The following is a 51,791-nucleotide window of genomic DNA, read 5'->3' on the forward strand; positions in this document are numbered from 1 at the left end:
AATTCCACTGCCGTGAAAATGTTTAACGTATTTTCACTGGGGTCTTGCCGGACTACTTTCTTCTAAATTCAGCCAAAACACAACATCTTAGGGAAATCTTTTAAATTGTAATGGCAAAAATAAGAGAAAAATGTATATAATAAACAGAAAATTTAATTCTATAAATACAGGAGTTGTTTTCATCTTGTTGTATAAAATCATATTTCACTCGTGGCTACTGTCACTCATAAAATATTTTTATTTTCATACTCGATGAAAATATATCTTGTATTTATAGGAAAAAAACTTGAATATCCTGTATGTATATGTAAATGATCGAAAAAAATAAAAAGATTTTTACTTCAAGATAAACCATACGATGTACATTTTTTGTTTTTGTTGTTTGTTTGTTTTTTAGGTTTTTTTTCTTTTGTATTTTGTGGTTTTTTCAAAGATGACAAGAAATGTATATCGTTAATTAAAACTTCAAAGAGGCATTCATACAATCATATGAATTGCTTACCTTATTAAACAGTTATCATAATTTTTATGCGTTATTTTTGATGTTGTTTTTTTTTAGGATAGGGGAGGGGGTTTCATTATTTACCTTTTTTTAATATTCATTTCATTTTATTTCATATTTTATTTTGTATCATGGCAAAAATATGCATTAATTGATATATATTTCTAAAAATGATTTATAAGTATCTTTTTATGCCCATGATTGTTTGGCTCTGAGAAGAAAAATTATAGAAAAATTGAACTTTGTTACTGGAAGCAATGACATTCCCGTGAATCCCGTTCTTGTCCATTACATGCGATAATAAGTATTTTACAAACAAAAACCTTCGAACGCAACTTTAATTTGAGATATGTATTGCAGTGAAGATATTCTATTGTCTATATTTCATTTCAATCAATACCCTTTGATAGTGTGATACTCGATTAATTTCACAAAACTAGCACAACAAGTCTTAAATTTTAATAAACAGAAAGATTAAATCTCTTGGTGTTTGTGGGGGTAAAACATTCAAAATGGCACGAACAAAAGCCATTTCATTGATAAAATAAGATTATTATTCAAACATTTTAAAATGTTGCAGAGAAATATGGTATTGCAAAAGTTGAAATTATACAAACTTATGCGAATACTCAATACTATAGAAATTGCTATCACTGTGGAAAGATCAGTTCACATCATAATAAATTGGGATAATTATGAAAATGCATTCGCCGATGTTTTACAAATAAAATGTGCGGACAAGTTATCTCTTAAAGCAATCGACGAAAATAGATTAAAATAAAGTTGTTGTTTTGGGTTCTTTTTTTTTTACATAAAAAGTACGGAAACCAAGTCGAGACATACATTTCGAGAACCCATATGTATATTACGGGTGTTACATTATATAATTCAATGTGTAATTAAAGCTGCATTTTGTAAATGCATATGTTTTTGTAAAAGTATTTTTCCGTCGGCTTAAAAACCAACCATTCTTATAGTGTTCATTAACGTTAAGGTGTAATTAAAGCTGCATTTTGTAAAAACATATGTTTTTGTAAAAGTATTTTTCCGTCGGCTTAAAAACCAAGCATTCTATAGTTTCATTAACTTGTTTTAACAGTATTGTTGTAAATTTCATCAAATATTGTTAACAAATTATGATTCTGAAAGAAAACTCCTAGGTAACACTAAAGTTCGTAAACGAGTTTTAATATGCATATGACTATAATTTGCTCGTGTAAGCGATACGTTTGGACACCAATATAAATTCGGGATTTGACATGAAAAACATTTAATTAACGAAATGAAACTATTCCTCTTGATAACCCTAAAACCATTGGCACTAAGAAGCGAGCGTATATTAGATAATGACACAACCAAGAAACCGTAGTCAAAATTGATATATATATTGGCACTCCTAAATGATCGTATTCGGTTTTACAGACAACTTTTCATACAGACTGTCAAATTTGGGATATTTGCATTCTAGAGTAAAGCATTTCGAAATATCTCAAAAACATCGACAGAACTCGAAAATATGCGAAAATACTGGCACCGAATAGTGATCAGTTACGATAACCAATTAATTTCAGCATTTTATGCATTACAACAACAACAACAGCAAAAAAAAAACGGAAAATCGATGACCTTTCGATCTTTTTAACACTAAAATTTTGATCATCCAAACTAATCGTAGTTAGATTAAACCGTGACTATTGGAAAACTTTGGTCCTGTTAAATCCGACCTGCGTTGTCGGTCAAAATATCGGCTGTCTCGGAAAGGCACAATTCATTATAATACGGTCATACAGTAGGCCCACCGTGTCGGCATCATTCGACTACAAATGTATGTAAAAAACGTTAAAAAAAATCGCCAAAAAAATCGCAAAAAAAAAATTAGTCATAGCTGTTGATAATCCATGCCATACTGTTTGTTTTATGAAACACATAATAAAAAAAACATCAACATTCCTAGGACACTGGGTTCTGAATTACGTCTGCATGTTGATATGCGGGGTGAACATTCCGTTACGACAGGCTTTCATCTAAGACGACGGCTTCACAAGGATTGCATATTTGTCAGACGATCAATAGATTTGTAAAAGTTAGCTTATGGTTTATGTGGGAAAAAAAGATATAGTTAAACTTATCTGTTAAAGTATATTGTTTAGAGTTTAAAAAAAGAAGATATATTCGTTGACAGAAAGTATACTTAAACAGCATGGGCCTACAGCAGCATGCCTTTGCATTTTTGTGTCTGTTTCATCGTGCACGTGTACCTTATTCTCTCATTCATTAATTTGTGCGCGCGCGTGCGTGTATGCGTTCGTTCGTTCGTTCGTTCGTTCTTTCTTTCATTCGTTTGTTCGTTCCTTTATATTTTTTTATTCGTTCATTTATTTATTTTAATCTCATCTTTTCATAAAAAGAATATACTTGTACAACATAATCCATATTACAATCGAAAAAGCAAGTATACAGACTTTAAAATGTATAAATTATCATTTAAAAGGAGAGATAACTTTCTAATATTCACGATTGTGTTCTTACTCGAAGCCTCGTTCTATACTTATGCATACAAATCAGGCTTGCTCCGGCCGGATCCAATTTTAAACATGAATAATTATTTTGATTTTAACTAAAGCATTTTTTTAAAGAAAGGAAGGAGAAGGAAAGATTATTCGAATAAACTTTTCAGTAGTTGGCTTTAAAAACTTGTTCCGGAGTCGTTTTTTTTTCTCGGAAATATAAAACATTTCTTTTCATTACATTATTAATATCAAAACAGTAACCAAAAGTAAATATAAAAAAAAACATGTTTGATTTTATCTCCATGTGGGTCGCATTGTTCACAATGTTTAAGATTTAATATGACTGGAAATGATTTCCTTTTTTATTGCACATTGTCATTCATTCGGGGATTCTTAGGGAAGGTTAGGGGTAAAAAAAACTATTTTGCAAAAAAAATATGAGATTCATGACCTAAACCTTGAAATGCCAATTCCCTCTTGAATATGTATGACCTCCCAAATCGAATTTTTGCGATCAATTCCGAAAAAAAGCCTGGATCCTAGCCTACTTTTATTCATTATATGCGGGTATACAAGTAAAAGGTCAAACTATTTGTGTTGAAAAAGACTCACAGCGCCGGTGTGACTTAAAGTACAACCAACACAAAAACGAGTGTGATTTAAGTATTTTTCGGACGAAGTCCGTCTGAGATCGGATTGACTTCCTGTAAAATTTACAGGGAAGAACTGAATATTAGATGAATTTTCATTGGTCGTTTTATAGTGTCTGTCTGGCCATATATATAATGCATTGTATATCCTCATGGGCTATATTGCCTTATGGAATATTGAAAATAAACTTATCAACTTATAATTACAAACTGAAATCAGGGAATCTCACTGGCTATTCTACAATTAGTATAATAATCTAAAGGTTTTTTTCTGAAACGTGAACACGCCCAAATTAAAAAAATAATATAAAGGAGTATCGGAAACAAACTTTCTAGTTAAATTTCTCGTATTTGAGATCTGTGAATTTCTTCCGAATAAATATTTTACACTGCTTTAAAAATGTTCTAGTGAATATCTTATTCAACATAAGACTTTGTAGTGTAACAAATAACGTCCGCAATCCCGGTGAAAAAAACATGTGCATACCGAAAGACAAGTTAAAAGCAGTTTAACTTCGTCCGAGATTATTTTTTAAAGATACTTCTTGTTCTAAGTATAACTTCAGTCAAATAACTTCAGTCAAATAAAAAAGAAAAACTCCATGAATATAAAAACTTCCAAATAATATAATATCAATACTGTACTAAAAAGATGACCCATGTATCTTAAGCCCTCTGTTTACCTTTGTTGACTTAAACAGTAGCAAATAAGACAGACGACATCTTTGTATTAAATTTTCAAATCCCCTACCTGTCGGTGGACATGATAATCTTAACTGTCATAATTTCCTATCAAGAGGTCGATTATTATTGACAGAAATACATTCAACAGTTTATCAACTAATCAATGACTGATTGAAGAGGCGATATTGTAAATACAAATACTTTAAACACGTCTTCAATATACACTTGAGAGCAGCGTTATCTTTTAACAACTCCAAATATACTTCATTCATAGATGATCTATTACTTTTCTTAATCTTGCTTCGACAACTGCTTGACTTTGTAACCATGTAAATGTTTGTGATGCAAGTGCATCGGCTTGACTGAATTTATTGTGATGTTTGATATATACACGGAAACACTCCTTTAGTCTTTGATCCTGTTCATAAAGATCATGCTAATGATGGAAATGATGATGATGATGATGATGACGACGTTGTTGAAGATGACGACGACAACGACGACTATTATTATTATCGTCGTCGTCTTCGTCATCATCATCATCGTCGTCGTCGTCGTTGTTCTTGATGATGATGATGATGATGATGACGACGACGACGATGATGACGACGACGACGACGATGTTTATTATTATTATTATTATTATTATTATTATGATGATGATGATGATAATGACGACGACGATGATTATTATTATTTTACTATCATTATTATTATCATCTTCATCATTATCATCATCATTTTCATTATTAATTGTATTAGTATTATTATTATTTAGATGATGAAGATCATTATTATTAGACAATATTTTAATTTAAGCATGTATAATTTGACGTCAACGTCAGACATATTCATAATATGACCGAATACACTTTATTTTCCTATGGATGTCTAATAAACATTATACACTTGTTACTCATTATCCGTTACAGATTACACTTACATGAAGTCACGTGGAAAATAAATTACTTTCAATCCATATTTATATGCTTCCGAGATGATTATTGGTATTTGGCGACGTTTTCCGAATGATTCATTATTAGATAACGAATGCCATATAATACATATAATTTCCATTAACGCGAGGCCCATTATGCCTCAGAATTTTTTTTATTACTCAAAAACTTTTTTTGGTGTACTTTTATAGTATCCAAAAAGTTACTCATTGGCTAATTACCTGAAGCATCTTTTTCATCTGTTGTTTTTTGGCAATAAGTACAGTTATAGTGAATAAGTATTATATATGGAAGTCGAAATACTATTTCGTTACATTTTGTAACTTTTATGACAATTTGTTTTATATTTATCGTTACTTTCTTCAATTTGTTTTATATTTATCGTTACTTTCTTCAGATAACAAACAAAAAAAATTATTTAAACATTATAAAATTCATTTTTTAAATTTCGATGGAAGTAAAACTTTATGTGTTTCTGAGGCAAAATGTGCCTTTTACAAAAACATATTGCTACATTGTAAAATTAATTTTAAAGCAGCATGCCTCAAGATTCGTGCTCATTTTTATGAAAATTTAAAAGTAAAATATTGTGAAGTGAACAAAGAAAATAATTTATACATTGCATACAGCACTTGAAATCTGCATAAATTAATGCACAGATGTAAAAATAAGCAAAAAATTGTCCTAAGTGCGTAAATAACGCAGCCAAATGTGGTAATAAATGCACAAAGTCAGTCGTTTATCGCACATAACAAGTAAAGTATCACTTACAAGCTTAGTGCAATTTCCTCAAGTTTAATTTTCCCGAAATATTTTGAGTCATTTGGAGACATGCAGCTTTAATGCAACTACTTAAGTTCAGTTGATGTTCATGTATATAACTGTATTCGGCTGTAGGACTCCCGACCTTTGCCTCAAAGCTACTTATAAAAGCGACGTTTTTACGTCTCTTTCTGTGTTTTGTACTCTTTAAATAGTATTGAATCTCTTTTGCTTACAATGAAACGTATACTTTGGAAGCGAAAAGTCTTATCAGTATTTTTCCATATCTAACATACATGTATCAGTTTAAAGGAGGTAAAAACAGCTGTTCAAATTTATTTTAAAAAAAACAAAACTCATTTCTATTTTCAGATATGAAAGAGACAACAACGCATCGTAAACGCAACAAATCTGAAAGCGATTCAGGTAAATACCACGATCATAAGGATCATAAAGATATGCATCATAAGCCAGGTACCAAAGGTCAACATGGTGCCCACGGGGGCCAACATGGCGGGCATCAAGGAGAACATCATGGGGGTCAACATGGCGGCCATCATGCAGGACAACATGGCGCTCATCACGGCGCACACCACGGGTCCCATCACGGAGCCCATCACGGCAGTCACGGTACACACGGGGGTCATCATGGCGGCCATCATCATCACAAAGGTGATCATCACGATGGGGATCATCATCATTCTGCTAGTTCACATCCGTTCAGACCGCGGAGGGATACAATGCTGTCAAGAGGTCACTCGACACACCATGACGACAAAAGAAGTACCGGAACAGTAGACATTCCAACACCAGTAGTATTTTATGAGAATACGTACAAGATGGTTCCCGACTGCAGAATCCATGAGGGTAAAGTAAGAGAAATAATTCTAGCTGTTCTCAAAGAAAATATTAAAGAGACGAATTACGATCCAAACATGGGTGGACAAAAATGCCAACTTATAAGTGAAATAATCAAAGAACGCATTAAGCATTTGAACATGGACCGGTTTAAAATTATTTGTATGGTGATGATTGGACAAATAAACGACCAGTCTATGTTAGTTACGTCAAGATGTCTTTGGGACCATAGATTCGATAATTCTGTCAGTGTGGAATTCAAAATTGGTAATATAATAGCTGTTGGTTTAGTGTTTGCCGTGTACGCCGAATAAAGTGATTACGGGCACGAACAAGCACATTTGTAGATAGATGTTTTGCGCTTACGACTAACCACAGCATCGCTGTCATCTCAAGTCGTTGCTAGAAAATAGCTTCACGATATTTTCTTGGCATTTATGTCATCAGTTCTAATTTTTGAATTGTTATTTATCTTATATCTTTAGTGTTATGTTTTCGCTGACGGAAAATCGGACAAAGAAATTATAAAGAATGAACTAGCAACGCTCAATTTCGACTATGCAGTATGTTTTGTCTTAATGACAAGTATATTATCGAGAATATTATATCTCAAATGAGATGTCCAGGTAAAATAGACCACTGTAAAATTTTAACTAAAAAGATACAACAAGAGTACGTCCTAATATGCCAAAATTTTAATACACAAGTGATGTTACATGTAGCATGCTATGGAGGCGGAGCTTATCAGTAACTAAAGTCTGTTTCAAGATTTATCAATATAGAACAGACTACGAGTATTTTTACTGTTTTGTACACACATTAATGATAAACCCTGTATTTATGTGTTTTTTAATATCTTTAATGTGTTGCTGACAAATCACTGTTCGTATTAAAGTTATACCATAAAAATGTATTCGTGGAAGAACCAACCTATTTTTGAAGAAGAATTACAATTTGGATTTTGATTGTGTTAACTAGTGTGATTAAAAAAGGATTATGTACACGGTCAATTTCAGGGGAAGAAATCGTTTTGTCGGGATCAAAAATTGTGATTTTGTTATGAAAACAAAGTTTTAATTTGGATATGAAATGAGTTTGGATTCAAATTAGGATAAATAGACAATTCAACATTAAATTTGAGAAAAATTGTCAGAATCAAAATAAGGATAATATTGATATGTCATTATGAAATTAACATTTACTTTTAAATTTTTAATGTCCGATGTTAACCTTCTTCATAAGATTAGCTAGTTGCTATATACTGTATACGTTTAATACCACGCTAGTGTCCAGCTTTATTTGTGGTCCAATGAAAACGCTGTGTTTCTTAAAAATTATGTGTGTTAACTTTCATAGAAGAAAGAAGCCAATACAGTATCCCATTCCGTTTACAGTCGCCTTCTATTTGTTATAATGCATCTTAGATATGCGTTCGTGAAAATAGCCGTACGTAATAAAACGAATATTAGTGAAGCCAAATAAAGCTTGTCACTAAGTAGTTCTGGCTTCCAAAACTTTATAAGCCGCTATTTAACATTTTTGTTTTTCATCTGATGCGGCATTAAAGTTTTGGATTAGACCCGTTACGAAACCTAACCAGAATAACATAAGTTGATTTATTCTTGTTTTTCACTTGCAAATACACTTGACCTAATCTATTCTTGTGCATTTTACGATAAAACAATTATTTTAATATCGTTCTTTACCAATTAAAGTATAAAAATATTAATACTGTCATTAAAATTGCCTATTTAACAGTAAAACATCAATTTACGCCGACTATAGTCGGCCATGACATTCAGGTACCACGCGAGACCTCGTATGACGTCATTCGCGGGAACAGATTTGAATAGAGTCGTGTACTATTTTTAGAACATTTTGTTGACATGATTTCGATATTTTTATTCAAGATAATGTTTTTATTTATTTTCATTAATTTTTTAGTACTTAAATATGATTTTATTGAATATAAAAGTCAGTAAATCACCCTTTTCAATATCTTTAAAAAAAGTAATTTATAAAAATATTGGAGGCACATGGGTTCATAAAGGTCAATCTCGTAATCACGTGATCAAACATTTTGGCAATATGGCGGCCAAGTGCCGAAATTTTTACCTGTCGGAAACTATTAGGTAGTTTATGTTCGTAATAAGATTTTTATTTGTCCACCCTTGGCTTATCAACAGATTATATATAGTTTTATCAAGGTATGCTTCACTTAACTTCATGGCATGTTCGATGAATAAATACGAGCGTGTCAGATTCCTGGCACGATTATTGGTGGACTTTCCCTACGGGGTTATCTTCAGCGTTCACGTCATGTCATAGTATATAAACGTGTACGCTGAAGACCTTAAGCTAGTCACTAAGTATGTTAGTATTCATTCGTCGCTATATCGCTCCCGTATCTGTAGAACAGCACGGATGAACACTAACATATAATTATATCTAAAAGAGGACAACTTGGATATAGAATAACATTAAGAGGAAGATCTAATAAAATATGTTACCAGGCTTCGAGAAAGTAAGTCGAGTATATCATTTTATCACGACTTTGTAAACGTTCATATACACGTTTGTATTAAAGTGCATTTACTGTGGTATTAGAAAATACTTTCTTTAGTTCTTTAGTCGTAGATACTCTCTATATGTAACTCAAAAACTTTTGCTTGGCCATCAAACTTACCTATAATCTTTGGCAGATCGAGTTATTTATACTGCATCTATATTTAAAAATATTTCATCTTTTTCTCTTCTTTTCCCTGAAAACAATGCAGTGTAGTGTGCGTTTACATAACAATTTTCATGCTATGTATCATAATTTTATTTGTCCGGGGTCTGTACCTTCAACAGCGGTGGTTTGTCAAGCTGGCTATTGCGCTTGCCTGTTCTTCGTTTAATGTTCTTCGTTTAATGGTGGTAGGAGACGACATCTTCATCCAAGACGTGTTTCTTTTACAAAGTAGCTCATTGTGAGACCACCCACCCGAGTTATTCATAACATGTCAGCGGATAAGCAATCATTGACCTACCTCGTGCCTTCTCGTGACGTGCACGCTTCGAGAGATGAGGAACTTTTGAAGTAAACATCGTATTTTATCCAATTTATTTATAAACCATTGGTTCCTATGATTTCTAAACCATTGGTTCCTATGATTTCCACTACACTAAATGCTGACCGAGACCAGTATATCAGTAACCCAACTGCTCATAACGATTAAATCCACTGATCAGTGTATTGGCAAGTAAATAAAGGGAGATTACTGGGTATAGAATGTTCGAAAACCAGTAGTCATGGCGTGAACCTATGAAAATAAACAGTTTTGTGCCGACTGCACAATGGATAGTTCTTGAAAGGCCTTCCTATGCCATATTTTCTAATTGCATTAACCAAAAAAACTGCTATATCCATGACTTCGCGTAACAATATAGTTTCATGCCATTTTTGTAAATCAAATAAAACAAACAAGAGTATTTCAAAAATATGTTTAAAGTAATCAATTTGTTGAATCATACTAATAAAAAATGTTTGCCCGTTTTACGTGTATGTGGAAAAATACTGCAAAACACGTCAAAAGCCACCTGTCTTATCTATCGAGAATACAAACTGTTTTCTTGATCACTGTGATGTAGCCAGATTGTAGAATCAACAAGCTTTACTGGATGACTTCATCGGACCTACTTCTACTCGCAATTTAGTCCTGTCAAGAAATATAAAGAGTAATTTGTCTAGTAGTGAAGCACATGTTTAATCTTTGCACAATTTCGTCAATGATACTTAGAAAATCGATATCCAGATTACTTCATGTATATATATGTATATATTCCTATGAACCATGTGTTTGCAACGATTACAAGTTCCCGCCAATGAGCATGTCTCACATAATTCTTTGAATTTGCAAGGCAATAGACATGAAGTTGATTGCCTTAATTTAAAGGTCTTAGATTCTATGTCACAATAATGCTTGAGAAAATTAAACGACTAGGATTCAATAAATAATAACCGTCAATGAAGAAAAAAATCATTTTATAACAGGAATCGCTTGTTACAAATAAAAATAAATAGATTGTTGATAAATTGCTTTATTTCAAATTGTACCTTTTTTTCTTTAATACAATTAACGAATTACCTTGCTGCTAACCTTAAATATTATGAAACGCTTTGTGAAAGTAAGTCTTCTTTGAACCAGCAAAATCGCGGGACTTCATATGTGCATAACATATTCCTCAACCCAAAAGTCTCCAGCACGCGTGCATGCTGTTTTCTATAGTTGTTTGGACAAATTCTAGCTAGGCAATTTCAGGATCAACAAATACCAACATTACTTGCAGTGGTTTAGGTTTATAAATATCAGTTCATGCTTGTATTTGAAGGAAGGGCTGTGATAGACTGTCTTCATCCAGGGATATATACTCAACCTGTTATGGTATTCTTTCTTTTGTTTGATCTTACGGCGCACAACACTATTAAGGTCATATGGCACCGAAACAGTAAAGGGGATTTTTGCTAACCTTGAGTGTTACAAACTTAAAGCAACACCAGGGGTCAAACCGACCGCACCTGCTGGAGCTAAGAGATGCATGGACTCCAATAATTCAAACTCATTATGTCGTCTCTCGCGAAATCGAAAATATTTGTAATCAAAAGATAAATAACATATGTCCTTATACAAACTGAATTACACCTACTCGATAAACCTAACAAACAAACAAACATACCTGTAAAACACACGACGTTGAAGTTTAAGAAAATCCTAGAAGACAATAAGATAAGATTACCGATACAAAGTTGTTTAGAGAGATAACACACACGACAAAAAAAAACATTTGGTACTTCTTTAACGTATCCAAATCATGGTCTTTAAATTTACTATAAAAAAGTTGGTTTTAATAAAAAAAATATAATCTAGAAATTCAGCATCAATCATTTTCTTGTATTTTATATGTTCTATCTATATTTGTTGAATCAAGTCATTGGCCTGTGGTCAGTACAATTCTACCAATACTGTTTTAAGACAGTTCTGGTAAGCAAAATATTGTGAAAACTGACACACATTTAAAAGTTTTCCTTTCTAAAAGATCATCGCAGTTTGTGCCATTCCATGAACAACAAGTAAAAGTAAGGCTGCTCCTGCATAACACAGACAAGGCGTCAAAAAACGACAACTTTTACAAGCAGGCAGCATATCCTAAAAAGTGATTAATATACAGTATTCAAGTTGGAACCACTCAAAAATAAAAAAAAACACAAACGCTACAGTAAAGTCATGCTGAACGATCTTCAATGAGCGGAAATATCATGTCTCTGTTTTAATTCATGGGCGGCTTTTTACGACCTCAACACTGCTCAAACAATGCTAAAGAGACATAAGAAAAGAGACCTTAAAGAAAATAAATCTCTAAAAAGTAAAAGAACTCGCTGTTATCTTGTATGTGGTGGTTCATTTCAGTTGGTAACAAGTGAATGTAGGCACTCAGAAGCCATGTACAGATACGTTGACGCTTAAATATTTCAAAGGTTAGAGCAGAAAAGAGCATTATTTTTAACTACAGTATATAAAAAACAGCACAAAAGAGGGTATACTTATGTTAAAGCTCTCGCTATTCCAACTGCAAATCATGGTACAATTTATAGGCAGTGTGCTACCAACACTTATCTTGTGCTACCAACACTAATCTAAATGTATCAAGATGGGCCCTAAAACGGTGCTTTACACAGAATCATTATGGGCTATGAAACCCATGACTTTCAATAAAAACAAAGAGTCTCCAAAGAGGTATTTCTCAACTCGTTGGCACGAATAATTATCTATTGCTGAAATTTCACTTAGGATCCGGTCAATCATCGTGATATATGATAACCTGTGGCTTCAAATGTATGGTTTCAATGATCAGCTCAGCATTTAACTAACTACATTTTGTACAGTACTTTATTACTGATGCTAAGATTGTGCAGCCTTTCTTGAAACGATTTAGACTGAAACAGCGATGCTGTCATTTCTGGCTAAAGAATTGAATCCATTCTTCGTGACAATTTTTGGGAAAAAAACTCAAAGCAGATATCATGAAAAAAGACTACACAGACCAAAGCTGGAACATATTGATGCACGCCAAACATATTGGAACTGGCTGTGCTGCAAAACAACTTTTGCAAGAAGCACAGGGGGGAAAGTAAGAGAAAGCTATAGCTGCAAAGAAAGTACTGTGTCTTGTTTCTGCAGACACTTGTCAATAACTTATTGAGATAAAATAGAGCAAAAGAGAATCTATAAAGAACGCCCAAAGGGCAAAACTGACAATAGTGCAAGCTAGGTTTGATTTAGCCTATTAAGAAACTTAATTAAGTACCCTGCATAGGGATATTTGTGTCTGAATCGTTACTTATCAAATTACTATTTCCAAGCTCAATTAAGTCGTTATCTCATGACAGTGCTTTCACAACCAACTTTAAATTTCCGGGGTTTATTTCCAGGTGTATACAAATGTACTCGTATTAACATTTAAATTTTAATTACTTTAAACAATTTTATATTCAGGCGTATATAACCTTGTCCTTGCGGTGCTCTTGTCAACTTTTTGGCGGCAATCTTGGACGAATTCTTACTTTGAAAATCCACCAACGCACATTTTAATAAATTTAAGACTTAAGCAAACGGTTTAGTAAGAAAAAAAAGAGAAATGAAATCTTTAAAGAAAGCCCAAAACGACAAAATTGAAAATGTTTCAGGCCCGGTTTGATTGAGCCTGTTCATTGACGGTACGGGAAAGTGCAAGTTACCGTCACACACACGCTAGCACCGGTTTAAACAGAATTCAACATTTAAGAATTTACTTTTACTTGGGAACCATAAGCCGCATTCATGGAATGACACGTAAGTACCACATTGAAGGTTCCATGATAACCGCCATATGAACACATAGATCTGCGGGTGTTTCTAAATTCAAAATTTCACCATTTTCATATTCAAATATTGAATTCTGCTTAAGCCGGTGCTAGGGGCGTGGACGGTAGTTTGTACTAGACAGTACCGTCGACGAACAGGCTCAATAAAACCAAGCCTGCAACATTTTTAATTGTGCCCTTTTGGACTTTCTTCAGGGATTCCTATTTTCTCTATTTTACTGCCTCCACTTGGCACAAACAACGCTAATTTGGCGATATATACCTTAACATTAACATGAAGATTGTACTTTTAGAAACATCCGCAGATTTGTTCATACAGTGGATTTCGGGAAACTTTCACTATTACACATTCGTGTCATTCCATGAAAAGCGGCGTATGGTCCCCGAGTAAAAGAATAAGTGTACCCTAAACGATAAGATAATTGGCGGAATTGAAAAAAGGGGATCAGGTTATGGGTCGTAGGCGGACCGTGAGACAGGGCGAACCAAGCTAGGCAGTTCGTAGATCGAGACAGAGTGGACCGTGATTTTAATGTCAAAATATATACTTCTATATCGTAATTTTGATTCTTTTAAGATCAATATTAACATAAGATAATTGTAATATAAACTACGAGGTATGATCAACAAGTTCTCGATCCGATATACTTCTAGCCACTACACTGACATTTACACACGATATCGATATCTTATTGAAGATTACTGACCGAGTTACACACGGTTTTACACAGATTAAAAGTAGAGGGTAGAGGGGTGTGTCATTTATACCAAATGGAGAAAGTTGAAATCATAGCTTTCATTAAGTACCTCTGTAAGAAAGGGGTGTTAAACTATCAATCAATTCAATAATTCATACAATCTAATTTGTAACTTCGAGTAATTTCTAAGAATCTTTAATTAACACGAATAACAAAATTAAATAAAATGTTTCAAAGTTGATTGGGTCATATTAATACCATAAAAATGTACCTTTTATTCAATCATTGTACATAATTATTGAATTACCTCATATAAATAAAATGAAACATGTTTTTGTGTTTTTAGAATTGTATGTTTATGTATAATAATAATAATAATAATAATAATAATAATAATAATAATAATAATAATAATTATAATCAGAGACATAGATAACAGAGATAAGCAGCTCCTATATACTCCATTGAAATATCACTCAAGCCTATAAAAAAGTGAAAAATTAGGCATTTTGTAGCAAATAAAACTTTATGGATGTACATTTTATCCTATAATATTATATACCATTTGAAAGGTAAATCTTTTATCTATAGCTGCATGTATAATATAATAATAATAATAATAATAATAATAATAATAATAATAATAATAATAATAATAATAATAATAATAATAATAATAATAATAGATAAATTTGAGAGTTGATCTGTGTTAATTAATTAATGTAACCAAAGTAAGTGACAAACATTTAATTTTGGGAAAAAATCATTTATTTGTTACAATATCAAATAAAATATCTACTCCAAAACCGGATAAGACCGGACAATAAACGTGTGATACTATTCGCCATCCCGGTCAAAATATACCGGGAGAGACCGGGAATTACCGATAAAGGAGACCGGCGAATAGTACTCCCTAAAATTGCCACATCAATAACGATCTTCAAGGATCGTAATAAAATATAACACTTTAATAGTTTTTAAAATTGACCAATTTCTAACAAGTTATCCTACTGTTATACTTTTACGTGAAAATAGACATTGGTCCTCTCTCCGATTTCTATCGCTTGTGTAATGAATGATTAATTCCCAGTGCCCGTAAAGATAGCTTCAATTAGGGTTACGATACCCGTGCGTATAGTTTCGGCCGCTTATATCCAGCTTTTATCGGTCTTTTTGACAGCAGTCGTGTATGGTGTAAACACCCGAGAAGAAAACTCGACCGAATCTCATGTTTAATCAGTAATATTTATATTTTTTGGTGTTCCTCAACACCTAGCAAAATTCCGTCGTCAACGGAATCAAAAATTCAGGGGTCGGTGACGTCCAAACAGGTAAATTACGCTGTTGAATGACTTAGATAATTAAGAAAACTGTCCGACATGATCACGAATGTACCCACGTGATCATTCTTTATTTGCGTTAGAAGCTGTATTTAACCATAAATATGAAATTGATTTAAGACAGAGTCAAAATTGGCAATAAATAGAGAAAAATTATTCTTATAAATGCTGTTAAATAAATTGAAAATTCAGAAATTGAGCATGGTAAAGGTACTGTTCAGTCTGTTGTTGTTGTTGTATTCACTTTGAACTTTGACATTATTTTGTCATACGAGTGGGATTATCCGTGAAATGATTATCCAGGGTCTTTCAAATTCTATTTGTTTCTAATAGAAATTCTATTTTAAAGATTCTGGATTATCATTTTATGAACTATTTTGGGTTATTTTAATTTTTTTTTATAAGAAAAACGAAAATATTTAAATGTTTTATCATATGGTAAGAATTTAGTCCAACTAATATGTACTCTAACTCTGTATTATCAGCACAACTCTATTGCCTATGTACTGTCAGTATTTTGTCATGTGCGATCAAATATATGCTGAAGTAAAAAATATTTGACCTCATTCAATAAAAAATGTAATGATTAGTTTAATTTGTTCTGCTTTGTTAATACAAACATCAATTAAATTTAGTACAGACATACAGAAAATGATAAGTACGCTGATAATTACGGAGTCCCATGGTAAGACTTGTCAAGAGACATGGAGATAATGTAACTGTTTGACATTATGAAAAAAGTCTGAAATGGGTCAAACCGTTCAGGTCGAATTTAATAAGGCAAGGTGAAACCTGTAATGAATCCTACTAGTGGAAGGTGAAATACCCAGCAATTTATTTTTATTTAAACAACCAGAAATTTGAGCATTTTGGATTAGATTTGAAGCCTTACAAAGTTATCAAAATTATCTTTGGGAGATGTCTATTACACTCGCGAGAGGGGTTGGCAGTACTCAGAGATAGATAGATGTGGCAAAGATTTGGCTGGGCATTCAAGTATCTTGATTAAAATAAAAGTCTACATAAGTATGAAGTTTTATTGTTCCTGTGGTTTTACATTGACTCTCCAAAAAAAAAACTCTGAAAATATTGACAATTTACAGTACAATAAGTCAAGTAATCTAGGTACAAATATCATAAATATTTTTAAACATATTCTGATTAAACTCTTGCCTCCTAAAATGATTCTTACACACCCTTACCCGGCATACAATCTAGAAAATCTTGATACATTTTTAACATGGGACACTTTAAATTTTTGTACCTGATACAGTTTACCAAAATTACTCTCTCTCTTTTTGTATAGTTGCCTGGATGTTGAAAATGTATTTTGATATTATCATCACAATATTTTGGTTGTATCGGGATAAAGTATCATGATACTTATATTTAAACAATATGAATTCCATTTGTAATGTTCAAGTCTTTCTTAGTTAGTATCCACCTGTACCATAGTTCGTTTTAAGATGTTTTTATTCTGTTGTAACATCTAAGTGACTAAATCTTGACTCAAACTTTAAATCTCAAAATGAATATTTTATTTATTCATCATTTTTCTGACTTCAGTTATGTCATTAAGTAATGAACATTTATCATTTACAAGGCACTGAAATTATGTAGTACTAACCAAAAATTTAAAAAAATGTATTCCCAGATGTTCATGGATAAAGCAATATTGTATCACAATACTGTATAATTTGGGAGAAAATTATGATTCAGCAATATGTTGTAACATTATCAGTTCTCTGTTTTACCTTTAATTCTTGAAAAGACCATTAATAGATAGGTGACTTCCAGCAGTGTGTACCTATGTCTGTAAACACACAGTTACTCAGCACTGCTAGTGTCTTCTAAGCATTATCATGCAGTGGATGTGCAATGTATACATGCTATGTTACACAATAAAGAAAATTGATTTTTATATATGGTTGGGAATAAAAGAAATAACCGTTTTAGCTTAAATAGATTTTCATCATATTGTTTGCTTAAATCTGTATACAGGTAGTATTATTGATGAACCCTTACATGGGCCTCATATGGCTGTTTTTTAACACGTAAGGACTGGAACCTCAATGTTTTCACGGTCACATTTTGACAACACACAAATCCTACCATTTAACCTTAATCATGAAGGGAGTTTTGACTTCTGTACAGTTTTTTAAACTCCGCCTACTTTCAGGCAGTACCAACCATATTTGGACATGCATAACTTCTACAAAAGATTTCATATTGCATACATGTTGATTTGTTGTGAAATTCATTTTAGCTGGAAGTTTATTGTCACCAAGCCAGTGAAAATTATACATGTAGATATAATCCACAATCCCACAAATGGTAGTGTTAGGATATTTGAAGTGAAGTGTAGTCAAATCCAAAGATAAAATTGCAATACAGGGGCATACATTTACATGAGTCTTTAGCATGATTTATACATGTCTTGTTTACAGAAATACCTTTTAGTAATCAAGTCCATATATTTTATGCATGCATGATTTTGATATTGATTGGTCTCTGTGATCAGCTGTTACATAAGAAATAACATTATTATGTAGGAAATGTATAATATAATTATATCCATTTTGAGTAGAATAATGCATGTTCCAAGTTAAAATGTGCAGGAATATAATCATGAGGCCAATAGGCCTAAGTGATTTATGACGAAGCGTTTGAACAATATTAAAAGCATGCATCATTATACTATAATGCAAGAAAAAGTTGATCTCTTTAGTACTAACTTCCATTCTTACATGTTGATAAAAAAGAGGATTGATAAAAATATGTTGAACTACATTGAGCATAGAAGTATTTTCCTCACGTCATATCTGATGTCATATGGCGTGTAAGCATTCATTTTTTATGCTGTGAGTATATTGCATAATAATGCACTTGATTGCTCTTTCTGTGTTTGTGAAGCGTGTTAGAATGTGTTTTATCATGTTTCCTATTAAAATTCAGAATTACATGGAACTACATTTAGCCTATGAACTATGCAGGATTGAGCAAGTTCACTGTTACATTTAACTTTATTTGTAATGAAAGACATTGTGTATTCTATTTTGCATGATAAGAAATACAATATAATATTTCTGTAAGTGTAAAACTACAAAATACCTTTTTATGGTATTGTACAGTATTCTGACATTTATATTTAATTACCAGTCTAGCTTGTTAACCTCAATGTCTGGTAACCTACACACAATCATGTTTGATATGCATGCATTTTACTGTCAAGGTATGGATATATAACATGATATGACTTCACCAGTATGCGACATTCACTTAATGTTGGGGGGGGGGGGTAATTAATTTGATGTTCCTTGTTCTGTTACATAACATTTGTATATTTCATGGGCTGTTCGACGCAGCATTCCCAATTTTACTACCACAATTTTGAAAAAGAAATTGTTCTAAAAATAGAAATGACTTAATTATGTCAATAATGAAAATATAACTAACATCAGTGTAAACATTTTTATTTCACAATAATGTATTTACATGCTATCATTCCTGCCGCCACATTCGGTGATTTAAGCTTAAAATTGCCATTTTTATAGAGGCACAGGCTCACTTGCAAATCCATACAGTTACAGTGTCACTAGCACAATTTTGTATTTTGATATCATAATCCCCTAATCTTAGAATGGACTGCTCCAAATTCAAAGCAGTGCATATTCATCATATAGTTACAGTTGTAAATATTGGTTAAAACATTGTAATAAATCCTGCTGATTTGTATTCATATTGTAGTAGTTAGCTTTATTTAGAAAAGGTTACAAGGTCCAGTACTATTGTATAATAGTAAACATTACATGTATATATGATCATAAATCAATTGTTGAACTTTGTTCTGAACTTAAGATAATATACAAATCTGTATGTTTTCAAACAGAATACAATTTACAATTGTAAAATTTGAGGATTATTCATAATTTTAGGACAGTGTAATGTGTAATTGAATAGAAACCTGATTTATTTATTATATACAAATTCACAATTACTGATGTGTTTGCAGTAAAAACCACTTAACTAAGCTTCCTAAATAGGGCCAGGCCAGAGCCTGCACGGCCATCCAGTCTGACAAAGGCTTTAAACTATTGGCTATTCCATTTAATGTATAGTCTATAGAACCTGAAATCCCTTTTTTTTTCACAATAGACAATCCCTATTTTGAAGCTGGACAAGTCCAAAATTCAGCTGGGAAAGGTTAAATACTCCTAAATGTTTCATAATCCTCTTAATTTTGATAAAAGTTTCAATTCAAGATTTTGATCTCTTGGCTTTATTTATTTGCTTTACCATACCAGGGTATGTAAGCAGATTTTAACCCTACCATCATGAGATTGTCACATGTAGAGGTCAAGAAGAAGGCCAATTTTTCATTAGATTTATATCAATGAGAGGTCATGACCTATTTAAATTTGTCATGAATGAAATTTATGGTGTTACCCTTGACTTGAGTGGCAATCCTGATAAACTGTACTTTATGTGCATTACTACAGCCTAGCCAGTTTCGATTGTCATTCATTTGTAAATTTTCATGTCACAGCAGATGGTTTAGTGTAGTATGCAATATAAGTTAGTGTGTTGTGCGCCAAATTAATGTCCTGTCCCATTGGTTTTTTTTTTCAATAAATAGAAGTCTTGAAGGCCCAATTTACAAAACTATTAGAATTTCTCAGTTTATCTATGAAAGTTCCCTGAAATTGTGAAGATATCGGCTTACCAGTTAAAAAATTTTAGTCATACAGTACAATGTATATATTATATGGGGTTTTTTTTTGGATTTTTTTTTTTTTATCAATTAAAAGAAATAGATTTATATTTTGTGAATAAAAATAGAATTATATGACGTGTTTGGTAAATTTTCCCAATTTTTTTTTAAGACACTTTTATTATATTGAACTGCGTCATTGTTGAGAACAATTAACATACACAAAAGACTGATTTTTGTCAGGCTTGACTTAAATAACTAAATACGTTGTTTTATAAACATTTTCTTTTACCTCAGGATTTTTCTGTAAAATAAGGCCTGTCAATTGAGAGGTCACTTACAGTTAAATCTGTTTTTATAAACATTTTCTTTTGAAATTTGTTCCCTATTTCAACTTGCTTTATTTGCATGAAATTCGCTGCGATGCAAATGCTTTTATGGGTCATTTGGGCAAGAAGAACATAAAAAAAAAGGGTTTGAGTGGCCAATGATGAATTCTTAGGCATTTGTCCAAGAGTAAAAGTTTTTTGATAACAGACAGACAGACAAATTGACAGATGGAAATCAATATATATTATGCACTCCTGATCCATAGATTTAATGGAGCATTGAATTTCATTGACGTATGAAAACAAGTGCACCAGGTTTTAAAAATAAAAATTACCTATTTGGATGAAGTCATGTGAATTATATTTACTGATGATGCAATGATAAGATAGCTTGTATGTTGGAGTGTGTTGCATTTTCAAGAATTTTGCTCAACTATCCATTTGGAGTATCATATGTGTGGCTTCGATGATTTATTGGTGGGATATATTTAATTAGTGTTTTAATTTATAGATATGTGTTTTTTATATACATGTACATGTATATAATATAGTCAAACTTTGTTTGATTGAACTCGGAGGTCCTGTTTAAATTTGTTTGAGAATTCAGTAGTTCAAGGCAACCGAGGTTGAACTATAATTATGTATTATACGATCAAAGTTTACTTAGAACATAGGTCTGAAGGTTTTCCAGCTTACACTAGGCAAATGATAAATAATTGTGTACATAATTGTTTGTATATCAGTTCGTCAAATATGTCATTTTTTCTAAATATTTAGAGTTTTTTTAGAAAAAATACATACACCTGTGTCCGGTACACTGTGTAAAGCTATATTCATGCATATTGTAATTGGTTGTGTTCAAACTTGTTGAAAAATGTTCAATATATATTTTTATGTTTACATGTATTATGGGATGAAGATATTAAATCAAACTATGAATTTCTAAAAGATCAAAACAAATCATTTTACCATAGTATAAAATAAACACGAATGAGTGTCCTTCTATAAACAGACAACAACACGGTTACAATACGTGTTCATTACATGAACATTTACCGGGTAATCGTAATTTTTTTGACTTGTGCACATTCCTCTTATTTTGTAAAGTATTTTCTTTCTATCATTACAAAAGACAGCAAAAAACAATATTATCATTACATACAAATCGGTTACAGCACCTCTAATTTTGTATCAATTAACCTTAAATGTCATTATCAGGATCACGAGGTTCTAAGAACATGTGACGCCCCCTGCCACTAATTAAGAAATTCACAATATTGTAATAGGTAATACCAAAATGCTGATTAAAGTATGTTTTACTTTCAGGGCGGAAGGTTGGTATTCTTCACACAAATCCCAGAGGGGTTCCTTCCATTAGGAAAGCTTAACTTCAACGCAGATCCGCCCTGGGATCCCAGCTAACGTCGGTCAACAGCAAGTGTTCTCAAAGGCCAGGTATGTAAACATTTTATCTATCTCAGTAAAGAACTGTTCATTAGTCAGGAAGAAACTGTTAGTAACAGGTAGTACAGTTTGTAGAGCTGCATTATAACCTTGCATTAAGGGTCTCTGGTTTGAGTTCAGGATGGGCTGTACATTTTTCTCACCTGTGTAAGATTAATTTGATAAAGAAAATGACATTTTTCAAAAAATGTATTTAAAACTCGTGTTTTAATAACATGAAGAAATTATGCAGTCAGCTATTTTTTAATTACATACCTGTTAATTATCATAAGTGACAAATATTATTTCTTATATACTATAGTATGCAGCTTTAACACTGACGTACTTGGCCGATTGCTTAAGATTAATTATTTTTAATTTGTTCTATTAAATGATACAATTTAGAATTATGTAAATATATAAATGGAGCCTTTATAAAGTTTACAATTTTTCAGTCGTTAAAAGGATTTTTTTTTTATCTTACCACATTTTTTCACCTTTGGCTCTTTTTGTTTTAGCAAAAAAAATCTATTTTTGGTCTCTGACTCAATACATTTTTTAAAACTTTGTAGGAATTTCTTTTATATTGTATATAGGAAAGATTTTGAAGAAAAAATGTTTTGGGTTGGCAGTTAAATAGAATGTAGGTAGGGAGACCTAAAACAGATTTTTGTTTTGTTTTACCTGCATTGTAATGTAACAAATAATGTACTAAAGATTAAACCTTTACAGTTTTCTTGCTCAGGATTTATTTTTTTATCTTTATTTCAGAGTGCTTATATATCCAATCATTTCTGACTCAACTTTCTACTCTAATTTTTGACAAAAATGAAGACATATATTGGAAATCAGTGTTCAGTAGAGTTACTCCCCTTTAGTAAACCAACTCCAACCATTGTGGTGGAGCAAGTGGCTCTGTTTGAAAGAGAGGTAAGAGAATCTTCTGAAATAACTGAAGGTATAGCAAAATATATAATGAACATAAAACATAGTAGACTAGATTTAGCTGAGAGAAATGTTAGTCTGTTAAACATTATGAATATAGCTGTGCTGCTTCATGAAATATGAAATATGCAAATTTCTCGTACATCTGTTTCTAAAAATAGAAACTGTCTAAAAATAGAAATTGTTGCTTGCTATGATGATTTATCCAAATAGGTTGCCAGATTTAAGAATTGAGAGGTTCACTTCAATGCTTTGATACTCAAGTCTTCCAAAGTGCTGTCATTTGAGTCCCTGTATTAAAAAAGGGCTTAAAACTGGGGGAAAACATCGGTCCTTACATTAGGTTATTCTTTAAAACTTAGGTATTTCAATTTTTCTGACAACATGCCTGAAAATCAGAACGATGAAAGGGTAATGGTTAAGTTCATAGTTTACATATTTTCAATAAACAGACTATTTAGTACTAAAATCACTAAAAAATATTTCCTCAAGTAGAAACATTGTAAAATATGTTAATTATCTCATAATATCTGTTTTTAAAAGTGATACAGCAGTCAAAATAAAAGTCCTTAAAATTTTATCATTATGATGTTTTAAGAAACATAAGCATTGGTAACAACAATAAATGTCTGTGACAAAAATGTGCTTGAAAAATGGGAAAATACACTTAAAAGGTGCTTAAAAATTGGAAAACCTGCTTGAAAAGTGCTTGAAAATTAGAAGGCAAGGGCTATATTGCAAACAACTGTTTATATACAGTAATATGACCTGTCAGGAATATTTATAACAAATTTATAATAAAGCATCAGTGATTTTTCTCACTTTAGTGGGAAAAGGCCTTATCCTCTTAATTTTGGAAAAAAATCATTGCTAAAATTGCTAATTTGGGAAGTAAAAAAGCTGGTTTAAGTTCATATTTTTGGGAAAACTGCATGATTTTAAAGACGATTTCAATCAGGAAGAGTCCTTTTATCGGAATCTGTAGGAAAATTACTGAGCATATTTCTTATTTTAAGAGAAAAAAGCGAAATATGTCTTAATAAATTGACAGCATAAGTGTTTATAAACGTCAAGATTATCCAGTCAAAAGCGACGTTTCAAATATGCAATTTTATAAAAATTCTTTCTTCATTATGCCATTTCGTGTATCTTAGTTCTTGCATTAGGAGATCTGATTTCATAAGTCCCTTACACGGGTGTTATATGTTTAAAAAAAAAAAATTTGAAACTTTTGTTCATTATAACAATGAGGTCTTAAATTGCTTTCTTTATTCATTTAGGACCGAGATGATACCTTCATTATCTGTGACCTTGGTGATATCATTAACAAGTACCAGCAATGGGGACTGATGTTGCCACGTGTTAAACCATTCTATGGTATGGTAGCACTGCTTTGTAAATTGGTTTTAAATAGTTATTGGTTTAAAGATTGTATTTGAATCTATTCGTAATAGTTTTTAAGATAATGGGTAAAAGTTTTTAGGATTATTCCTGAATTTCAGGGATAAATTTAAACTCGAAAGAGCAATCGTTTCCAATTTAGATCTTTATTTATTTAGCACTTCATGTTTAAATATTCTATTTTCACCTTACATGTAGATCACATTTCAGAAATATAGTGTATAGCTAGATGAGGGGAAATTTTTTTATTTTATTGAACACAAATTTTTAGCTCGACTATACGAAGTATATGGAGAGCTGTCCTACTCGCCCCGGCGTCCGCGTCCAGATTTTAGATTAAAGTTTTGGTGCAGTAAAATATTTTTCACTATAACTTTGTCATTTCTTAAGGTATCAACTTCAAACTTCAAATATATGTTCCTTATCATCAACCACATCTTATGTGACAAGGTTCATAACTCTAGCACCAATATTTTCAGATTTATCTCCCTTTGAACTTAGAATTTTCCTTAAAAAATACTATTTTTTACTGATACTTCTTTATTCCTTAAGGGATCAACCTCATACTTCAAATATATGTACCTTATCATCATCCCCATCTTATGTGACAAGGTTCATAACTCTAGCACCAATATTTTCAGATTTATCTCCCCTTGAACTTAGAATTTTCCTCAAAAAATACTATTTCTTACTGTTTCTTCTTTATTTCTTAAGGGATCAACTTCATACTTCAAATATATTTACGTTATCATCATCCACATCTTATGTGACAAGGTTCATAACTCTAGCACCAATATTGCAAGAATTATCTCCCCATAAACTTAGATTTTTTTACTAGAAAAATGTTATTTTTTATTATAACTTTTTTATTTTTAAAGGTATCTACCTCAAACTTCAAATACTTATTCCTTATCATCAATTACATTTTATGTGACAATGTTCATAACTCTAGCACCAATATTTTCAGATTTATCTTCCCTTGAACTTAGAATTTTCCTAAAAAAATACTATTTCTTACTGTTTCTTCTTTATTTCTTAAGGGATCAACCTCATACTTCAAATATATTTACGTTATCATCATCCCCATCTTATGTGACAAGGTTCATAACTCTAGCACCAATATTTTCAGATTTATCTCCCTTTGAACTTAGATTTATTTACTAGAAAAATGTTATTTTTTATTTTAACTTTTTTATTTTTAAAGGTATCTACCTCAAACTTCAAATACTTATTCCTTATCATCAATTACATTTTATGTGACAATGTTCATAACTCTTGAAGCAATATTTACAGATTTATCTCTCTTTGAACTTAGGATTTTCTTTAAGAAATATAATAACTTCTTTATTTTTTAAGGTATCTACTTCAAACTTCAAATATATATTTCTTATCATTACACAAATGTTGTGTGGCAAGGCCCATAACTCTAGCATGACTATTTCTAGAATTATTCCTGATCAATTATTATTGATCTTGGAATTTATGTTAACAAATGTTATTTTTTTACTGTAACTTAATACATAATTATACATAATTGATTTTTCTTTCATAGTTTTGTCCTCCTTACTGCGTCCAGTATTTCATTAGTCGAGCTTCGCTGTCTCCTGTGACAGCTCTTGTTATTGAACAATTTTAATGTATTTCAGGGTCTTGGTGCAGAGGGTCGTAATTCATATGAAATAAAGAAGGAGTTAAGACCCTTTCACACCAATCTGTTAACATAGTGATTAGCCTTTGGAAGTTTGCTATCAGTATACAGCCAGGCTGGTTTACACATTTGTGCAATTATGATAGAAACAATATTGATGCATCATCAATAATTTTCTGTCGATCGCTAATCAATATACTTTAAAAAAAGAGATAATTTTAAGTAATTGATTAAATGTCTAGAAATTATGAAAACTCACCTATAACATATACAGAAGCAGGTGTTCATGTCCAATGCTAATGGGAATATTTCACAGCATTGCAATGGGCATTTATAATAGAACATAGCATATTATGATAAAAGAAGATACGATGCCCCGTTATCTTAAATGCAGTATGATGTAATTTGGCCAAAAAAATGGCTAAAAAAATAAAAATAAATAACCTATTGTTATATAATTACACGGCCAATACTTAGCAAAGACTTTATCTATCAAGCCAATTTTCACTTCCTTAGGTCAAAATGTTTCAAAATGGATTTTACTTGACAAGAAATATGAAATCTTCCATTTAAGAAAGCTTTCCAGCTGGCTAAGGAAAGGTTGCTGGTTTTATTTGACTACCTGCTAGTTACTGAAATGTTGCACAGAGTAGCACAAGAGGTCTTCATCCACCAGTAATGCTGGAAAGTACCCATATGACCTTAATAAGTGTCTAGTGTGACTTTAAACTCAACAAAATGAATTACATGACATATTCACAACATACTTTCTTAATCATAAGTATCTATCATTTGGTTTTTTTGGGGGTTTTTTTCAGCCGTAAAATGCAATGACGATTACGCTGTATTGAAAGTTTTGGCTGACTGTGGCGCCAACTTTGACTGCGCTAGCAAGGTAAATTTTAGCTTGCTTAAGTTCCCTCTGTGGTGCATTATCTGTGTTTTGGTCAGTTACTACTCATTTTTTGCCATTTTTGTGAGACTTTGGTAGATATGGTTGTGTCATTTCCCCATTTTTTCAAAATTCTTTTTTAAGACATTTTTAGCTCACCTGTCACAGAGTGACAGGGTGAGCTTTTGTGATCGCTTTTCGTCCGGCGTCCGTCCGGCGTCCGTCCGTAAACTTTTACTTTAAATGACATCTCCTCATAAACCACTAAGCCAATTTCATCCAAACTTCACAGGAATGTTCCTTTGGTGGTCACCTTTAAAAATTGTTCAAAGAATTTAATTCCATGCAGAACTCTGGTTGCCATGGCAACCGAAAGAAAAAACTTTAAATATCTTCTTTTAAAAAACCATTAGAGCTAGAGCTTAGATATTTGGCATGAAACATCTTCTAGTGAGTGTCTACCATGTTTGTTCAATTAAAAGCCCTGGGGTCAAAATTGGCCCCGCCCCGGGGGGGTCATTGATTTTCCCTATATGCATATAGTAAAAACTTAAAAAATCTTCTTTTAAAGAACTCAAAGAGCTATGGCTAAGATATTTAGCATCAAACATGTTCTAATAGGTGTCTACCAAGTTTGTTCAAATAAAAGCCCTGGGGTCAAAATTGGCACCGCCCCGGGGGTCATTGATTTTCCTTATATGTGTATAGCAAAAACTTAAAAAATCTTCTTTGAAAAAACCCAAATAGCTAGAGTTAAGATATTAAGCATGAAACATCTTTTAGTGAGTGTCTACAAAGTTTGTTCAAATAAAAGACCTGGGGTCAAAATTGGCCCCGCCCCGGGGGTCATTGATTTTCTTTATATGTGTATAGCAAAAACTTAAAATCTTCTTTGAAAAAACCCAAATAGCTAGAGTTTAGATATTAAGCATGAAACATCTTCTAGTAAGTGTCTACAAAGTTTGTTCAAATAAAAGCCCTGGGGTAAAAACTGGCCCGGCCCCAGGGGTGTCATTGTTTTTAACTATATGTGTATAGTAAAAACTATCTTCTTTTAAAAAGCCCAATGAGCTAGAGCTTAGATGTTTAGCATGAAACATCTTCTTATGGGTGTCTACCAAGTTTGTGCAAATAAAAGCCCTTGGGTTAAATTGGCCCTGCAAGGTTGGGGGGATGGTTGGGGGGGCTATATACAGGTGATCGACCTCAGGGCCATCATGGCCCTCTTGTTTGAATGATTAAATTACATTTTTATCTCAAAGAAAAACAGTTTCAGCATTAGTGGAGACAGACAATTGGGAATTTTATGCTTCTCAGAGGCATTCCCAATGCCAAAATTTATGATTATTTTCCAGATTGAGACCCATAAATTTCCCAACTGGGAAAATAATCAAAAATTTTTGCATTTGAAATGCCTCCGTCTGATAGTAAGTATCAATTGGAACATCTCAGCTATTATCAATAATGACCTCGTACTTAATTAATACAGATTGAAAGTAGTTCTATCATTTGGTTTTTAGATGGGGTGTAATCATATATTGACATCCAAAGGAAAATAAATTCTAAATTTATGATTAAATTAATGTCTGACAATAATAACCAATTTTAAAATGCTCACTGATGTACAATTATAACCAAATCTAAATTAACATCAACAGGTAGACATTTTGTACTTTCGGTTTCTATAACCATAATGATAAGTAAATTTGTAAATTTACTGAATTTAGGTGGACTTTTACTGGTATAAATTTAGTCTTCATCTCCTAGCATTGAATTACTCTTTGTTTATGTACATGCTTAGTTTCTTAGCATAGGTTAGACAGAAATACAGTATCTGGTCTATGTATTCTTACTATTGTATCCGAAGTTTGACAAAAAGAACTGAGAAGATGCGATTGAGTAACTATAAAAGAAAGATGTGTTCTTAATTTTACTGTAGGGCAAGTCTCTGTAAATTTGGGGATTCAAGGGATATGTAGTTGAATAATAAAATGAAACACATGATGTCACTGAAGATGTTACAAAGCTCAATTCAATATGAAACATTAAAGTATAACTTCAATGTTCTAGGCTGAAATCCAGAAGGTTCTGAAACTTGGAGTTTCGCCCACACGTATTGTGTATGCCAACCCATGTAAGCAGTCATCCATGTTAAAATATGCGGCAAAGAAGGATGTGGCTATGATGACATTTGATAATGAGGCAGAGCTTCATAAAGTGAAAGCTCTTTACCCCAATGCCAAGTAAGTACAGTCAGTGCCCTCATAAATATATATGATTTTCTCCTTTAAAAAATAAGATCCAGTAAATTTAAATGATCACAGAGTGATTTAGTGAATAACAAACAGTGCAGAATAAGACAGCAGGGATGACTTCTCTATAAAATCAGAGTAGAGTCAGGCCAGTATGCACATCCAAACCGTGAGCGAGTGGTTATGTTCATTAACTTAAAACCACTTGCCACTCTTGAGCGGCGCGAGCATCTTTGGATTCTTTTATGTGTGAAAACTATCCAGCTAGCTTAAAAAAAACGTCAGTTGTTCTACTCAAGTGTGCGTTTGTGCCTGAAATAATTCACAGAGTGGCACGTGATATCTTTCTCCATCAGTAAAGCTGAAAAGCCGCCTATAACTTATATTGTGTTGGTGCAAGGTAAGACCCAAATAAAAACAAAAAACATCCAAGCATTCTGATCCAAGTTCTTTACTGTTGGCAAACCAACTCTGAATTTTCATTTTGATTTCCCCTTAATTAATAATGGAAAGTTCCAGAAATTGAAAGCTGGACAAGTTCATTTAAGAAATTTTGGCAGTTAAATAAAGGTTAATTTTAGCTTTAGATTTACAATGGACATGTCAAGTTTTGAGCATGGAGATTGATTTACACAGATTGAGCAGAATAAAGGATCATTAGTGCCATTATGGATAACTTTGACATATCAAATTTACCATAGGTAAAACACCAAATTAATCAGTCTTTTTCCTTCTACAGGTTGGTGCTGAGAATTCTGCCTCCCAGTAATTTCAAGGTACAGTGTGAACTGGGTATCAAGTTTGGATGCCACCCATCCAAGGCTCTTCCTCTTCTCCAAACAGCTCAGGCTCTTGGGCTCAATGTCATGGGCATCAGGTAAAATATTGTCATTTATTATTATGTTTCCTTATTACCATATACAGTTAAACTTCGTTCGCTCGAACTCGGATCGCTCGAATACCTCCCTTCGCTCGAACTCATCGCCCAGTCCCGGCAAAATTCCTATATAATATATACTGTTCTACCTCGGATCGCTCGAACACCCATCGCTCGAACTCTCGAACCTGATCTCCGGTCCCTTCGGCAGAAATATAGTGTAAATCACACCTATTCGGTCGAACTCAAACAGACAACAAAAGTTGCGGGTCGACATGTTCTAAATAATTGACAGTCGGCGACACATGTTTTTAACACCTCGTGATCGTGACAAAGGCAATTATGGTTAATTGATACAAAATAAAAGGTGTTTTACCGATTTGTTTGTTATGATACAATTGTTAATTTGCAGTCTTTAGTAACGATAAAAAGAAAGTAACTCCTGAAATGCCAAAAGTAAATAAATAAGTAAATGACGTTTACCCGTACGGCTTTAATTACAACCGTGGTTCATGTAACGTGAATTGTAACAGTGTAATCTATTAATAGAATGATACTTGAACGTGTGTTTATTTTAGTAAATGACTACAAATAGATCCTGCTGTAAAATGTTGTTTTTTAATATTTTATCGATTCGTTGTTTAAAATAAAATTCATCCCATAATAAACTTGAACACTGTTCACAGTTTAGATAATGATCGCCCGATCGAACTCAACCAATTACAATATGCATGAATATAGATTAAGACCGTGCACCGTTAATAGTGTTTTCAATAGGATAATAATTCTTAATACGAAGTATTCGACAAACAGATGTATCATTTGACCGATATAAGCTGGAAAACCTTATATTAAGCCTATGTTCTATGTAATTATTGTTCAACCTCGGTTCGCTCGAACTACCGATCGCTCGAACAAATTTGCACAGGCCCTCCGAGTTTGAGCGAACGAAGTTCGACTGTATTGTAGTGTCAGCAAAACCCGAGAAGTCAATGAATTGTCTGTAACACCCTGTATTACAAATATCAAGAATGTGTGTACTAGATTATCATATCTTTAACATTGTTTTCAGTTTACATGTAGACAAGATATACATATCTTTAACATTGTTTTCAGTTTACATGTAGACAAGATATTCATATCTTCCACATTGTTTTCAGTTTACATGTAGACAAGATATACATATCTTCCACATTGTTTTCAGTTTACATGTAGACAAGATATACATATCTTTAACATTGTTTTCAGTTTACATGTAGACAAGATATTCATATCTTTAACATTGTTTTCAGTTTACATGTAGACTATATTTTCATATCTTCTACATTGTTTTCAGTTTACATGTAGACACAGTTTACATGTATACAAGATATTTATATCTTTAACATTGTTTTCAGTTTCCATGTAGGCAGTGGTTGTGCTGAGGCGGAAGCCTTCTCAGTGGCCATTCAGCAGGCTCGGGAAGTATTTGACCTTGCAGCTGACATGGGCTTCAACATGACACTGCTTGACATTGGTGGTGGTTACCCAGGACAAGAAGATGCTCCCGTCACTTTCCAAGAGGTAGAGTATAGACATTTACATTATGTCATAACAGTTGTGTTAAAAGCAACACGTCTCCAGTTATTTGTAAATTTTAATGAAAACTTAAAAATTGTTCTATTAATGAGTAAGAATGTTGTCAAGTGTACAAATTAAGTAATCAATGATTACTGCCTGGAGGTTATCAAACTTTTCTGAGCTCTGACTCAAATCTCAGGATTTTCATTGGTCAATGTAGATTCTGTGCCTTTTTCTGACCAATCAAATGGCTGAGATTTTGAGTTTAAGATAAGATTTCTTTATAACCTCTGATTCGAAAAACCTGTATAGCCCATATAAATATATTTAAATGATATTTTAATTTGTAATTTCATTTCTTTATTCAGATAGCTAATGTAGTGAACATGGCATTAGACAAGTACTTCCCTGAAGAGGAAGGCGTGGAAATCATTGCCGAGCCAGGTCGCTACATGGTTGCCTCAGCATTCACCCTCGGTGTCAATATCATCGCTAAACGTGTTGTAGCCAGGGACCAACATGGTGAAAGTAGGTCATGACTTATCAGTCTCTAACCCTTAACATGCTGAATTAGTATAAAAGATTTATATTGCTTGGAACAGTCCATTTGAAAATTGAAAGATTTCATTATCAGAATGCAACTATTTACCTATCAACAGTAATTAACCTGGTCCCCGTGGACGGTTGTTTAGACTGGCCTGGCTCTATACTTTTAGTAATGGCTGATCACTTTTGGTACCGCAGGTTAAGTGTTATAAACTTCTGAGGTTCTATTTTACTGCTTTTTTGCATGTTTTGAACATATTTAATAAAAACTGACTTAAATGAGTTTATTTTGACCCCAGAAGTCTGTGGATGGGGCATAAACTTGCAGATAAGTCCTTCTGCAATCATGTCACACTTTAATGTTTCTCATTTACTTCTATTAATGGATTAATAATTATTTGATGTGCTAGAATTTCTATGAAATCTCAATTGATGTATTAGTTGTGGATTCTTCAGAGGTTGGCATTAGCAGTGTATATATATACTATCCTTGCGACTTAAATGTAATTTAAGGTAACCCCCATGTGGCTGAGGCGTTGCTTTTACAGGTTGAAGCATCAGAATTGCAGCCACCGTTTAACCATGCGTGATCGTAAAGACAAATAAATGGGTTGGAATTACTGAAGTCTCTCCAGTACGTGGACTGGTCTTGATTCCTGGTGTTGCTTTAAGTTTGTAACACCCTACGGTAGCCGAAATCATCTCTCCTGTTTTGGCACCATATGACCTAAGATGTAAAATAAAAGAAATAACTTATTGGTTACAAGTTTTTATAAATTTTTGTACAAATGATACATTATAGATGGAGAGCTGATGGATGCCCCAAGCATGTGTGATGAGCCAGCTATCATGTACTATGTTAATGATGGGGTGTATGGGTCATTTAATTGTATCCTGTTCGACCATCAAACTGTCGTAGCCAACACCCTCAAAGTAAGTGTTGAATTCCAGAGCTTTTTTTTTTTGCTAAGCAGTTTGTAAACCTTTTCGACGAGGTATGTGCATACATATTGTCAGATGTTTTAGATGAAATGATAATCATTCCAGAATGAATTAAGAAATTTAAGATATTTAACAACTGAGTTGAGGTTGAGAAAAACAGAAAGACAAAAAAAAAATGTCTTTAAATGCTTAGAGCACAAATGTTTATATGATTTTATTGTACGAATGTACTATTTGTTACTGTGCTCGAAAGTAACAAACATTTTTCAAGGGAGGTAATATGATCAAGATTTGTTTGCTAAAAAGGTAGACAAGTCTAGACTTTCATGCATTCTGACCTGGATTTATACTGTTTGTAGTTCATGACAGTCTGGCGGGCATTGGTTAACCTTTTTGTTAGGGTCCATTTTCTCAAAAAACTATAAAAGCTATTGACTTCAAACTTGGTATATATGACGCTGCTATATAAGACGCTGCTATTTCAAAAGGGCAGATAAACCTAAAATTATTTTATGCAAAGTGATGTCCCTTTTTCAACTTAAATTTGTAGCCTTGGTTACCCTTTTTATATGCCCGAAAGAATTTCGGGCATATTATGTTATACCCCCTGGCGTCCGTCTGTCCGTCCGTCCGTACGTCCGTCCGTCCGTCTGTTAGCAATTTGGTTTCCGGAGCATAACTTAAGTTCCATTTGGCCCACAGTATTCAAACTTCATAGGATGATTGCCCATATATTGGGTAAAGACCCCTATTGATTTTGGGGTCACAAGGTCAAAGGTCAAGGTCCACTATTAGCTAAATACTGAAAATGGTTTCCGGAGCATAACTTAAGTTCCATTTGACCCACAGTATTCAAAACTTCATAGGATGATTGCTTATATTAAGTAGAAGACCCTATTAATTTTGGGGTCACAAGGTCAAAGGTCAAGGTCACTAGAAGCTTAATACTGAAAATGGTTTCTGGACCATAACTTAAGTTCAATTTGGCCCACAGTATTCAAACTTCATAGGGTGATTGCCCATATTGGGTAGAAGACCCCTATTGATTTTGGGGGTCACAAGGTCAAGGTCAAGGTCACTATTAGCGAAATACTGAAAATGGTTTCCGGAGCATAACTTAAGTTCCATTTGGCCTACAGTATTCAAACTTCATAGGATGATTGTCCATATTGGGTAAAAAAACCCTATTGATTTTAGGGTCACAAGGTTAAAGGTCAAGGTCACTATTAGCTTAATACGTAAAATGGTTTCCGAAGCATAACTTAAGTTCCATTTTACCCACAGTATTCAAACTTCATAGGATGATTGTCCATATTGGGTAGAAGACCCCTATTGATTTTGAGGTCACAAGGTCAAAGATCAAGAGATTACTATCACCTTTAAACTGGAAACAGTTTTCGCTCAATAACTCAAGTATTAATCGAACTACAGCTGTAAAATTTTATAGGATTAACAGCTTTATACCCCTGACGTCTTGGTGTCCATCCGTTATAGCATTTTTACTTACAAGATAACAACTTGATTGTGGTGCTTTGAAAACAGCAACTGTATATATACATGAATGTTCTTCAGCTATAAAGGAGGATTGGTTTTTGAAGGAGGTAATACTGTATTTAATTCCCATGTCTTCCTCACTAAAAGAAAGAGTACTTTCGGGCATATAATGCTCCGCCTAGCGGTGCTCTTGTTGTTTAATTATTTTCCCAGAAACTATCAAAGTAATGTGCCTTAAACTTGTTCAGTTTCAAATTAAGATGGCATGGCAGAAGGGCAGATGGTCCATAAATTTATTTCAGCTAAGTGATGCAATTTCTTGCCGGATTTTCATCTGCACTGTCTTATTAACCTAACTCTATTTATGTATTTGAAACATAGTCTACAGAGGATGACATGACCTACGAGAGTAGTATATGGGGCCCGACATGCGACGGTATAGACTGCATCCTTCAGTCAGTGCAGCTACCAATGCACGACATCGGGGAGTGGCTCTATTTCTGCGACATGGGGGCCTACACAGTGGCAGCTGCTTCGAGTTTTAATGGTATGCAGGGACCAGCTAAAGTCTACTACTGCCTTGAAGAGAAATGGTAAACATACATAATGATGATATTTTTTTTAATTTTTAGCTCGACTATTCGATAAGAATAAGTAGAGCTATTGCAGTCACCCGAGCGTCGGCGTCGGCGTAACCACTTATGTTAAAGTTTTTGTAATAGTTCAAATATTTTCAAAGTCCATTGACATATGGCTTTGAAACTTTGCACACTTGTTCACCATCATGACCCCAACCTGTAGACAGGAGGAGGTAACTCTATCAAGCATTTTGACAGAATTATGCCCCTTTTTCGACTTAGAATTTACGTTAAAAGTTTTTGTAATAGTTCAAATATTTTCAAAGTCCATAGACATATGGCTTTGAAACTTTGCACACTTGTTCACCATCATGACCCCAACCTGTAGACAGGAGGAGGTAACTCTATCAAGCATTTTGACAGAATTATGCCCCTTTTTCGACTTAGAATTTACGTTAAAGTTTTTGTAATAGTTCAAATATTTTCAAAGTCCATAGACTTATAGGCTTTGAAAACTTTGCACACTTGTTCACCATCATGACCCCAACCTGTAGACAGGAGGAGGTAACTCTATCAAGCATTTTGACAGAATTATGCCCCTTTTTCGACTTAGAATTTACGTTAAAGTTTTTGTAATAGTTCAAATATTTTCAAAGTCCATAGACTTATGGCTTTGAAACTTTGCACACTTGTTCACCATCATGACCCCAACCTGTAGACAGGAGGAGGTAACTCTATTAAGCATTTTGACAGAATTATGCCCCTTTTTCAACTTAGAATTTACGTTAAAGTTTTTGTAATAGTTCAAATATTTTCAAAGTCCATTGATATATGGCTTTGAAACTTTGCACACTTGTTCACCATCATGACCCCAACCTGTAAACAGGAGGAGGTAACTGTATCAGGCATTTTTTTACTATCAAGCACGAAGAATAGTCAAGCGTTGCTGTCCTACCGACAGCTCTTGTTACTATTAGAATTTGATGATATTGTGCATAGTTTATGGTCTGTGTGTCTTAAATTAATAAGTATTACTTTTTAACCAGGTTTTCCGAAGGAAAAAACTGGTTATTAGATTGAGGTATGTCGGCGGGCTGATGGGCGGGCAGACGGGCGGGCGTTAACAATTTCTTCTGTGCGCAACTCCTTCTACATTTCTCAACGGATTTTGACCAAACTTTCACAGAAGCTTTGTCATCAAGTGCCCTGGCGCATATTGTCGGGGTTTTGCAATTGGATAATATTTGACCTAATTACTGCCCTTTGTTTTTTTTCCCTATATACATGTAGAATATATAGTAAACAATTTCTTCTTTGCGCAACTCCTCCTACATTTCTCAACGGATTTTGACCAAACTTTCACAGAAGCTTTGTCACCAATTGCCCTGGGGCATATTGTCGGGGTTTTGTGATTGGATAATATTTGACCTAATTATGGCCCTTTTTTTTTTTTTCCTTATACTTAATATATAGTGAACAATTTCTATCGTGCGCAACTTCTCCTACATTTCTCAACGGATTTTGACCAAACTTTCACAGAAGCTTTGTTATCAAGTGCCCTGGCGCATATTGTCGGGGTTTTGTGATTGGATAATATTTGACCTTATTATGGCCCTTTGATCTTTTTTCCTTATACAGAATTATCAATATATAGTGAACAAATTCTTCTGTGCTGAACTCGTCCTACATTTTTCAACGGATTTTGTTCAAACTTTCACAGAAGCTTTGTCATCAAGTGCCCTGGCACATTTTGTCGGAGTTTTGTGATTGGATAATTTTTTACCTAATTATGGCCCTTTGTTTTTTTTCCTTATACAGAATATATAGTGAACACTACTCAGTGGCAATTCCTCCTACATTATTCATGTTTTACATTGCACATAGTTACATTCTTTGTTGCTTGTATTTGTATTTCAAATACAACATATTTATCTACAATGGTGATAATTGAAAACCTGGTTTCATGGCATTGCCATGTTTCTTGTTCAATAAATGATTAACATTGCTAGACTCTAACTATTGCTAGTGTCCAACTTTCACAAAGCAATATTTTGACATACATATGTGAAGGTTTACTATTAATAATTTTGGAATTATTTTGACTGAATCAGTTTTCTCACCAAATTGAAGTAAATGAAGATAGAAAATGCAGTGGTAAAATTTTTTTTATTTTTTTTTTGGTTGTATTTTTTATTAATTGTGTTATTATTCAAATTGCAGGAATGAAGTGTATACAGATTTGCACACAAAGGCCTCAGGTGGCATTCCCATACATAAGGTGCCACCCATGAAGACCGGGCACAGTGTGCATGACCCATGCGTCCCATCCCTCTTTGAAGACATGCTACCTTCCTCGTTTAATGAGGGCTTCGTCGTTGGTGACATGGCAGACCATTGACTTATTTGCACTGAATTCACATGATATGGCTTCATATTTAGTCGAAGATGTTTTTATTTCTTTACTCTTTCCCTTTAGATGTGTATGTTTCAGATGCTATAAGATAAAAAAAGTGTTTCATTTTCAAAATCCATTACCATAAAAAACACCAAATATTAGATGTGAAGTCCCATGTAATTTTCTATCTACTATACATACATTTTGGTAGTAATATTTCAAGTTTCAATTTAAATGTTTCGTATGTTTTTAATTAAAAGATTGGCTCACTAAAACACCATATGAGTCAAATGTATTATAACTTAAAGTTAAAGCTAACATCTCAAAAACTAAAATTTAAGAATTTAAACCATGTAAAGAAGAACCATTTGAGATGTGCTTGTTAAAAATTAAAAAAAAAATAAAAAAAAAGCAAACCAAGAATTATCCTTGTTTATGGTAAAAGGATTTCACCATATCTTTTTACTAGTAAACTACTAAGTGAGTCATTATTTCATCCATGTTTAGATTTTAGAACTATTTTGGGATTTGTATTTGAATTTCATTTTTCTTGGGTAATATATAATGCACAAATTTTACATATAAAATACTTGCTTATTTGAAAATAGACATTTTACATTTTTTACATTTTAAAAAGATACATGGAAGATCTCCAGTGTGATTATATATCACAATATTTACAACGTCTATATTATTTCACCTTTTAGCACTTTTTCTACCCCTATCTCTAGGGAAATCTTTCAGAACAGAATGGATATATAAGTGCTGAGAACACTTGCTGAATTAACCTGGCCTTGTGCATTTTTTTTTTTAGCTGTTTAGTATTTTTCATTTTACTTTTTTCTTCTTCATTAAAATAGTATGTACTGCTGCTGTTGTCCAATAAAATATACTGGGTATGATTGTGTTTTGTTTGTGTTTTATAAACTCACTATAGCACATTGTGAGCTATTGTAGTGAATCGATTGTACGTGATTAACATTTTCCTTTTAACAACTTTGCTCCTCATGAACGTCTAGGCCATTTGTTTTATGCCCCCACAATGTGGGAGCATATAGCGTTGCACTTGTCCGTCAGTCCATACGTCCCGAAATATTGTGAATGCAACTCCTCTTAAACCGGATGGCAGATTTGGGATGAACAACCTTAATGTGTAGATGGTAGTAAAGGAAGGAATTTTTGCTGCGACAAAATTTAACAGAATTATGGCCCTTTGTTGATTTTTTCACTATATACTATGTAAAATTTTGTGAACGCAACTCCTCTGAAACTGGTTGGCAGATTTTGCTTAAACTTACAGGGATGAACAACCTTAATGTGTAAATGGTAGTAAAGGAAGGAATTTTTGCTGCGACCAAATTTAACAGAATTATGGCCCTTTGTTGATTTTTTCACTATATACTAGGTAGAAATTTTGTGAAGGCAACTCCTCTTAAACCGGATGGCAGATTTTGCTTAAACTTACAGGGATGAATAACCTTAAGGTGTAGATGGTAGTAAAGGAAGGAATTTTCGCTGCGACCAAATTTTACAGAATTATGGCCCTTTGATGATTTTTTCACTATATACTATGTAGAAATTTTGTGAATGCAACTCTTCTTAAACCGGATGGCAGATTTTGCTTAAACTTCCAGGGATGAACAACCTTAATGTGTAGATGGCACAAAGGAAGGAATTTTTGCTGCAACCAAATTTAACAGAATTATGGCCCTTTGTTGATTTTTATGCCCCCACAAAGTGGGAGCATAGAGCGTTGCACTTGTCCGTCCGTCTGTCCGTACGTCTGTCTGTCCGTACGTCCCGAAATCTTGTGAACGCCACTCCTCTTGAACCGGATGGCAGATTTTGCTTAAACTTACAGTGATGAACAACCTTAATGTGTAGATGGTAGTAAAGGAAGGAATTTTCGCTGCGACCAAATTTAACAGAATTATGGCCCTTTGTTGATTTTTTCACAATATACTATGTAGAAATTTTGTGAACGCAACTCCTCTTAAACCGGATGGCAGATTTTGCTTAAACTTACAGGAAAGAACAACCTTAATGTGTAAATGGTAGTAAAGGAAGGAATTTTTGCTGCGACCAAATTAAACAAAATTATGGCCCTTTGTTGATTTTTTCACTATATACCATATAGAAATTTTGTGAACGCAACTCCTCTTAAACCCGATGGCAGATTTTGCTTAAACTTACAGGGAAGAACAACCTTCATGTATAGATGGTAGTAAAGTAAGGAATTTTTGCTGCAATCAAATTTAACAGAATTATGGCCCTTTGTTAATTTTTTCACAATATACCATAAAGAAATTTTGTGAACGCAACTCCTCTTAAACCGGATGGCAGATTTTGCTTAAACTTACAGGGAAGAACAACCTTAATGTGTAGATGGTAGTAAAGTAAGGAATTTTTGCTGCAATCAAATTTAACAGAATTATGGCCCTTTGTTAATTTTTTCACTATATACCATAAAGAAATTTGTGAAAGCAACTCCTCTTAAACCGGATGGCAGATTTTGCTTAAACTTCCAGGGATGAACATTCTTAATGTGTAGATGGTAGTAAAGGAAGGAATTTTTGCTGTGACCAAATTTTACAGAATTATGGCCCTTTGTTGATTTTTATTTTTCAACTTGTGGCACATGTAGTCTAAAAAATATTTGACCTAGAGTCATAAGATTGACAGAACAGTGGCATGTGGGGGCATCCGTGTCCTATGGACACATTTCTAGTTTCATTATATACTTTGTAGAAATTTTGTGAACGTAATCCTCTTAAACCGGATGGCAGATTTTGCTTAAACTTCCAGGGATTTACAACCTTAATGTGTAGATGTTAGTAAAGGAAAGAATTTTTGCTGCGACCAAATTTAACAGAATTATGGCCCTTTGTTGATTTTTTGTCCAAAAAATATTTGACCTAGAGACATAAGATCGACAGAACAGTGGCGTGTGGGGGCATCCGTGTCCTATGGACACATTTCTAGTTTTGCCTATAATTGGCAGAACTTTTCCTTACTTGAGGCTCTTCCAAAGTTCTGTCATAGAAAAAATCATTTCCATGAAGAACTATTAATTGCATGGCAGCAAAACAAAAAGATTTTTAAAAAATCCTCTTGAAAATCTGCATGGGCTTGTGCATGAAACCTTTTCTTGTGAACCTCTATCAAACTTTTAAAATTATAGCAAAGGGGTCAAAATTGGTCCAACTTGGAAGTCATTTTTTCTCAAATTTTTGGCATGAAATCGTGTCTAGTGAACCAAAATTGTTCATTTTATTCTCTGAAATCAAATCTGGCTCCTCCCCATGGCACATATGTTTTCTGGTTTACATGTATATAAAAATGCAAATGAGTGTTCTATTCAAATACCACAATATCTAGAGCTGAAACTTTTGTCAAGAGGGCTTCAAGAACTTTGTTAATGCAGACATGTACAGGAAAAACATAGAACCTCTCCGGAGCAATTATTTGTTTTGCATGAAGCATCACCTTGTGGTTTTCTACTGAGATATATAAATCACGCCTCCTTAGTCAAAATTTGTCCTGCACCTACCAACGCCTTCACTAAAGGGAGAGATTTTGGACCATATGGCCCTCTTACCGGTATCTTGTTTAGGGGAAGAAAATGGAGCCTTTTAGGCCAAATTAGTATGGTTGCCTCTTGAATCAACAGTTATAGTTGCCTCTGAGGCAGGGGGTAAGGTTGTCTCTGTGAGGTTGTTGGTAATGTTGCCTCTGTGCGGCTGTTGGTATGGTTGCCCCTATGAAGCTATTGGTAAGGTTGCCTCTGAGGTTGTTCGTATGGTTGCCTCTGTTAGGTTGTTGGTATGGTTGGCAATGTGAAGTTGTTGGTATGGTTGGCACTGTGAGGTTGTTTATATGGTTGCCTCCGTAAGATGGTTGGTATGGTTGCCTCTGTGAGGCATTGAGTATGGTTGCCTCTGAGGTTGTTGGTATGGTTGGCACTGTGAGGTTGTTGATATGGTTGCCTCCGTAGAGTGGTTGGTATGGTTGCCTCTGTGAGGCATTTGGTATGGTTGCATCCGAGGTTGTTGGTATGGTTGCCTCTGTGAGGTTGTTGGCATTGTGAAGTTGTTGGTATGGTTGGCTCTGTGAGGTTGTTGGCATGTTTGCCTCTGTGAGGTTGTTGGTATGGTTGCCTCTGTGAGGCTGTTGGAATAGTTGTCTCTGTGAAGCTATTGGTATGGTTGGTTATGTGAGATTGTTGGTATGGTTGGCACTGTTAGGTTGTTGGTATGGTTGCCTCTGTGAGGTTGTTGGCACTGTGAAGTTGTTGGTATGGTTGCTCTGTGATGTTAGTATGGTTGCCTCTGTGAGATTGTTGGTATGGTTGCCTCTGTGAGGTTGTTGGTATGGTTGCCTCTGTTAGGCTGTTGATATGGTTGGCTATGTGAGATTGCTGGTATGGTTGGCACTGTTAGGTTGTTGGTATGGTTGTCTCTGTGAGGTTGTTGGCACTGTGAAGTTGTTAGTATGGTTGCCTCTGTGAGATTGTTGGTATGGTTGCCTCTGTGAGGTTGTTGGTATGGTTGCCTCTGTGAGGTTGTTGGTATGGTTGCCTCTGTGATACTGTTGGTATGGTTGCCTCTGTGAAGCTATTGGTATGGTTGCCTCTGTGAGGTTGTTGATATGGTTGGCTATGTGAGATTGTTGGTATGGTTGCCTCTGTGAGGTTGTTGATATGGTTGGCTATGTGAGATTGTTGGTATGGTTGGCACTGTTAGGTTGTTGGTATGGTTGCCTCTGTGAAGCTATTGGTATGGTTGCCTCTGTGAGGTTGTTGATATGGTTGGCTGTGTAAGATTGTTGGTATGGTTGCCTCTGTGAGGTTGTTGATATGGTTGGCTATGTGAGATTGTTGGTATGGTTGGCACTGTGAGGTTGTTGGTATGGTTGGCACTGTGAGGTTGTTGGTATGGTTGCTCTGTGAGGTTGTTGGTATGGTTGCCTCTGTGAGGTTGTTGGTATGGTTGCCTCTGTGAGGTTGTTGGTATGGTTGGCTCTGTGAGGTTGTTGGTATGGTTGGCACTGTGAGGTTGTTGATATGGTTGGCTCTGTGAGGTTGTTGGTATGGTTGGCTCTGTGAGGTTGTTGGTATGGTTGCCTCTGTGAGGTTGTTGGTATGGTTGGCACTGTGAGGTTGTTGGTATGGTTGGCACTGTGAGGTTGTTGATATGGTTGCCTCTGTGAGGTTGTTGGTATGGTTGGCTTTGTGAGGTTGTTGGTATGGTTGGCACTGTGAGGTTGTTGATATTGTTGGCACTGTGGGGTTGTTGATATTGTTGGCTTTGTGAGGCTATTGGTATGGTTGGCACTGTGAGGTTGTTGGTATGGTTGGCAATGTGAATTTGTTGGTATGGTTGGCACTGTGAGGTTGTTGGTATGGTTGGCACTGTGAGGTTGTTGGTATGGTTGCCTCTGTGATACTGTTGGTATGGTTGCCTCTGTGAAGCTATTGGTATGGTTGCCTCTGTGAGGTTGTTGATATGGTTGACTATGTGAGATTGTTGGAATGGTTGGCACTATGAGGTTGTTGGTATGGTTGGCACTGTGAGGTTATTGGTATGGTTTTCACTGTGAGGTTGTTGGTAAGGTTGCCTCTGTGAGATTGGTGGTATGGTTGGCTTTGTGAGATTGACTGTTAGGTTGTTGGTATGGTTGCCTCTGTGAAGCTATTGGTATGGTTGCCTCTGTGAGGTTGTTGATATGGTTGGCTATGTACGATTGTTGGTATGGTTGCCTCTGTGAGGTTGTTGGTATGGTTGGCACTGTGAGGTTGTTGGTATGGTTTTCTCTGTGAGGTTGTTGGTATGGTTGCCTCTGTGAGGTTGTTGGTATGGTTGGCAATGTGAGGTTATTGGTATGGTTGGCACTATGAGATTGTTGATATGGTTGCCTCTGTGAGGTTGTTGATATGGTTGGCTTTGTGAGGTTGTTGGTATGGTTGGCACTGTGAGGTTGTGAGGATATGGTTGGCACTGAGGTTGTTGGTATGGTTGGCTTTGTGAGGTTGTTGGTATGGTTGCCTCTGTAAGATTGTTGGTATGGTTGGCACTGTGAGGTTGTTGATATTGTTGGCACTGTGAGGTTGTTGATATGGTTGGCTTTGTGAGGCTATTGGTATGGTTGGCACTGTGATGTTGTTGGTATGGTTGGCAATGTGAATTTGTTGGTATGGTTGAAACTGTGAGGTTGTTGGTATGGTTGGCACTGTGAGGTTGTTAGTATGGTTGTCACTGTGAGGTTGTTGGTATGGTTGGCACTGTGAGGTTGTTGATATGGTTGGCTATGTAAGATTGTTGGTATGGTTTTCACTGTGAGGTTGTTGGTATGGTTGGCACTGTGAGGTTGTTGGTATAGTTTTCATTGTGAGGTTGTTGATATGGTTGGCTATGTGAGATTGTTGGTATGGTTGGCACTGTGAGGTTATTGGTATGGTTGGCAATGTGAGGTTATTGGTATGGTTGGCACTATGAGGTTGTTGATATGGTTGCCTCTGTGAGGTTGTTGATATGGTTGGCTTTGTGAGGTTGTTGGTATGGTTGGCACTGTGAGGTTGTGAGGATATGGTTGGCACTGAGGTTGTTGGTATGGTTGGCTTTGTGAGGTTGTTGGTATTGTTGCCTCTGTAAGATTGTTGGTATGGTTGGCACTGTGAGGTTGTTGATATTGTTGGCACTGTGAGGTTGTTGATATGGTTGGCTTTGTGAGGTTGTTGGTATGGTTGGCACTGTGAGGTTGTTGATATGGTTGGCTATGTAAGATTGTTGGTATGGTTTTCACTGTGAGGTTGTTGGTAATGGTTGGCACTGTGAGGTTGTTGGTATAGTTTTCATTGTGAGGTTGTTGATATGGTTGGCTATGTGAGATTGTTGGTATGGTTGGCACTGTGAGGTTATTGGTATGGTTGGCAATGTGAGGTTATTGGTATGGTTGGCACTATGAGGTTGTTGATATGGTTGCCTCTGTGAGGTTGTTGATATGGTTGGCTTTGTGAGGTTGTTGGTATGGTTGGCACTGTGAGGTTGTGAGGATATGGTTGGCACTGAGGTTGTTGGTATGGTTGGCTTTGTGAGGTTGTTGGTATGGTTGCCTCTGTAAGATTGTTGGTATGGTTGGCACTGTGAGGTTGTTGATATTGTTGGCACTGTGGGGTTGTTGATATTGTTGGCTTTGTGAGGCTATTGGTATGGTTGGCACTGTGAGGTTGTTGGTATGGTTGGCAATGTGAGGTTGTTGGTATGGTTGGCACTGTGGGGTTGTTGGTATGGTTGGCACTGTGAGGTTGTTTGTATTGTTGGCACTGTGAGGTTGTTGGTATGGTTGGCACTGTGAGGTTGTTTGATATGGTTGGCTATGTAAGATTGTTGGTATGGTTTTCACTGTGAGGTTGTTGGTATGGTTGGCACTGTGAGGTTGTTGGTATAGTTTTCATTGTGAGGTTGTTGATATGGTTGGCTATGTGAGATTGTTGGTATGGTTGGCACTGTGAGGTTGTTGGTTTGGTTCGCTTATGTGAGGTTGTTGGTATGGTTGGCACTGTGAGATTGTTGGTATGGTTGCCTCTGTGATACTGTTGGTATGGTTGGCACTGTGAGGTTGTTGGTATGGTTGCCTCTGTGAGGTTGTTGGTATGGTTGGCACTGTGAGGTTGTTGATATGGTTGGCTATGTGAGATTGTTGGTATGGTTGGCACTGTGAGGTTGTTGGTTTGGTTCGCACTGTGAGGTAACAGGTTGTTGGTAAGGTTGCCTCTGTGAGATTGGTGATATGGTTGGCTTTGTGAGCTTGTTGGTATGGTTGCCTCTGTGACACAGTAGGTATGGTAAGTGGGTAAGGTTATTCTGTGGCTTAATATAGTTGTGTTGCCTCTATAGTGGGTAAGTTTACTTTAAGTGCAACTTAATATGTCAAATGTTAAAAAGTTCTTTTCTACACACATCTCTGACTAATATGCATAATAATTATCTCCCTTGCACCGTTCAACAGTTTACTACAATTGTCATTAACATCAATTCATTCGATCAACATCGTCTCTTTATTTTTTGTAATAGATTCAAAATAGTCTGATTATTACACTTCCCTCAACATCCAAACTTCTGGGCATAGTTTTAGTAACCTGCCAGAATTTATAAATTAAATAATGCATTGTACGACAATAGCAAGAACAGTCATCATGGCAACCATAAATATTTAAGTAAATAACCCATTGTTGACAAGATTGCCTTTCAAAAGTTTCCATGTGTTCCATATTTCTAGTCTTTTTCTTGATCTCGCAAGATTAGCCAGACAGCCGGATAAGCCAGAACACTTTTTGCCTAGTCCGGCTATCCAGAAGCTGGTTCCGGCGGCTCCAGTTGTTCCTGCTGGCTGGAATTCGGTTCTAGTTGAAAACGGCTAGCCAGAATGATAGTCAAAGTTTGACTCAAACCTTTGCAAAAGATCATCGGTTTATTTCATAACAGAATTTCATATTGTGAACGTCGATCCCCGGCTAACTAGAAACCCGATCTAAGGTTACTACATTTAAAGGAAATATTTAACGACGAAAGCATGCCGTCATATGGGGTTTTGTGGAAATGAGCCAAGCGCTCACATGAACAAGTCAAAAATTGCGAGATATGAGCTAAAATGACCATTTAGTGTCCAACTTTATTTGTCATCCAATGAAAACGCTGTATTTCTTAAAAAATGTGTGCGTTAATTTTCATAGAAGTACAAAAGTCGATACTATATCGAATTCAGTCCATAGTCGACTTCTATTTTTCATAGTACTTCATAAAACCGCATATTAGTGACGTAGTAAAGTAAACGATAATGAGGCCAAATAAAGCTTGACACTTAATATGTTAGTATTCATCCGTGCTGTTCTACAGAATTAGAAACATTCTCCTGTCGCTATCGCTCCCGTCGAAGTTTCTAATTTCTGTAGAACAGCACGGATGAACACTAACATATACATACAGTCTAGTTTTCGCCTTAATTAATGTCGGCAAAATACCAGAATATTCCTGACAGACAAATTATGCCAACGGACTAACGGCAACATCACACACAACACAGAACTTTTAAATTTCGTAAAGTTAATGATCTTGACCGTCATGAAATGGAACATTTGTCTCGAAAAATTATTTCTGGTCCCATTATGTCCGTCCACTTTTCGAGTAGAAATGTGGTGTCGCACGTAACATGTGAACTATAAAGTCTTAACACATGTTATTCAAGTTTGATTTCCAACAGAAATATTTTGGCTCATCTGAGTTCGTGAACCTTGAAACTAATTATTTCAATTTCAGTACAAAATAAATCAAACGCCAATTTCTGTCTCAATAATAAGTGACCTTTAGAAAAAGAGCCAAATTAAGTTTTTAATCATAGTAACTAACATTTTATAATATCCTGAAATGGCTACTGATGAGTCTCTTTTCCCTTTAATTATAAACCGGGCATTTCTAAAGAAAGGGGGTTTAGATTGCTAAAAAAATTTCGGGGGGAAAAATTTTTGGGGTTCATTCTTCCCGGGTTTTAAAACATTTTGGGAAAATAATAAAATGCACCAAACCAACCCTTTCATATATATTCACGCTATCAAAGTTTTATTCACTTTATTTGCGAATGGATTTCATAATTTTGCACCATTATTATAAATTCAGAGTCTGCCATTTTTATGTTTCTCTTTTACTAGTATTCAAAGGTCATAAATGAAGAGACCGAGGTTCTTTGAATGTAAGGACCATCCCCCACCCCCTCATATAATCACAAAATGATTCAATAAGGTTATTTCACCGTCCTGATTTTAACAAACTCTTAACTCTCGAATATTGTTTATGCCAAGATAATCTCTGGGATATATACGCGAGTTTTATAACTATAATATATCGTATATATAGTGAATGGATTTTGGTGTTATTTATAGTATATTATCCATAATAGTAAAAACCAGCAAATAATGTTGTGTAGTTGTGAATACATGAAAAGTTCTTTAATCCCATAACAAACTCTCATGCCTGTCCATGTTTTGTTTCATGCCTGAACCACGACACTATAAAAAGGGTCACATTGTTCCACTGAAACAACCATTCGGGGAAATACTGCCACTAGATTTACTTGAATACAACTGACCTTCAGAACAAAATGTTTGGGCAACTACTAACAATCTTTGCTGTGCTTGTTTTGTTTGCAGAAGCAGAAAGTAAGTACTAGTATACATTCAATTCTTTGTATTTTTCAATAATATTTGTACAAGCTTTTCATATTTAACAGTTTTTGATTTACTTTCTTCTTATTCGCGGATTTAGAGAACAACGTGCAATTTTGACTTATTAAACTGTATGTTAGGGGCGTCCGTGACCGAGTGACTTCAAACCACTTGCGTCTTACCGCTGTAGATTCGAGCCGCGCCAGCGTCTTCAAATTTTCATGTGAGAAAGCTATACAGCTAGTTTACGGAAGGTCGGAGCCTCGGAAGTCCTACTTATAGATGCCCGTTTGTGCCTTAAATAATGTGGGGGCACCGAGGTCTTCCTCCACCTGTAAAGCTGGAATATCGTAATATGACATATTTTGCGTTGTTGCGACGCTAAAAACACCTTAATTGTTTCTTTAAAACTTACACCAATTTTAGGCAACCCTTACCTTGTTAGAACTGAAAGGTGATTAGCCTTTTCCACCATTATAGAGCCAGATGAGGTACCATATCCGTGCAGTCTGACTTTTGGTCATAAGTAATAAAACTGTAACGAATTCTTTTTCTCTCCTCCTAGGTTCAGAATCATCGGAAGTTGCGGCTTGCGCCGACTGTATGCACCTCAGCTACGAAGTAAGAAACGTACCATCTTTTATCAGTACAGCACTAGATTCAATGATTTCCAGTATGAAGAATCCGGCATGCGAGGCCAATACTGTACAACCGCAAACATGTGAACCTCTGCAGTTCCCCGCTTGGACGGAGCACAAATGCCTCACTACAAAAGTAACTCTGACGGCTTCTAATCTAAAAGGAATGATGCCAAGTTAGTGATTTACATTTTCATTATCGGATAACTTTAATTATGTTTTATATATTTGATCCTTGAAGATCGTTAAGCACGACATTATTGTTGTGTTTACATGTTATGATACCATGTTTGCATGATATTTATAGTTTCCTCTATTTGGCCTTTTTAAACTTGGGTGGTTCCAGTATTCTTACTTGAATACTGTATAATCACCCTTAATCAGGATATGTCGCCTGCTTTTAAATTTGCCTTTTGACGTAACCTCAGATCCCCTTTCAAAATTCCATTTTATTTTGTTCCGCCCATTGTTTTCTTGGAATGGCACGAAAGTGTTACATTGAAGGTTCCATAATAACCGCCGTATGAACACATCTGCGGATGTTTCTAAATTCAAAATTTTACCATTTTCGTGTATAAATGTTGAATTCTGCTTAAGCCGGTGCTAGGTGGCGTTGACGGTAGGTTGAACTTGGCAGTATCGTCCGTGAGCAGTCTCAATCAAACCGAGCCAGCAACATTTTCAATTTTGGCGTGTTGGGCTTTCTTTAGGGATTCTGTTTTTCTCTAAAAAAATTTAACAAAATCAGCCCTATTCTAAGTAACTGCTATGGTTTAAGCAATAGTATATAGAAACAAATAATAACGAATAAATAAGTCACGGATGCCGATAGTAAACCCTTAGAATCGTTACTTTCTGTATAAGTTACTTATGGCTGGTCGCAGGTTTCCCGTATCACTGTTTTGAAACTATAATTTTTCTGTTCGGAGTTTGTTGCTTTTCTCATGATTTACTAAACACTTATATTAACTAAACAATTCAAAAATGATGCATGCCACTTACATTAAAACAAACCCATGTTACAATACCTAGTACATTTATAATTTCCGATAGTTGAAATACTCCGTGTACGTGTACTTGATATTTTAAACAAATGTTTCTTAAATGCTTCTCAAAAGTGAACTATTAAGACTCTTTATAATACACGTGTGTTATTTTACAGACGCTGAAATGGATGTGACAGTTACAGTCAGAGGGGGTTGCCACGAGCAGTGGGGAACCGACAGCGATGAAGACGAGTGTATCAGTCTGTCGAAACTAGACGAAAACACACGAAAACAGATCACAGAACAGTTTGCCTCGATTTCAACACAATGGGAAAGCGTCTCCTATTCCGGTGAAGTTTGTAGAGAATCACCTTAAACTTACGGCTTATTGTTCGTCATGTAGTCAATTAGTTTTATTTGGAATAAATCGTTCAAATATATCAAGATATTTTCCTCTTTTTTTGTTGTTTTTCGGTTTGTTTGTTTTTTTGTTGTTGTTTTTTTTCGTGCTCGCGTGTCCGTGCGTGTTTGTGTGTGTATGTATGTGTGTGTTTATGCGTGCGTGTGTCTTTTATTCTTCTTCTTCATATTTAAAAAAAAGTTAAAAGTTATTTAGAAATAATGCCAAATTCATAAGAACATACATGTATTAAGATTTTGGTGTTATCATACAAGCATCGGGCTAAAAATAAATGCTGAAATAAATCAAAATTGCCATTTCCAGTAAGCATCCATGTGTTCAATGGATATTAAGCGGAAAGGACGATAAACGGGTGACTGCGTTAAACAGCGTGGTGTGTCGCATAGAATATTTGAAGAAGGTCAAAAATACAACTAAATTTTATAAGGCTAATTTTTAAAGTTCTGTCATCGTTATTGACAGTTTATTGCTCTAATGTACATAAGTGTCTTACACATCAGTGTCATAATGTTACCGTATAGAAAAAATGTTACCGTATAGAAAAAAAATGTACCCGTAAAAAATTGCCGTACTGTATCAAAAATTGATAGACTTTCCTTTCCTATATAAAATAACACAATCTAACATAAAAAACACAATCTAACTTTGCTTATATAGACAAACGAAGAGCAAGTTTAAAATGTAAACCTCAAACAATAATGCTAAAATATAAAATCCAAATGCTACCAGTCGCTGTAAAAACCAAATCAGCTTATTAAAAATTCTGATGACCCCTAGGAATTTTAATTGTATCATTATATTGTCAAAGCTTTGGACACTCTGAATTGTTAATAACCTTTAAATAACTAAGTATGTATAATTGTAAAGTTCAAATGGTGAAAAAAACTCAGAATTAAATGTTATTCCAGTGTACAAAATGCCAGTTATTATTAAATCAATGTATATTAGGCTGTAATAATGGCTGACCGGTTTACGCCGGAGACAAGTAGCCACTTATCTTAATAGGTCATGAAACCATGACCATCATATCCTACAAAATATGCAGTTTGTTAATGTTGCCCGTGAATTAACCTGAAAATTACAATGTGACAATTTATATCCAGATAGCACAAACGTTTTGAATCTGCCATAAGCTATTTAATGCTTGTATACTTAGTGAAAAAGTCACTTTGATCCACATCACACTTGTGCGATAAAAAACACCCCATCCATTCCTACAAACATTGTAATCTTTATAATGGAATATATATGTTATAAAACCATAACGCCAATCGGTCAATGCTAAAATGCATGTGCACACCCTAATTTGTCTATTAAAATACAAACATGAATATATTCTTATGCCAGCCAGAACCCTTATTTCTTTCGTTCGCATATTTTACACAATATCTTACTTACTTAGTACTCAAAGCATGGTAATTCAATGTCTATTTGGAAGACCCTGCTCTAGGCACAAATTGCACCACTATAGATTTTATCTTCATCACAAAGTTATGTATGGAAACGTTTTAAATGATACAAATTAATTTAAGAATTAGAAAAGGGTGTGTTTTTCACTTTTACTTTTGGCTTAACTTTTGCTTAATAGCTAAAAATGAACATGTAATTACATTTCCATTGGCTGGTGCCGCTTTCCACTACAATTATTTATTA

The 51,791-nt window shown here is 34.4% G+C and overlaps 3 protein-coding genes across 4 annotated transcripts in view; all 3 read left to right on the forward strand.

Annotated features, from left to right (window-relative positions):
- Positions 1-8,400, forward strand: part of LOC132719643 (dynein light chain Tctex-type 5-B-like) — a 9,253-nt gene extending 853 nt beyond the window's left edge. The window contains exon 2 of the mRNA XM_060703443.1: positions 6,437-8,400. Within this exon, the coding sequence (XP_060559426.1) occupies positions 6,439-7,236 (798 nt within the window). The 5' untranslated portion in view covers positions 6,437-6,438 and the 3' untranslated portion in view covers positions 7,237-8,400. The remainder of the gene's footprint in view (positions 1-6,436) is intronic.
- Positions 8,401-15,670: 7,270 nt separating this feature from the next.
- LOC132719644 (ornithine decarboxylase 1-like) lies at positions 15,671-38,776 on the forward strand. 2 transcript variants are annotated; one of them, XM_060703444.1, is made up of 12 exons: positions 15,671-15,855; positions 22,231-22,359; positions 23,119-23,277; positions 24,573-24,669; positions 27,160-27,236; positions 29,304-29,476; positions 30,225-30,362; positions 31,760-31,925; positions 32,291-32,450; positions 33,271-33,401; positions 35,286-35,497; positions 37,703-38,776. In XM_060703444.1, the coding sequence occupies exons 3-12, from the start codon at positions 23,176-23,178 to the stop codon at positions 37,878-37,880; spliced, it is 1,434 nt and encodes a 477-aa protein (XP_060559427.1). In that variant the 5' UTR covers positions 15,671-15,855; positions 22,231-22,359; positions 23,119-23,175; the 3' UTR covers positions 37,881-38,776. The 2 variants fall into 2 exon arrangements, with proteins under 2 accessions (XP_060559427.1, XP_060559428.1); XM_060703445.1 differs by lacking the exon at positions 15,671-15,855 and adding an exon at positions 21,268-21,381.
- Positions 38,777-47,577: 8,801 nt separating this feature from the next.
- Positions 47,578-50,154, forward strand: LOC132719636 (uncharacterized). Its single transcript, XM_060703439.1, has 3 exons — positions 47,578-48,087; positions 48,659-48,907; positions 49,894-50,154. Exons 1-3 carry the CDS (start codon positions 48,030-48,032, stop codon positions 50,091-50,093), a joined length of 507 nt encoding a protein of 168 aa, XP_060559422.1. The 5' UTR covers positions 47,578-48,029; the 3' UTR covers positions 50,094-50,154.
- Positions 50,155-51,791: the final 1,637 nt, after the last annotated feature.

Source organism: Ruditapes philippinarum, unplaced genomic scaffold (genome assembly GCF_026571515.1).
Source record: "Ruditapes philippinarum isolate M1 unplaced genomic scaffold, ASM2657151v2 ctg3707_1_1_1_1, whole genome shotgun sequence".
NCBI lineage: Eukaryota > Metazoa > Mollusca > Bivalvia > Venerida > Veneridae > Ruditapes > Ruditapes philippinarum.

Bases quoted from the DNA above. Each gene is read 5' to 3' on its own strand.
- LOC132719644 (XM_060703444.1), top strand. From the start codon at position 23,176: ATGAAGACATATATTGGAAATCAGTGTTCAGTAGAGTTACTCCCCTTT. The intron at 29,477-30,224 runs GTAAGTACAGTC...TTCCTTCTACAG, and splicing joins GCTCTTTACCCCAATGCCAA to GTTGGTGCTGAGAATTCTGC. The intron at 31,926-32,290 runs GTAGAGTATAGA...TTCTTTATTCAG, and splicing joins CTCCCGTCACTTTCCAAGAG to ATAGCTAATGTAGTGAACAT.
- LOC132719636 (XM_060703439.1), top strand. From the start codon at position 48,030: ATGTTTGGGCAACTACTAACAATCTTTGCTGTGCTTGTTTTGTTTGCA. The intron at 48,088-48,658 runs GTAAGTACTAGT...CTCTCCTCCTAG, and splicing joins TTTGTTTGCAGAAGCAGAAA to GTTCAGAATCATCGGAAGTT. The intron at 48,908-49,893 runs GTTAGTGATTTA...GTTATTTTACAG, and splicing joins TCTAAAAGGAATGATGCCAA to ACGCTGAAATGGATGTGACA.